This window comes from Euprymna scolopes, chromosome 30 (genome assembly GCF_053919585.1).
Source record: "Euprymna scolopes isolate OS-2025 chromosome 30, ASM5391958v1, whole genome shotgun sequence".
Classification (NCBI taxonomy): domain Eukaryota; kingdom Metazoa; phylum Mollusca; class Cephalopoda; order Sepiida; family Sepiolidae; genus Euprymna; species Euprymna scolopes.
This window is the reverse complement of record NC_136511.1, coordinates 69,308,309-69,368,308: the sequence shown is the minus strand read 5'-3', so window position 1 is coordinate 69,368,308 and position 60,000 is coordinate 69,308,309. Positions and strand designations below refer to the sequence as shown.

At 33.6% G+C, this 60,000-nt stretch overlaps 1 long non-coding RNA gene across 2 annotated transcripts; it reads left to right on the top strand.

The window, feature by feature from the left end:
- Positions 1–12,102: 12,102 nt before the first annotated feature.
- LOC145254604 (uncharacterized) lies at positions 12,103–50,608 on the top strand. Of its 2 annotated transcripts, none has more exons than XR_013863780.1 (4): positions 12,103–12,236; positions 44,547–44,645; positions 46,494–46,575; positions 49,992–50,608. It is a non-coding gene; the product is annotated as an uncharacterized LOC145254604 (long non-coding RNA). The 2 variants fall into 2 exon arrangements; XR_013863779.1 differs by lacking the exon at positions 12,103–12,236 and adding an exon at positions 38,154–38,283 and having other exon boundaries at positions 49,992–50,600.
- The last annotated feature ends 9,392 nt before the right edge of the window (positions 50,609–60,000 follow it).

Genomic DNA, 60,000 nt, shown 5'->3' with positions numbered 1-60,000 from the left:
TTTTCACAAGATCAGTATATTTTGAACCTCGTGCCTTCAGACGACAAATGCCAAAAGATTGGCTAGACACATTAATTTCTTCACCCTCAACTGGGCACTTTTCTACAGGGAGGAGTCGCTTTTTTCACTGATATTTTCGAAAGACATATCCTCTTTTCGATTGTCTAGCCTTAATTTAACCTATGTAAACTCCGGTTGTGCGGTAGTCGTAACAGCAAAGACGTCACGTTTTTTTCTAGTTCTTTTCCTCCTTCGCGGTACGGGTTCGAGCCTGCCTTCCTAGTACCACTTTTTTTTTTAGCTTAACACACACCTCCAAACATCCGGACATTGTCGGGCACCCCTGCTAGTATATATATATATATATATATATATATATATATATATATATATATATATATATATATATATATATATATATATATATGCGCTTTATTTTTTATTACCGTATCTTTCTGTTTAGTTACATTATTGTTTCGGTTACACGGCCGTTTTGTTGGCCGTCTGTAGCGTCCTCAGACCTTTACAGAAATGTTCACTATTTTGGGATGAAAGAGTGGAAGAGTGAATGAGGTCAGGTGGTGGTTGCGAGGAGGGCGGAAGAGGAGGAGAGAGGGAGGGAACAAGGAGGGAAGATGGGGGGCGTTTGGTATGTCGATAATGTTTTAGTTTTGGGGTTTAAGGAACTTGTGGGGGAAGGCCTGGAGGTTCATTTCTGGTGTGGCTGAGGGCATAGGGATATATGAGGGGAAGGGGAATATGTGGGGGTGGGAGGATGGGGGTTACTTTAAAATTCGAGTCTTAGTGTTAAAGTGTTTAGCGTCTCATTGGTGAGGTGATTTCTGGGTAAGTATGGCTTGAGCTGTTGGGTGTTCGCTTATGTTTGGAGGCGGGAGGGCTATGATTCGGTTTATTTATTTTTAGTTTTAATTTTGCTGTTTATTGTTTGGAGAGGGTCAGCTAGCTGTCGCGGCCACGGGTACACACTTGCGCACGTACACGCATATATACTTAAAAGAAACGGTCACAGGTACACATACATGCCCGCCCTGGTGTGCAAATATATGTGCATATGTGCACAGAAAAACCCATTCCAACACCATCTAGACAAACTAGTCAAAAACATTAACTCCTCCAAATTACTGTATGTCAAAGCTGACAAGACACATAACTTCTACAAAATCCAAAAACAAAAATACCTAAAACTGCTTAAAGAAAACATCATCACCAACTATAAAAAATCGGATATAGATCTAATCAAAGACATCAATTTAGATAGCAAAAACGTAACGGACACACTCAACATTAGCAACAGAGTCGGAAAACATGCGAACAAAGAAGCCTACATAATGCTTAAGGACCACAACCCCAATTTCGAGGGAAAACCTCAAGCTAGGTTCATAAACCCCACCAAGCCCGAAATAGGAAAAATTAGCAAAAGAATACTAGAAAGAATTAACTTACAAATTAAAACCAAATACGATAAAATGGTTCAACAACATCCAAAATAAAAGAAGGCCGCCTTCATCCAGTTCGATATTGAAAGCTACTATCCCTCCATATCAAAGGAACTGTTTGACGAAGCCTGTGACTTTGCCTCTCAACTCTCCGACCTACAACCATCCGAAATGGACATTATAAAAATGTCCATAAAAACAGTCCTAATCAGCCAAGGCACCCAATGGACTAAGAAGAACCAATCCGGATCATTCGACTTCTCAATGGGAGCGCCAGACTCAGAAACAACTGATCTTGTCGGTCTTTTCATCCTATTTAACCTAACAAACACTATAAATAACAAAAACATAGGACTATATAGAGACGATGGCCTCTAAATAGTTGAAAACTCAAATGCCCTAAAATGCGAAAAAATAAAGAAAACCTTAACTAAAGAAATGAACAGAATAGGCCTAAAACTAGACATCAAATCCAACATAAAAACCGTCAACTTTCTTGATGTAACTCTCAACTTCTCAAGCAACACATACGAGCCCTACACCAAAGACAACACCTACCCACTCTATATACACCCAATATCAAACCACCCAAAACATATAATTAAACACATCCCACATCTATCGAAAAAAGATTAGCACCAACTCCTCCAAACTCGAAATTTTCAACAAACATAAACCCTTCTATGAAAATGCACTTAAGGATAGTGGTCACCCAAACACTACCTTCAATTACATTAAACCAAATCCACCCAATACCGCAAACAAGAGAAATAGAACTAAGAAAATAATTTGGTTCAGCGCCCCCCTTTAAATACAATGATCAAAACAAAACTAGGCACTAAATTCTTCCAACTTATTAACAACCACTTTCCACCCAGCCACGTACTACACAAAATCTTCAACAAAAACACAATTGAACTCAGCTACAGCTGTACGGACAACCTAGAACAAATAATCAAAAAACATAACAGAAAAATACTTTTAAAAAAATGAAAATACAAACAACACCAAAAAGAACAGGTGCAACTGCAACAACAAATCGGAATGCCCACTTAATCAACAATGCCTACAAACAGAAGTAGAATATAAAGCTACAATCGCACCTAAAGAAAACCAAAACGATAAAAAATATTGTATTGGCCTGGCCGGCACCTCATTTAAGGATAGATTCAGAGTACATAAATGCTCCTTCACACACCATAATCTCACTAACTACCCACTACCTACATCTAACCCAAAATAACCTAACACCAACCATTGAATGGGAAATCCTTAGAAAATCTAACACATGTAAATCCCTAAACTCCCCATGTCTCCTTTGCCTAAACGAGAAACTCATTATCTCCAATTTTAAAGACAGAGACAAATTACTAAACAAAAAACAGGAAACCACCATAAACTGCAGTCATTACAGACCCCACCTCCTTAGCAACTATACACCTCTCTAAAACATCCCTTAGACAACAACACCCTAAATCCCCCTAACAATATATCCAATACAACCACCCACTACAACTAACTACCATGACATACACTCAATCAAACCGCCTCAAGCAACTACCTCAACACCCCACACCACCTTACCCTCCTAAGAACCCCTCTAAATCCAACAAAATAACACATACCTCCAATCCCCACCAACTCTAAACACCACATAACCTCATCCCACATAACCACCCAATAATGAGTATCAATTCCCCTCCCCCTAGCAACCCCCCGCCCGACCCCAACACGCCCTACATGCAACCTCCACAACTTAACACGGAAATTGTTTACATATGACTATGTGGATTTACACCTGCACAGGTAAGTGCACATGGAAGTGTACAACCAACCGATGCCTCATGTGCATAAACGCACACCTTAGATTATGACACCCCAATATAGCCTTCCGCCAAAACTGATCAATAATACCATTAAAAAATACCCCAACTTAGAAGAATAACTACAGCACTTAATCCCATATAAACCACCCCAAACTCCTCCCCAAAATCTATAAACATGGCTACCTAGAACCACTATCCCGGGTACGTGGGCGCCTATTAATGTGTATGTTAAGTATATGTGGATGACACCCACGCCCATATTTACGGCATGTCACGCTATATACCCATATGTATATGCGTGCGCACATATCTGTGCTTGAGGGAGTGTGGTTGCGTATCTTTGCTGATGTGTATAACGAGAGCATATGTGCGTGCGTATATGTATGCGTGTATGCATGACTCTGTGTACATGCATGCGTGTGGGAGCGTGCATCTGTGAGTCATATCTGTATGCGGAGGAGTACGCCGGCGCGGCCCTGTGCATCCACATCTAAACAAGGAAAACACTAATGAAAATGAAAAAATTATGTACAGAACCCTGGCAAGGAGTTTATGCTTATATCTATGTATAACCAGATCTACATCGAAAGAAAGTATTGCGCCTATGTACCCACAAATGAACTTAGATTTAAATCTATCCAGACGAATATGTCTATGCCAATAACTGTCTGTATAACTGGGTGTGTATGTGTGTGTATGCCCGCACGTGTATATCCGCGTGGGCGTCCGTGTGTACACTTGGTACCGGCGTGTGTGTCCACGTGCCGATGTATGCGTGTGTGGATGTGAGAGTTTAGATGCCCGCTGCCTGCTGTCCACATAGTGTGAGAGCGTGCAGCTGTGTACATATGTCGATGTAGGTGCTCACGAGCATTGCTATCTGTATGCGCGAACGCGCTTGAACGTAGGCATGGGGTGCTAGATACCTGAATCAATATGCGCATATGAACCCGTATATTCGCCTCCTTGGAGGCAGGGGCGTCGATGTATGTATGCATCTGTGTATGTGTGCATCAATGTCTACGCACGCGAACCCAATCTTAGCCCCTTAAAGAAAATTTGACGAAAGCTAAAACAACGCGGGTGCCTATGCATGAAGGCGCACATATGCGCAAATATTTGCACACCAGGGCGGGCATGTACGTGTACCTGTGACCGTTTCTTTTAAGTATATATGTGTGTACGTGCGCATGTGTGTACCCGTGCCCGCGACCGCTAGCTGACCCTCTCCAAACAATAAACAACAAAATACCCTCTCCAACCAAAAAACAACAAAATAAAAACTAAAAAAAATAAACCGAATCATAGTCCCCCGCTTCCAAACATAAGCAAACACCCAACATCTCAAGCCATACTTACCCAGAAATCACCTCACCAACGAGACGCTAAAAACTTTAACACTAAGACTCGAATTTTAAAGTAACCCCCGACTCCCACCCCCACATATACCCCTTCCCCTCATGTATCCCTATGGCCTCAGCCACACCTGAAATGAACCTCCCAGACTCTCCCCCACAAGTTCCTTAAACCCCAAAACTAAAACATTATTGACATACCAAACGCCCCCCACCTTCCCTCCTTGTTCCCTCCCTCTCTCCTCCTCTTCCGCCCTCCTCGCAACTCCCCCTCGCTGACCTCATTCACTATTCTACTCTTTCATCCCAAAATAGCGAACATTTCTGTAAAAGTTTGAGGACGCTACAGACGGCCAACAAAACGGCAGTGTAGCCGAAACAATAATGTAACTTAACAGAGAGATACGGTAAAAAGAAATATAACGCATACTTGCTCTACAACAGTATTGAGCACTTTCTTCAGTTTTTATTAATTACCATCTCCACTATATATATATATATTCTACCTACGTATTGAGCACTTTTGAAGTAAATACTTAAAGTTTACGCATAAATCTATACCTTCGTATATTAAATTTATGTGAATAAATGAAGTAGTTATATATATATATATATATATATATATATATATATATATATATATATATATATATATATATATATATATATAGCGATTAAGCTACACTGAATATTCCGCATTTAACCCACTCTAGGATTCTTCAGGCTTATATCTAAAGTGGATGAAACGGGGAATATTCAATGTAGCTTAATCGCCATATATATTTTATAACTTACTAACTAGCTCTACCTACGTATTGAGCATTGTTGAAGTAAATACTTAAAGTTTACGCATAAATTTATACTTTAGTATATTTATTCATGTGAGTAAATGAAATAGTTATATATATATATATATATATATATATATATTATATATGCGTATGTACATATATATATGTATATATATATAGAGAGAGATGATGATGATGATGATGATGATGATGATGATGATGTGTGGCAGTTGTGGAGAAACAATATTCAATTGCGCGCTAATTAAGTCTATCTCCTAGGTCAGATCATCTGTCACAATTGAAGTAAGGCTCATTTGGTGGTATTTCTTGGCTCCTTCGTTGGCATCTGAGCTCTTGGTTGTTTGTAAACTCTCTCTCTCTCCTCATGCTCCAGTTTTGACCTGGTGGTGGAACGCCAGACGTCATGGTCCTAGGGAAATTGTTTCCATTTTTGCGTGTTAATGCCCAACGTTTTGAGATCACCCTAAGAGATCTCCTTGTAGCACAACTGGGGTCTGCTTATTTTTCTGTTCCCTGATGTTCGTTCGTCGATCTACTATTTTATATTCTAATGACGTGTCCTAGCCAGTGGAGCCGGTGCTGTTTCAGGTCTGTGTACATTGTTGGCAGATTTAAGCGTGAGAGGATAAAGTTGTTGGTGACCATGTCGTTCCAGTTGATCCTAGGGATCTGTGGTAGGCACCGTAGGTGGAAGGCATTCAGTCAGAGTCCGTGCTTTGCATAGGTCGACCAAGCTTCGGTGCCATAAAGAAAGGTGCTAATAATGCAGGCTTGTATACAGCAGCCTTGGTCTTAATGCTAAGCTTAGATTTGTCCCAAACGCGTTGTGAGTTAAGAAAGGGTAGAGACAGTTTCCCAATAAAGTGTTGGCTGTAGTAGTCGAACCAAGGTACTGGAAGCTCTGGACACTTTAAGAAGGGTGTCATTGATGGTGATGATTGGGAATGCATTTCCCTGACCCTGCACAAGGATATTAGCTTTCTTGAAACTTATGGTGAGTCCACAATGTGTGCAAGCTTTGGCAAACCTATTTAGAAAAATTTGTAGTGAAGAGTGGGCAGTGATTGCAGCAGCATCTGCTAACAGCATGTCACGGACAGTATGTTTTATGTCTTTGTTTTGGCGTCCAGGCGACTGAGGCTAAAGAGCTCATCATCTGCACGAGTGTGCATGAGGATATTTTCTGTTTATGAGCAAAAACCTTTCTCCAAGAGAAGGGAGAAGAATATCATGAATAGTGTGTAAGCAAGCTGGCAACCCTGCTTAACCCAATTTTGAATGTAAAATGATGAAAATTTTCAGTCGTGCTGGATTTAAGCTAGTGTGTTTAGCAGTTTATGTTGGCAGCCTATCTTATGGAGGAGTTGGTTCACTATATCGATCGCTTTAGTAAGGTTGATGAAGGTGATGTATAGAGGCTTCTCCTGCTCTCTGCAGTTTTCCTGCAGTTGACGGATTAAGATCCTGTCACGATCGATCTCTTGGGCTTGAAGCCATAGTGGGATTCACTCCGATCACTCTTATTTTTGTATAGGGGAATGATATGGGAGCCCCGCATGTTTTGAGAGATTGATGCATCTCTCCAACACTCAATGAGATGTTTGTGTAGTGGGTGGAAAAGGGATGTTTTGGATAGCTTCAGCGAGTCTGGGGTTATACCATCACTTCCTGCAGTCTTGCTTCGCTAAAGTGATTTGATTGCTTTGTTGAGCTCCGTTGGTGTGGGTTCGGCATCAAGCTCTTACATAGTTTGACGGAGTTTGGTCTCCTGGATGATATCTGGTGGGACTATGATCAGACATCCATATAGATCAGCTGGATTCAACCCAGCGTTTAATTTGCTTGCCAGTATCTTTGATTCAGGGATTTTAAAGGGGCAGTTATGCTTTTGGTTGAGTGAAGAACTTTTTTATGCCTTTGATGTTTCCACTATCCGAGGCCGAATAGATTTGCTCACTGATTCTGAGACAGTAGTCGTTTGCGCATGGTCTGGCAAGTGTGTTACTATTTGATCTTGCTGTATGGTGGGCCTGTAGGGAATTGGCAGATGGGCGTTGCTTGTATGCTAGGAAGGCTAATCGTTTAGCCTTGATGGCTGGGAGGAGTTTATCAGCCTTGGTTTTAAACCAATCGTTGACTGTGTGAGTTAATTTTCTCAAATGCTTTAACAGCACTGGTTTTGATGATATCGCAAAGCCAAGTCGACTTCTTGTTGATGTTTTTCTATTGAAGGGGGCAGCAAGAGTTTCGCTCTACAGTGTGCTGAACTCTGTTACTTTTCTCTCCTTTTTCATTTCAACGTTATTTAATTTTGCATTTGCTTTTGGTCTTGCAAGATGTATCTTTTTTAGTCGTAGTTTAATCTTACAGCATACCAAAGTGTGATCCGCGTCGCAATCTATACTGTGGTAGGATCTTGTAAGGCTGATAGAGTTCAGAAAGGCATGTCTGGTGATATTGTTGTCTAGAGGGTTCCAGTGTTTAGACAATGGATGTTTCCACGAGACTCTATATTGTGGCTTCGTTTTGAAGACTGTGCCAATGGTGTGAGCAGACATTTAGTAGGCATTGGTCATTTTTGTTTGTCTTCCCTACACAAAAAATGGCCGGAGGAGAAAGGTCAGTTAACATGGCAAGATCCTACACGGACATTGAAGTCACCCAGAATCATAAGGTGTTCATCAGTTGGTATGCTACTGACCAGTGGATCCAGTTGGTTATGGAAGTCGTCTTTTGCATCTGGTTTAGCCGAAGAAATTGGGGACGTATGCTCAGAAAATACATACACTATCATGGTTGGTAATAAACTGCAGTTTTGTAATCCTTTCTGCGCTGTTAGTTGGTGGGATTTCAGGAGGGTGTTTTTCACTGAAACCCCAACCCCAGTCACACGGTTTTTGCCAGGTGCTTTCCCCTGCAAAAACAGTTGTAGCGTTTTGCTTTAAGACTACACCTGTCAGCAAGTCTTGTCTCCTGCAGAGTGGTTATGACAATGTCTAGTCTGTGGAGGTCATTGTTTATAATTGCAGGTTTTCGAGCACCAACAGTGCTTTGGATATCAATGTTGACTTCGGTCAACGTGGTCCGGACGTTCCAGGTTCCTAGCCGTAGAGAGGTGTGTTGGTTTTCTTGATTTTCTTGTCCGGTGCAAAGGTTGGGCAGTCGGTTTTTCATGGGGGTAACCACTATATTAACGCATTTATTGAGTAATGCTGACCGTGGCAGGATAACACCCTAATGACTGAGTACCGCCCAGTTAGAAACGGGCGGTAGCTGTTCAGTGAGGTTGGAAAACCTCTCCAATCTACGGAAGTAGCCCCTGTCGTCAAACTCTATGCCAATTTAAACCTGTGTCTGCTGCTTCCCGTGTTGTTATCCATAGGAATGGTATGGCCCAGAGCGCGAGCCAGGGAAGACAAATTATGTAAACCCAGTAGTTATCTATACTATCGAGTTCTTCTCTCCATGCTGAGGACTATTTCAATAGAAAGGCGGGACCAATACGGTTGGGTGGCAACAGCATCTCGGTCCCTGAGCTTGTGTTAGATAAAAGCTCACTTGCCTCGTCAAGGGCACAAGTTGGACTTCATCATCATAGACCTACAGGAGAGTATGGAATTTCCTGAATTCTAAGGTTCTTTGGGGAAATTATATATATATATATATATATATATATATATATATATATATATATATATCGTCTTTATTTAGACAAATATTATTGTATGAAAATAAAGATGACACCTTGATGAATATGTATGTATGAATATATATATATAATATATATATATATAATATATATATGACTACTTCATTTAATCACATAAATTAATATACCAAAATATAATTTTATGCGTACATTTTCACAATTTATTTAAACAGTGGTAGAGTAAGGTAGTTAGTTATAAAAATATATATGGCAATTAAGCTACACAGAATATTCCGCGTTTCATTTTCGTGAGAATATATATTTTTATAAGCTATATATATATATATATATATATATATATATATTTGTATATATACACATTATATATATATAAATTTTCTCTCAAATATATACATATATATATAATATATGCATGCACTCTTTCTGTAATATATATATATATATATATATATATATATACGTATATATATATATATATATATATATGTATATATATATATATATGTGTGTGTGTGTTGGGGGGTTGAGGAGGTAGATTTGGTAAAAAACAAGGGGAAAGTGATCTATACGTGAGTAGAGTTAAATATGTTTTTATTCTTTCAACATATACATAATATATATATGCATAACATCTAATATATATGTTAATATACAAATTATATGTACATACAATCTCTCTCCTTATATATAAATGCATTGTATATGCATACAATCTCTCTAATATATATATATATATATATATATATGTATTATTTACATACAATCTCTCATATATGTGTGTGTGTGAGAGAGGAAAGAAAGAAAGAAAGAGAGAGGTTTTATTATCTTTTGTCCGTACACAATTTATAAAACTCAATATAGACCAAATCAAACGTAAAAGAGCCAGCATACCCGCTCCGCACCTTGCTCCATAGAACTAAATCAACATATAGTGACGATTACAAAAAATAATGTGAAATATATTGGGGGTACAAAACAAAAGGCGAAGTAAAACGGTAAGAAAGAATCAAATAGAAATCACATTAAGATCTAAAAGATTTCCTTTTTGCTTATAAAGGGAAATCTAAAAGAACTTAGTATAAACAGTTTCTATATTTTTCAAATGAAACAGTGAGGGTGGCTTGCGGAGAAGAAGTCAACACTGAACCTCTATATGTTTGTAAATAAACAAACATGTCGACCACTGTAAAAGTGGGGGCATATGTCTATATAAATAGGCATTTGGTGAAGTCGAAGACGGTTACCATGCCCATTGGCTAGAGGTTATAATTATCCATTATTAACTAGATGACTGTAGTTTCAATTTTTCGCTAGAGATTGATACTAGTCTCGTGGCACATATGAGCAGTACTATATGTGAATGATTATATATATATATATATATATATATATATATATATATATAGGGTGACCCCAAAAAACGGGACCAAATCGAATTAGGCCCCGTTTCTTAGTGTTTGTCCGAATGAAATGAAACTTTGGTCATAAGTTTTTTTATTATATTCAAAACATCAGATCAAAACACTAGGGTATTTGGCCTTTTTTTCTCTGTTGACTGTAAAATGCTCAGAAAAACAATTGAATGCCCTCTGTTTTTTTTGGGGGGGGATCCCCCTATATATATATATATATATATATATATATATATATATATATATGAAATTGATATATTTAGGCAGCATTTTTTCATTCAAGCAAATATTATTAAACGCAAAGGAAACACTTTGCTTTGTGATTCTTTTTTTTTTTCTTAATTTTTCGATTTTCCGTATGATTTTTTTGTATCAAAAATATTAATAAAAGTTTCATAGTTTTTGCTGTCACGAGCGCTTTCGATTCGTCCGCGAATCATCATCAAGTGTTGAAAGAGAAATATCCGGATGAGCGAAAATGAGAATTAAAAGTGAAAACTAAAATATGCTAAAACGCATCTGGGCAAACGCAAACATTGATTTCCTGATTCCTGATACAAAAAATTTCCAAAAATGTATAGGTTTGCAAATCTCAAAAAAGTTCCGACGACATTACATTAGGAACCTGGCTATTAAGTCATCTATTTTTTATAAGTAATTTTACCAAAAATCTTCATAAATTTTGGTTTCAGTTTCGAGTCTAGCTGATAGCACTCCAGTGATCTATTTTTTAAAAATAATTTCATCAAGAATTCTTTATATATATATATATATATATATATATATATATATATATATATATATATATATAGTTTCGCTGTCGATTCAAGCTGATGCACCTTGGTCATATGGATATTATTACAAAATGGCAACTTTATAATATATAAAAACAATCGTTTGTCCTTTCTTTCGTCGGATTATTTCGATTATCGATACTTATCGAAAACATTCCGATACAAAACCTATCTAAGAACACTCCCAGGCACATAAAGAAGCTTTATTTGAAATTTCATAATAATCGGCCCAGCAGTTTTCGAGTCTATGTGATATGAACTCACACACACACACACACACACAAATTCTTTTATATACTAGTAGAGGTATTTGATGGTTTAAGGGAATCGTGTCCTCGTAGTCTTATTAGAGGTGAACCTACAGATTTTAAAAAATCGCTAGAACATTAACTCTATAATAATATATACGAAATCTGCAAGAATTAAAAATAATTGTTAAACGTTCTTTACGACCGAGCTACGGCGGGCGTACCTGCCAGCTTAGATACGTATTTTTGCAGTTTTTATAAAAAAAGCTACAATAATATCAGAGCGTCCCCGTTTACGCTTGACATCCACAGAAAGCCAACATCAATATATTATGAATGAGTCCCCTGTGTGGAGTTTCCACAGGTCTCACTAGCGAAATAATAATACTAAAACAATTCTTTTGAAATGAAAAAGACAGAGTAGAAAAAAATATAAATCATTTTTTCTTTGTATTTAATAAAATAAAAAAAAATATTTAACTAGCTTTCCGTAACATTTTTATACTAAAACTCAGAACTTAATAGATGATTAAACAGATCGCATTTTTTCTATGTGCCAATATGTTTTTCTGTTTACAGATGTATTGTTACTTACAAAAAGGAGGAACCTATTAGAAGTCTGATTCATTGTCTATGTAAACAATTTTTCGATTACAAAATAGGTAAGTAAAGTTTTTTTTTTCAAGTTTCTGAAATATAAGAAAGAGTTTTACTGATGTTATTTGAGAAGTGTTAGAATTTTCAACTACTTCGCAATTTTGCCGTAGCAAAGGGACATGACTGGGAAATAGCGGGAATTTGTGTGTAGGAATCTAGCTTCTTGCAGCGTTTAGAAAACGTCGTAATAATCTACTTTCTCTGAATACGAACGAAACTTGAAAAGTCGTAAAATTGAATTTCTATTAAAAACCAATATCATCTACTTTATTTTCTCAACTACAACAGCGGTATCTACTAAATTGTTAAGTCGCAATAAGTAAAATATTACTGTCTTATGACATAAAACATGTACTTTCATGATTTTATCATCTAAGGACCGCCATTAGCTTTGGGAAGAAACGTAACAAGACTGATTGCAGTTATTTCCCCTGTTCATACTATTTTTTTTTTATTATTTAAGTATAATTTGTAATTTTTCTTCGATATTTATTTAATAATTAATTTAATCATTTTTCTGGATATTTTACCAATTTCGCCAAGACAATAAAGTAGATAGCATTGGTTAAAATGAACATTTAATATTTCGATTTTCTATTTTCGTTCTTATTCCGAAGAAGCGCCAAGCCTGCTTTCAACTCAACAAAATATTCATTGCGTTTGCCATATTCTGGAACGGTTTACATTTACTGGCGCGGAATTTAAAAATAAATCGGGAAAAGTTTGTTGAGTTTTTTTTTTTTTAATATTATCTATTATTAGATATTAGCTGGAAGTCCTGGCTTGTGTGGGATTGAATATGAATCAATATTTTATGCATTTCTACTATGTCTTCAACACCATATTACTTGCGTATATTGTTTTTGTTCCTACTGCCGCATCCTCCAGTTTCGTCCGCTAATAGTATCGGAAGAGGCTGAAATGTAGGTAAACTGTTTGAAGCAATACATTACGTATGTGATATAACTTCTATTAAAATAAGATATACGTGTTTAAAAGCTGTTGTGTCACCATGGGTCGCTACGCAGATAGATTTTAATGTAGATACTCGTAACTACTGTTATATTTTTCATCAGAAAGGTTGCTTACATGCTATGATAGGCAACACCGAAACTGGGGGGGGCAGGAAAGTACTTTTTGACGGACCGTCTTTTTAAAAATCTACACAAAATCTGGTAATTATCCGATCAATACGAAATTTTCAGCGATTATTAAGAGAAGAATGAACTTTATAACAGTGTACTTATTTTTCATAAACGATATATATATATATATATATATATATATATTTGCTTACAACCCCCCCTTGTTTTGAGGGGGTTCCAAATATGCTTAAAATAATCATCTGAAACTGAACACTACATATTGTGTTGTTGTAAGGGACAGGATTATAGATTAAAAAAAAATGTGTGCATACCTTATTTTGACGTCTGAATATCAGAACTTCGATTGGATTTAATTATCCCGCTTTTGAAGTTTGAAGTGTGAAATTTGGTGAATATGTTAAGTAAAATAATTAATTTAAGTTAAGCAAAACATATATTTTTTTTAATATTTATACGAAAAAAGCCATTTTAAAATCTTTGATGAATAAATTAACATTTTTTTTAGCGAGCCGAATAATGCATGACTATTATTAAACAGGGCATGCTGTGAAGAATCGATACAAAAAAGAAATTCGACAAATATTGGGCCCTTTGTGTTAAAAATAGCATCATTTTTTTCGATCCCGTTTGAAAACGTTTGCCGCCTTTCGACTACGGTGGACCAAACGCGCTGAAATATATTTGTTTATTCTGCTTTAAATCCCCCCCATTTTGTGGAGCCTGGCACACATACACATTAAAAAACAAACTCATACAAATGGTCACCCATCTGGTACTGGCCAGTCTCAGCGTTAATAATACATTGAAATTTTCGTTACTGAAAAATAAGTTTTTTTTTTTTTTGCCTGTTTGGTTTTCCATAGTTTTCTTTTTATCAAATACAAATGTAAACATTGTCTAGATCGACGCGAAGTAACTGGTTGGTTATATGAATAAGTGGAATTATTTGAAATCCAGGTACTTATATTATAATATTTTTGCATATTCTCATAGAAAATCATCCTACATCTTAGTTAGACAACAAATAAATAAATTAATTATTTCAAAAACCTTTTTTTTTTCTTTTTTTTTAAATATTTATGTACGTTTTTTTGTGCAAGACAGAAAATGTCAATTGTTAACTTTTTGGGAAAATTTAACATTTAAAATTTAATTAAAAATAGTAGAAAAAGTTTTACATTATTCTGTTTTCTATATGATAAAATTCAGAGTTTTATCTTTCTGGAAAAAAAAAGTTACTCAGAAATAATGGATTTTAATAAATGTAATTTCGTTTTAAAAAACAACAACAACTTGATTTTTCGGCCATTTTTGGCGGTGCCTATGCTATGAATTTTATGAATATAGTATACCAGCAGGGAGAGTCGGCATTGTCCGGTATTGAATGATGATCAACGAATGTTTCACACTACCAATTTTATTATCATCGAAATTTTTGTCATCACAATTTCTCATTTGTCAATCAAGTCGCTTCAATGGGTTCGGGACTCATTCCAGTGCACCGAGAGCAAACTTCACAGGCTCCCTTCCAGTGACTTAGATCACAATACATTGTAATCTACATTGCACTGTAGAGAACATACTGGTGATTTATAAACTTATTTTTGTATATAATGGTTTTAATTAATGTTAAAATGCTAAAAATCAAGTATTGTGCGTCAATTGTGCGCTAAACAGAAACATTTATTCTGAACGCGCTCTTATCGCATCAAAGAACCAACTGTTGATTTTATGAGTGGCCTTACTCCTTGTGCGGTGATAATAGCTTGAATTCAAGTTTAAAATGAAAAAAGTCAATTATCATTCAGATGTTTTTTACACAGAAACATTTATTTCGAACGCGCCCCTATCATATAAAAGAATCTACTGTTGACTTTACATGTCGGGCCTTTCTGCTTGTGTGGTAATAAAACTTCCCAAATGCACTTGGGATGTTAGGAAGTGTAAGGTTTTAACTTTAGTCAAAATCGTTTGTCCTTTCTTTCGTCGGATTATTTCGATTATCGATACTTATCGAAAACATTCCGATAAAAAACCTATCTAAGAACACTCCCAGGCACATAAAGCAGCTTAATTTGAAATTTCGTAATAATTGGCCCAGCAGTTTTCGAGTCCATTGGATACGAACTCACACACACAGAAAAATCCTTTTATATAATAGTAGATATATTTGATGGTTTAAGGGAATCGTGTCAACGTAGTCATATTAGAGGTGAACTTACAGATTTAGAGATGGATTCAATTTTATTTTTGTTACTCATGCAGAGAGTGATCCGTGCTGAAATAATAAGGTCATTATTTAAAAAGCCATTCTTAACATGGGGAGGGGAGCGTGTTTTGTACCTATTCTATACTTTAACCTTACAATTGAATAAAAAAAAACATATAAAACTTTAATTTACCTTGAAATACGATTAAAAAATAGCGCGGATCACTCTCTGCATTAGCACTGTATTTTCTAATAAATGTTCCCCGAGTATACAGTTTTAGGTGTTATGTACATTCATTTCTTTATATAGGAAACCCACAAAGATCATATGTAAATACAGACTGCTGTTCCGTTATGTGTATTGAGTGATATGTTAACTGCCTCCAAAAACATCTCAACTCATAAAAAACTAAATTTATTTTATACGAGATCTCCATTGTGATTAAAGAGTACGTCTCTATTACTTAGTGTGCGTAATTTAATACACAATTATTAATATTATAAAAAAAAAATCAGTATCAAAAGAAAGTGTACATAACAGGATTGTGTTTAAAATTTAATATGGGCGTCAGCATGAACCAAGGACTTCACAGGTCGCCTGGATAACGCATTATGTGATTTAACAAGAAACTCCATTGTGTTTTCTACTAAACAATCGTCATTTATTTATGTCTAAAGGACTCACAAGCATAAAATTCAAGATAGATAGGCATATTGACAGTAGAATGATGATTAATACAATGAGAGGATTGAAAACCACAACAAAGCATCTTTTCTAGTACTGTCTGTGTTTGGAAATAATACTCTGAGTCTGCTTTCCAGCCGATTATGACATCGTTGCTTCCAAGTCCAATGTAAACAAGTTCTTGTTGAGCCGTCCTCTTAAATGATTAAGCACTACACAAGTTCCATCATTGCTGATCGCCATGCCGTTATCTCACCATGGGCCTAACACTTATTAACACTTATACCATAGTGGCCTTTTGGCCTTAATAAGAGGTGACCTCCCAGTAAAAGAAAATTCTTTTATCAGAAAAAATTCAGTTATGGTGTTTTATTTTGGTGCTAGTGCAGAGAGTGATCCGCGCTATTTTTTAAATCGTAATTCCAAGTTTAATCAAAGTTTTATTATATGTTTTTATATTCAATTGTAAGGTTGAAGTATAGAATAGGTACAAAGCACCCACTCCTCCCGGTGTTAAGAATGACTTTTTAAATAATAACGTTATTATTTACGTCCGGATCACTCTCTGCACTAGTACCTTTATTTTATATATAACTTGAATATGATAAAAAAAATGAAGCTCAGAGATGGGACACAAGGTCCATACATGTCCTCATCGTTTGCAGTCTAACACTCTCTAGACGTGTAAATAAGTAATATTGACCATTTGCTAATTCCAAAATGGTGGCAATTAGCTAGTCTGTTTATTTATATTTTGCAAAACTTTTGGTAAAACTTGCGAAGAACGCTCTGTTTTACGACTGTTTTAAAAATGGAACGGAAATTTAAATTTCGTTCCATTTTAATCTTAGTGATGGGGTGTCTATTCCGAAAGCCGTTCTTCCCATGGGGAGGTTTGAGGTGTCTATTCCGAAAACCGTTCTTAAAATGGGGAGGATAGGGGTGTCTATGCCGAAAGCTGTTCTTAAAAGTAAGAATATAAAGTTCAGAGATGGGAGAAAGGGTACACAGAGACTCTCACTTTTACAGTTTAACATTCTCGAGTGACCATTAGCTAATTCCAAAATGTCTCTAGATCGTTAGACAAATAGAACCAACGTGATATGTTTGATTGATTTGCTATAAAAAAAAAACTGTACACGTTTTCTACCTTCAACTTCGATATGGGATATTCAAGCCTGAAACCTGTACAGCAAGCGCAAGTTTCTCGAAAATAGATAAGCTCGTATTATCCTTGAAAACTATGCGGATTATTAAATCAGTTAAACCAAGTTCAAATCCAGTTAAATGCATAACACTATCACTGAAAGTAGAATACGACATTTTAAATAATATATTTTCACATTTGTATTTAGACACTTTTCTATATGCGTTCGTGCTTGTGCAGTTAGGGACGCCGCTGAAAATATAACATTATATATTTAGAAAGCTATTCCTAACATTAAGAGGGAGGTGATTTCTACTCTACTGTACTTTCACCTAACGAATTAATAAACAAAACCTAATGTAAAATTTAATTTAATGTAATAACGCCATACTACAAAATAACATGACCTGGAAACTGAATGAGTAACGAAGATTTAAGCATAAACAGTATCGCTTATTGCATATCCAACGTAAGCCACTAATCTCCGGGGCTTTCTTCGATGGGTCTTATTTTACTGCTGTAGACTTAACACTTTCTCTTAGCTTAATTTTAACCTAACCATGTATAAACAAGTCAATTAGGATCAAAGACGTTCACTGCGTGCCATTAGGTAGTGTGTTTATTTTTATTTTGCAAAAGTTTTGATAAAACATGAAGGCAACACTCTGTTTTACGGTTGTTTTAAAAATGGAATGGAAATTTAAATTTCCTTCCGTTTTAATCCTAGTCCAACTAACCGTCCACATTCGACATGTGAACTTTTATAGATTTTCGGGTATGCTGACATGTATGGGGTTGTCCATTCCGAAAGGCGTTCTTAACATGGTGAAGTTAGAGGTCTATTCCGAAAGGCGTTCTTAACATGGGGAGGTTGAGGGGGGAGGGTCTATTTAGAAAGCCATTCTTAACATAGGGATGTTTGGTGTGTTTATTCGTTCTAAGCATACCCGAAAACCTTTAAAAGTCGATAATTCCAAATGTGAACGGTGAGTTGGACGTCTGTAAAAAAAATAAAATAAATAAATATAATAAATAAATAATAAAAATAAAAAATAAAATAAATATATAAATATAATAAATAAATAATAAAAATAAAATAAATCTATACATATAATAAATAAATAAACAATAAAAAATAAAATAAATCTATACATATAATAAATAAATAAATAAATAATAAAAAATAAAATAAATCTATAAATATAATAAATAAATAATAAAAATAAAATAAATCTATACATATAATAAATAAATAATAAAAATAAAATACATCTATAAATATAATAAATAAATAATAAAAATAAAAAATAAAATAAATCTATACATATAATAAATAAATAATAAAAATAAAAAATAAAATAAATCTATACATATAATAAATAAATAATAAAAAATAAAATAAATAAATAAATATAATAAATAAATAATAAAATAAAAAATAAAATAAATCTATAAATATAATAAATAAATAATAAAAATAAAAATAAAATAAATCTATACATATAATAAATAAATAAACAATAAAAAATAAAATAAATCTATACATATAATAAATAAATAAACAATAAAAAATAAAATAAATCTATACATATAATAAATAAATAAATAAATAAATAATAAAAAATAAAATAAATCTATAAATATAATAAATAAATAATAAAAATAAAATAAATCTATACATATAATAAATAAATAATAAAAATAAAATACATCTATAAATATAATAAATAAATAATAAAAATAAAAAATAAAATAAATCTATACATATAATAAATAAATAATAAAAATAAAAAATAAAATAAATCTATACATATAATAAATAAATAATAAAAAATAAAATAAATAAATAAATATAATAAATAAATAATAAAATAAAAAATAAAATAAATCTATAAATATAATAAATAAATAATAAAAATAAAAATAAAATAAATCTATACATATAATAAATAAATAAACAATAAAAAATAAAATAAATCTATACATATAATAAATAAATAAACAATAAAAAATAAAATAAATCTATACATATAATAAATAAATAAATAAATAATAAAAAATAAAATAAATCTATAAATATAATAAATAAATAATAAAAATAAAATAAATCTATACATATAATAAATAAATAATAAAAATAAAATACATCTATAAATATAATAAATAAATAATAAAAATAAAAAATAAAATAAATCTATACATATAATAAATAAATAATAAAAATAAAAAATAAAATAAATCTATACATATAATAAATAAATAATAAAAAATAAAATAAATAAATAAATATAATAAATAAATAATAAAATAAAAAATAAAATAAATCTATAAATATAATAAATAAATAATAAAAATAAAAATAAAATAAATCTATACATATAATAAATAAATAAATAAATAATAAAAAATAAAATAAATCTATAAATATAATAAATGAATAAATAATAAAAAAATATAATAAATAAATAAAATAGAAAATATTAAATAAATAAATAATAAAAATAAAAAATAAAATAAAAATAACATAAATCAATTAATAATAAAAATATTAAATAAATAAATAATAAAAATAAATAAATAAATAATAAAAATAAAATAATAAAATAAATAAATAATGGAAATAAAATAATAAAATAAATATACCAAACCCGACTTTTTTCGTTTTAGAATTAAAATATTTTGTTTTTGTTAATAATTTTGTACTTTTATAACAACAAATCTTTCGTTTTTATTAAAGATTATTTTAAATTTAAATTCCCGTTCTATTTTTAAAACAACCGTAAAACAGAGTTTTCTCCGCAAGTTTTTGTCAAATATTTTTCATCAGAGTCGTCGTTCATTTATAAAAGATCGGTCTTTTGTTCTGTGTGTTTGTCTTATGCTTCGAATGGCGTTTGCTTATAAAATAAAATAAAAACAACAAACATTGTTCATGCCGATTAAAGTTATGACCGTTATAATCGAAATTGGCATTGGCTCTAAAATGAAATAATCCTAATTAAAACTTAGCTGGATCAATTATATTGTTTTCTATTAGAATTCATTGGGAAAAAAACATGCACATCCATCACAAACTATATTTAAAAAAATACAACTTATGTTCAACGGATGGTTATCATATTTCGCCCTGCAATAACGATTTCATATATATAATACCTGGTCATAACAGATCTGGCTGTATGGACATACAAGCTTCCCGAGCTAAAAGCACATAACATTGATGTTATTGTTATTTTTACCTTCCTCATTCCAAACTCTATCATGCTCTGCAAAACGAAAACTAAAATATTTTCCTCTACAAAACAACCAAACAAGCATTAGGAACAAATATCTGAAGATATAAGATACTTGAAACAAAATATATCTTTACGGAATTACAGCATTTGGCATTAAATGGCATAAAAGGTGTATATACCGTAAAAAAAAAAAAACACAAGCTACATAGCAAGGATGATTATTTTAAGATATAAAGAACTTGACGAATAAAAATGTGGTTTAAAAAGTACTGAATTTGCAATTAAATTTTCCGAAGAGTCGATATGCCGTCAAAAAAGATAACCAAACCAAACACTAATATTAAATATTTAACGATATTAACAAATTAAAGCCTAAAATCTTTTTTCAAATATACTTGACGTTGCATTAAAAGCTCGAAAATGGGGGGGACATAATAAAAAATGGGTTAATATGAGGGGGGGAAAAACAAACAATCTACCAAACCATATGTACTTTTTCATATAGGTTGCAGTGATTATAAAAAGTAATAAGACGACTTCTCTAAGAAATCAATTGAAACTACTATGAATGGCATTCCTACGTATTTCCAATCATCTTCATAGTTAAAGAACTTAAGTGAGGGAAGGCAGTCTGCTATTTCTCGGTGACAACGTGGACTCAAACACACTTAACCTTTTTGAAGTCCACTCCAGACAGAAGCTAAACTTGAAAAAGTTAAAATGGCCGTTTTTTGTTGTTGTTGTCTTTATTTGAAGTTCTGTTGGAAGTGATCTTTCTTCCTTCTTTCTCAAATTAATCTATACTCCGCCTCTCTCTACTGCTCTTTCCTCTCCTTTTCTTAGTCTTTTTTTATTTATCAATTTCATTTCGTTCCTATCTTTCTTTGATTTTTTTTCTTTCCTCTTTGGTATTTTCAATTTTTTTCGCTTTACAACATCCTTTTTTTATTTTATCCTGATCATCCGTTATTATTTACATGTACTCAGTTTCTTTCTTTATTGTTTCATAATTTATTTGCTTTAATATCTTTCTTGCTTTCTGCCTTTATTTATAATGTATTGTTTATTTCTTTAATGCATTTTAATTTTTTCACTGTTATTATTTTTCATTTCTTATTCACATACATCTACCTTCTCTTAAAATCCAAACTTATGTGGTTTATTTTTTATTTTGTTTTCTTTCCTTTTTCTCGTCACGCTTTCATGTTTTCTTTTCTTTACATACATTCATTTTTTTAATTTTTAATATCACTTACCTTATACTTACCATATAATATCACTTACCTTACACGTTACCGTATACGTGTATTAATTTTTCCAATCTGTCTTTTTTGTTTTAGATTCATATTTTTCGTCTAAAATTATTTTGGTTTCAAGCTTTTTTTTTGTTTTCTTTTCCTTTTTCATCCCTTCGTATTTTCTTCCTTCGTTCTGCATTCCGTCGTTATTACTTGTTTCGTTTTTTTTTTCTTTCGTTGTTTTTCATTCGTCCTTTTTTCCTTCGTTCTTTTATCTTTTCGCCTTTCTGTCTTCCTTCTTTCGTTTTTTCTTTCTTCGTTTTTTCTTTCTTCATTTTTTTCTTTCTTCGTTTTTTCTTTCTTTCGTTTTTCCTTTCTTCGTTTCTTTTTTCGTTTTTTTCCCCTTGTGTTCTCCCTTTACTTTGTTCTTTCCTTACTTTGTTTTTTTTTCTTTACTTTGTCTTTTTCTATGCTTCGTTCTTCCTTGACTTCGTTCTTCCTTTACTTCGTTCTTCCTTTACTTCGTTCTTCCTTTACTTCGTTCTTCCTTTCATCTGCTCTTCCTTTCATTTGTTCATTCTCCTTTCCTCCACTTTTCTTCCTTCATAACCTGTAATTTCTGACTTCGTTTGTTCTACATTAATTCGTTCTGTTTGCATTTCTTCTTCCTTAATTCGGTCTTTTTTCCTTAATTTATTCTCCCCCTCATTCTTTTGTCTCCCTCATCTTTTTTCTTTCATCCTTCTGTTTGTTTCGTATATTCTGTATTTTGTTCCGTCTATCATGTCCTTCGTTTTGTCGTTTATTAACTTATTTCCCTGTTTACCTTTTTTCCTTCTGTAATTATTCCATTCCTATTTTTTCTTTCTATCATTTTTATATCACTTTTTGCTTTTTGTTGCACATCTTTATTTTGTGATTTATCGATTGATTTCAAATCACAATTAGCCACACAAAACGTCGACATATTTTATTCTCTGTCAATTACCTCGTTTTATTCAATTTTCACACAATTTTCCTTTCGTTCCTTTTTTCCTTAATTTATTCCATCATCTTCTGTTCCCTTTCTTGTCGCTTTCCCTTCTTCAAGATATTGAATATCAAGTGACACTTGCCGAGTGACCGGTGATTGCGACAAAATCTCCTTCAAGAAGTTTAAAACGAATTAACGAAACTCATCGAAAGACAATGGCGATTTCCCACATACACGACAGAGGAATTGAATAAAAAGTGATATCGAAAAAAAAAATAATAATTTAAAAAATAGGCGAATTGAAAAAAAGAAAATGGACACGAATTTGCAAAATTCAAATGTTAATGACAAAATTAATGAAAAAAGTAAATGTTGGAACTATAATGATATGTAATTTTTCATATATTTTCTTTGGTGTTGAGTTATTCTTAGTCTTTTTAGCGGTACAACTATTTCTCTTTTATTTTTTTTTTCATTTTTTTTTAATTAAAAGTTCATGCAGATTGGTCTCCGCATTATTAATCTGCTGTGTAATCTCAGTCTTCCCTTATATTCCCCGGTTCTGGATATTATCGTTCAGATATGACCTTAAACTATATCCGATGGCGAGGCCCCAGCTTTGCCGACTGTGGAGCAACCCCTTAATTGCCATTACACTCAGATCAACTCTGACGCGAAGTGGTAGTATCCGTTAGGGCCCAAACTAAAGGTTAAATAGAAACTGACTTTAAAAAACAAAACAAATATATCCTATTAGGAGAATTTTCTTCAAAATCACTGGATTCGACATTAAATCACCTGAAAAGGCTTGATATGCCGTAAAACAAAAACAATCAACCAAACCTTTAATTCCAATTTCCTATAGATTTCTTATACTCTTCATCGTACTCGTACAATTATCGGTATTTTATTAACATTCTTCATCTTCCATATTCCTTTCAATTCTTTGCCATATTACTCATATTCTTTGCTTTTCTGTTACTTTGATATTTACCCTCTGAATGAAAGGACGCTAAAATCTACAATTTTGTAGTCCCTTTCTACTTCTTAATTATTATGACGTCTAGTCTCCTTGCTTATATGAAGGGATTTATGGTTTCCGTTTCCAGCATTTTCTCTTGTGTTTGGTTCTACCAGTAAACTACTCGTTCAAAATTTAATACTTTTCTCACGCAGTCATGTGCGTGCTTATATTCTGCTTGGACTTGTTCGATGTTTTATGGATTTTACTGTTTTGCTTCTTTTTCCATGGTCTACATTGAATGTTGTTTGGTTTTGTTTGTTTGTTTTTTTTAATCTATTTTTAGCTTTAATGTAGGCTGATCTAACCGCGTTGTTCCCTGCAGCTGCCAGTAGTGATTCGGTTTCTTTTTGTATGTGTTTTTTCTTAGCCATGTCCAGGTATTTTCATGAGTGTCTTTTTTTAAATTTTTATGACTCGTCTATATATCTCATTCTATTTCCGGTGTTTATTGCTTTTGTTTCTGGTTTCGTCATATCCAGTATTTTTCAATTTTGATGGAATGTCTAGCTACGGTGATCAGTTTTCTTTGTTCCGAATTATGCACTAAGTATTAATTGTTTCCACACTTAAGAATCTTTATTTTTGTTTATTTTTTATCATAGAGTTGTTCAGTATAGTTTTTCAGGTGTATTGTGCATAACCATTAGTTTTCTTGTCTTCTGATCAAGATGCTTAAGCTCTTTTGGTTTCGTCTTATGATTGGTTCATAATATCTTATTAATTATATTGTACAGGGATTTATTCTTAGATTTCTACTATATGATTTTTTTCTAAGCCTATCCTTTTCATCGTGTATTTTTTTCTAATCTTTTCTTTCACTTTTTTAGATCCGATTGTGTCTGCTTCTAGCTATCCCAAATATCTGTAGGTATCATGTTTACAATGTTCCATCATTTCCTCTTGATTGGACAGTTTTATACTTCTGATGTGATTAGTTTTCCCTTTTTATCTCCATTATTACAGATTTTTTCGTTCCGAATTCAATTTCCATGTCCTGGCTGTATATTCGTGTCGTGTTTATCGATTTTTCAAATTCATGTTTTGTCCTTTGCACATCGTTTCAAATATATATATATATATATATATATATATATATATATATATATATATATATATATATATAATCATGTGAGGCCATGTTATAGGCTACTGGTACCATGTAACCCAGTACTACCTGCCTCATGGTCGGGTCACCGGCGACTAAACTGGTTCCCCCACCAGACTTGTTGGTGAGGAGGGTGGCTAGTCTCCCTGAAGGATTAAAAACAAGACCTTCCAAAGGGCGAGTGAACCCTTTTTCGGGGTCAACGGCCAACTAGCACAATGTGTGTTCGTGTGTATGTATGTGTGTGTGTTGGGGTGGAGAGGGCTCCCGTAAGCCGTGGTGAAGGCAACCTTTCTAGGAGAAGCAAATCTCTGATTAAAAAAAAACAGAAAGCGGGAGACCAGTACCCGCATTAAGCTGGTCTGCAGTTTAACTTGTTGCTGGCTATCTTGCTCTTGCTTGTTGCTGGATCTCAACATTTTGAACCGAGAGAGAGACTTAGCGGTCGTACAAAGCTAAGACTCTGTAACATCATCTTTGTACAGATACTCCCTCAGGCATTTGTCTATTAAAATGGTCCTGTGGCGATGGGAGTCATTTTTGGGCTCATGGACTAAGTATCTGAGAGAGTGGCACTCGTCTGACAAGACGTTGCAATCATCACACACACATATATATATATATATATAATACAAAATGCATGCTGAAAGGCATAGTTATGTTTGAAAAAAATCCATTTTAATTTCTCTGTTTTCTATTTAGGAATATATTTTCAAAAACATTTAGTAGTGACGTAATCGGATTTTATTATGCTCAAGGAAAGCATGACCATTCACTTAGTCGAGAAATTTCTCATGAATAAAAAAAAAACACTACTAGATCAAATAACGCAGATTTTGGAATATGACCTGTTCGTTCTGTAACGTGTACGTAGATCATAAAACCTTTGTAATTGTAATGTGCTTTATTTTATTTGCTAGAAATATGAATTAACCATTGTCAAATAAAATAGAAAATGTCGTGCGTTAAGCTTTACGAGCAGAGGAAGTCGATGGGTCAAGATTGGCAATAAAAACAAATAAATATAATAAATAAAAGCAGGAGCTATTTCTTCCACTTTACTCTGATGTCGCTGCGCAGGTCCTGTTCTCAAGCTAGTATACTCTTAGTATTGTACTAATACATTCGTAGCCCGTTGGGTCAGTATTTGTTTAATACATTATTACAGAAAAAAAAACGGCAACAAGGTGAAGTGTGGGACAATGACGTAGCCCCTTTTGAGGGAGCTGGGGAATTCTACATTAATAAACCTTGTGCTTAACTTGGTCTGTACCTGTGAAGTGCAGATGTGTTAAGGAGGTGTTTCTGATTTTTTACAATATTCTGCTATGACTCAAGCCAAGAATAACAGTTTGTTTATTATATTGAACCGAGGCAAAACGATATAAGACCTAAGAATTTGAAAGGTCAAACCCGAAAGAACTCATGGATACAAAAACAAAACAATGTTTAAACGTTATGTATGAATTCCTCTGTCTGTCTGTCTCTCTCTCTCTCTCTTTATCTATTTCTCTCTTTCACACCCCTTTTCTCTCTTTCAGTGAAGAGAGAATTAAATATAATTTCGTTGTTTTAAACAGTTGACGCTTGCATTCTGGGGTCGGCGGACGCAACATAGCATGCGTCTCGTTTCAACTGGTCTTTATAAAAATATGCTCCTGATTGTTAAATCTTTAATAAATCATATATATTTTTATTAAAATGCATTTGTTCGCTATTTTTGTACAATCGTTCGATTGCAGCATTCCATTAATGCCGACGATGGGAAGATGCTTGTAATGACGCAATAAAAAAGCGACCCATGCCAGCCAGTTATAGCCAACGACATATCGACCCGTTTTTGCTGATGTTTCCAACATGTGCCTATCGTTGGATATCGTTTATTCACCCGAGGAGCTTGTTGCGTTCCCAGGACGTTCTTCAACCAAGTAACCCGTCCCCCGGGAAAACGATAGTGTCATAGAAGACCCTATTACGGACGTTGTTGCTGCTTTCAAGCAAACATATGAATTATAAACTGACTCAATCAATATCACATAACACTACTTTTAGCAACACATGCAATTCATAAGATTTGCTACTACACTGCTTTCGTTATTCCCAACCCCTACTTGTATATTTACCGCGGCCGGGTGGTGAGACACAAGAGTGAGAAAGTGAGATTGAAGAGCCAGCATCCAAGGGGACGAGCACCTTGGCCTGCGGAAAGTGGTTGAACAGTTTCGTCCACCTATGAAAAGGTAAATTCTTGGAGTGTGAACTTCCAAGAACTGCAGAAGACCAAAATCACCCCCCCAGCCAATACGGTGAAAGCTAGATAAGGAGTTTCGTAACAGATAGATTAATACACTTTCTCTGGTGTCATTATTTTTAATTAAACTATCGTTATATATGACGGTAATTTTCGAAATCCATAACAAAAAATACAAGTAAAAACTAGCAATATGAAATGAATTACTTGTAATGATTACTCTATATGGAAGAGGATCAGGGTTAAAACCGCATACCAACATTCTTTATTTTACACTGAATAAAACGGACGAAATTTGATTTGAACGTCACAAAATAACCAAAACATTAAAAAGTGGCAATATAACGTGGCGTCGCATATTTACGAAAAACATATCCTTATAAAATACTAACAATATAGAGGGTGGGGGGGGGGACAAACAAGTATACATCATATATTTTAAAATGTTTTCGTGCAATCATTAATCAAGAGAAATACAACAATAAGAGTTTTACATTTGTTTGAAATATTAAACAAAAAAATACATATATAGATATGTACACCCAGAAAAAAAAATCATATTTGCGGAGAGAACACATAAATAAATTAACTTTCGGTTTGATGTGGATTGGTTGGTTGTTTTTGTTTTACGGCATACCAGCCCTTTTTGGGTTATTTAATGCTGAATCCAAACATTTTAAAGCGAAATTTTTTTTTAATAGAATATATTTGTTGTTTTCACGTCGATTTCTATTCAACCCATAGTTGGGACCCTAACAGGTACTACCACTCCGGGCCAGAGAGGACCTGGGAGTAATGGTAATTAAAGGGTCGCTCCACACTCCCCAAAGCCCACAAGCTGGGGCCTCATCACTGGATATAGTTTAAGGTCATATCCAGGACCCCCATTGAGGGACTTTTACCCTCTGCAGGGGGGGGGGGGGCAGTCGGCGTATTCTAATGCCCAACCGACAGGGCCTGTTTGATGTGCGCGCCGTAACGTGACAGTATTTCATTTATTATTACTTTTCAATATCATGATTTGTAGCGCGACAAAGGTAATATTAAAATTATTTTTAATAAATTGCTTTTTATTCTATCAAACATCAATTCTTAATTCTTAAAACTAAGCTTTTTGAAAACCTTAATTTAATCCTTAAATTAACTTTTAAACTTTCGTAAAACTTAAATAATTCTAATATATTTTCCAAGGTTTTTTTTTTTTTTTTTCCGAAATATCGATAAAATTGTATTAATTGGCAACATATAAGAATTCCTTTTTTTGTATTTTCATTTCAGTTTATATATAGTTCAGCTTTTCTTCTTTTTTTCTTTAATAAGTCTCTAAAAGTTATCAAAATTGATAAATTATTTGATTTTGGAGAGAATTTTAAAATTGCGTTGTTTTCATTATTTACGTCAAAATATGTAGAAATAACATATTTTCCCGGTTTTCGCTTTATGGATATTTTTTTAAAAATATTCACTAGTTTTACAGAGAGCAAAAAAAAATTGTTTTTTTTGTTGTTTTTTTGACTGCAAAAATTACAATAAATCAATTCTATTTTAAAAGTTTTTACTATTATTTTTATGGGGTCGAAATTCCATCTTTATTATGGCGACACCTAAACTATGGTAGATTTACAATGGCCTTTTCTTGTTTCATCATTACATTGACAAGCATTTGAAGGTCTATTTCTATTTTTGATGCATGGTTTTATCTATTTATTTATTTATTCTTTCTTCTATTTTTATTTATTTATTTTTTTTTGTGTGTTTGTATTTTTTTTAAATTACAAATAATTTAGTCATTGCCAGAAGATCCAGACCAAATATTGCATTTTCACGAGTAACGGATCCAAGGGAACTAACTCCAAGAAAATATGTAAGAATTATTCCCCCTTATAAACGTTGAATTAATTGCAACAGAATTTGGAGAGAATGATATGTTAACATTTATTTATAGTTTTCCTTTTGATTATTAAACTCCTGAGCATTCATAGTCTTACTATCTTCTTCAATTGTATTGTTTACTTATATGTGCTTCTCGCATTAAAATATGACGTGTATTAATTATTTCTGTAAATTCATATTTCGGATGTAAATACCGATATACGTAAAAAAATAAAAACAAAAAAAACATAATGCAGACATATTTGTAAGGTGTAAATTTATATGCACACTATTATGTAAAAGGAACCGTGTGTGTATGTTCGTTCCCTATAGACTCAGAAACAGGTGGCCAGAATTGTTTGAAATTTCAGAGGAACATACTTAATGTGTTTGGGAGTGATCTTAAATATGGTTGTGTATTGGAATGTGTTTGATAAGTATGCGTTTGTAATTAATATTTATTTTTAGACATTAATTGAACCATGATGCTAGGCTTTTGTTCATTCAACTTTAATTCAAGTGATTATGTAAAAGTAATTTAAATAAAAATCAACAGTTGGTCCTTTGATAAGACAGGGGCGCGTTGTAAATAATTGCTTATGTTTAGAGCACAGATAAACTATGATGCTTGCCTTTGGCATTTTAAATGTGAAGCCATTATCTACAGACACTTTTATAAAATCAACAATCAAGTGCAATGTAGATTACTATGTATTTTGGACAAAGTCAGTGTGGGGAGGCATATGAAGCTTCCATTCGGTGCACTGCGGGAGGTGGGCCCTTAACTAGAGCAGCCAATCAATCGATTTTATGAAGAGAAATGGCTTATTTCACAGATTTCGATGACACTACATGTATTCAAGTGTGGAACACCGGTTGATCCTCATTCAATTCCGAACAATGTTATGACTCTCTGCTAGTATATGCATCTGTGGGTGTGTGTCTGTGTGTGTGTGTGTGTATATATATATATATATATATATATATATATATATATATATATATATATATAAATAAGAATAAGTAGTTAATAAAACATGTTTAAAAATACTTTGAAAAATAGTTAAAACACATTTAATTTTAAAACGGAAGCACAAAATAAGTGGATAGTCCTATATATATATAAACATCGGTAAACTCACGACTCGATCAGTTGCCGCCGATAGCGTAGTGGTTAGGAGCCTTGACTGCCGTACAGGCGATCAGGTTTCAATCCTGGCTTGAAGTAGCTGGCTAGCCGCACTGATGAGCTGTGAAACAGCGAAACGGTACTGTATGTGGATGGCTATATATATATATATATATATATACATAAGAGCAAGTAGTTAATAAAACCTCTTTAAAAAACACTTTGAAAAAAATTAGACATATATTTAATTTGAAAAGTAAACACTAAATAAATGGGTAGTCCTCAATCCGCGGAGTTTCGAAGAAATACTTCTCATCAGAGGGTAGGATTTAGCAGAATGCGGGATCAGATTTTGCTTGCAAAAGTATTTGATGAAGCTACAAGCAAGTCATAGATCTTACTTGATAACAAAAAGTAAAGCAGAGGAAATAGAGCGACGAAAAAAGTGGTTTCATGTGAATGAATAGTTAGTTGAAGGGGAAAGTATCCAATGACCGTAAAATCCAAAAATACAGAATCCAAGAAAGTTGGTTAAATTTTCATTCGTACAAGTAAAATCGAAGGGAATTGCATAATTGGAAGATGGTCCCAAATAATCCAAAATGAAGAAATCAGTAGTATAATTCATAAATAGGTATAAGGTAAAGGGAATAAATTCCAATAATATTATTAAAAGAAAGATAAGATGTGCGTGAGAATGTGGAAGAAATTTAAAATTCGACTGCCGGGGCAAGGGTAAATTAAGAAAAATGAGTAAATAAAAATAAAAAATGAATGACTATTGAATTCATTTTAAAATAGAAAGGCCAATGTCAAAATGACCCAGACAATATGACATTGGAAGGCGCCAAAATTATATATACATATATATATACACACTTATTTATACGAAAGAGATATTTTTACCTCCATGTACCTAAACCCAAACGTAGATTCCATGAACAATGATCTTCTTTAGAACTGCACGCCTGTGGGACACTGTTCCGTTTTCCTGCTTTCCAACTGACTACAATATGCTTGTCCTCAAGTCTAACGTGAACAAATTATTGATGAGCTACCTCCTTAAGTAATCCAATTTACTAAATTCCCACTACTAACGATTACTACGACATTTTCCCGTTGACTACTGTACCCTCATTAACTCTTATACTCGACTGGTCTCCAGACTTTGATAAGTGGTGACTCTTGATGATTGCGTAAGTAGTTAACACTGTTGTCTATATATTAAAAAAAAATAGCTGGTCTTCAAAAAATATTAGACTCATAACAAAGAAAATAAAGTTGAGCCCAGTTAAGGGAGTTGAGCAATGTAATAGTTCAACTGCCTGTGGTTGTCGGTTATCTTAAATTTACACACGCACACATACACACACACACACACACACACACACTGTTCACTAGATCCTGGAATAACGAGTCATTTGTTGGAAATCTTGAATATCATGAAAGGTAAAGATATGATGATTAAAATGAAACTTGCTGAAGATGCATTAACAAAATGGTCTGCATAAACTTTAGAAGAAAAAAAAAAACATGTCTAAAATTTAAAGACAATATATACAGGGTGACCCCCCCCCAAAAAAAAACAAAACAAAAGCTAAATGGAGGTCATCTAGAACATATGCCGTAGAACAGAGAAAAAAAGCCAAAGACCCTAGTGTTTTGATGTGATGTTTTGAATATAATAAACTAGTTATGGCCAAAGTTTAACTCCATTCGGACAAAACACTAAGAAACGGGGCCTAATTAGAGTTGGGGTCTATTTATTTTGGGGCACCCTTTATTTACAAATGAACGAATATAAACCTGTATTTAAGAACAAATAATATACTTTTTTTTTCTATCAGGAGACGAACATTAGACTACCACTGTTTAATTCCGCTTCCGGTTACTGCTCGTTACACTCGGTTAATATACCAGATTGCCGAAAATTTAACTATTTTGGAGCAAATATAAAATTAGTTGTGAATATGAGTGAAGCAAAAAGTATCATTCTTATCAATGAGTTATTTCCCTTTAGCAATTTATTTTAAAACTGTTATGGACTGTACAGGTATGTTGCTAACTTTGTTTCAAGTTAACAATTGCCAGTGCCTCTTTATTAAAAGAACGGAAAAAAAAAATTGAATATGAAGTAAAATAAATGGTAACATATCCAAAATTTCCGAAAAACGATTAGGTAAAAATTATTCATCAAAAAAGACATTTGTAAAATCTAACCATTTCGGTCCGAAATGTGCCGATTTGAATTGGGAAGTAAAAAAAGAAGGGGGCGGAGGTTGATTAAGTTTTCAATTTCTCAGAAATCTTATGCTATTTTTTAAACGGTAATTTGGAAAAGTTTGGAAAAGTTTGGAAAACAGTTTGAAAAATGGTTTTATATTTAATAAATATATTACAAATGTGAAATCAACGGAACAGGGTATAAATAAAAGACATGGTCGTACATATTCAGATATTTAAAATTAGATGAAAAAGAAATAAAACAAGAAAAGAAAAACACACCAAGTTGTGGGGGGGGGATGTATCTTTTTTTTTTTTTTTTTTTTTTCCAGAACATAGAATTTTCTAATTTTCAAAAATAAATTATAGCACTTTTGGGGTGGACAATTTAAAATTAGCTGAAAAAGAAATAAAACAAGAAAAGGAAAGCACTCCAAGTTGGGGAAAGGGGGGGGTAATTTAATTGTTTTTTTTTGTTTTTGTTTTTGTTTTTTAACGGAGCATAGAATTTTCAAATTTTCGAAAAGTAACGCACCGAGATTTACTGATTTTTTCGAAGATTTTACTGTTTACATTGGGGCTTGAGTGGGGGGGGGTGCTGGTGCTGTGTTTAAAAAAAATAGTCTTCTTTTTTTAAGATACCAGAAAATAATAATCAAGTTCACAACTTCCATGCATTCCATTAATTAATTAGATATAATATGACCGTATGGTCCTATTTACAATGCCTCCCCACGGGACAGAGTTAGACAGTAGGGTTGTTGTTTTTTTTAACGTGGAGAAAAGGAACAAAAATAAAAATTGTCTCAGTCGTGAAGGAATTCTCCTCCACTGACAGAGAACAAGAAATTGAAGTGCAGCACTGCAGCATCTGAAGAACAGATACTACACTTTGATCTTGTCCATAAGGCCAGGTAAGTATATGACCGTATGTACTTATCCATATAATAATGTATCAATTCAAAGGGGGGATAATTCATTAATAAAAACTCTTGAATTACTTCCCTTGTATAGATTTTTTACAATTTAAATATTTGTAGTTATAAGTTGTCGTTTAGATGTGTTTGAGTTCGGTTTAATGTGTGACGAAAAATTTCCAGATTCATTTGTAATTTTTTTACTCATTTAAGACCCCCCCATGCTGATAAAGAAAAAATAAACTCGCTTGTGGATATCGTTGCGACGTGTAATTGCTAATTCTGTGTAAAAATAAATAACGGATTCGGTATATTAGGAACATCTATTCTGCTGAATTCCATTTTGAAGATTGGTTTTCATGATTTCTTTAATTTTTATATTTATTTAGAATCGCGTACTCACAGGAGGGACCACTATAAAGGTTACCATGTTCTTATTTCATAAATATAAAGATTATCCTGCACTTCTACAAGGCCGCCATTCGCTCATGCATGGTGTGGTACTGTTGCTACATTTGGTATGATTCATCTGATACTAGTCTCTTACTCCTAAACAACGTTAAAAAAAAGTCGCCAACCTAATGGGTTCTGCACTGTCAACCGAACTCCAACCTCTGTCTCATCGACGATATGTTGTTTTTCTGTACCTACTTTTTAAAAGTATTGTAATGGAAGGTTCTCAACGAATTCTAAGCCCTTGTACCCCATCGGCGTAAATACCCATGACAAACACGACAAGCAACAAAATCCCACGTCTACACTGTAGAGATCCCTAGATGTTTGAAGGTCTTCTACTCGAATAGTTTTTGTAACTCCTGAACTTTGGAATCCTCTAACGGGACTCTGCTTCCCTAACTGTACTGACATGCAGAATTTCAAGTGTACTTTAACCAGACATCTTGCTGTTCCACTTCCTACATAGTATCCCTGCAAATATTGCCCCGAATAGTAGGTCCTTATATCCAAGTGGCACTGTGTCTAGTTTGGGGTAAAAAGGCAATAAAAATAAAAACTACAAAAAATTAATTAATTATATTAATTAATTAATTAATTAATTAAAAAGATCGGATTCGAAAACCGCATGCCGAGTTGTAAGCCCGCGCTCATATTAACGCCATACCTTCAAGCTAGGATCGAATTGTTTTATCTGACCTGCCTCAAGTGGTCATCTTTTCAGGCATTATCTCCTCATTTTGGAAGTTTAATTGTTTATCATCTTGTATCAGTCGAACCAGAATGTCTTGTTTTATGGTGTTGATTTCCCACTATAGGTTGACGATGTTTTTCAGTTGATGTGGTTATTCGTAGTACAAGTTAGGTAAATTCGTCAACTTAACCATCGCTCTCTCCGGATACAAAGGTAATATGCATTCAAATCTATGGTGCCGTTTTTCACACTGACATTGTTTGGGAAATATATGACCCCCCCCCCTCGCCTACCCCTTTTAGCCATGTCTTAATCTGTCGAGTACTTATACATCGTACGACCCGTGATTTTTACGCCCTCGCTCGTCAGCTGATTGAAGTAACCGAAAAAAAAGGTCTACCTTGTGTTCTTCAATTTTTGAAACGCTACCTAAAAATTAAACATTTATCTAACACGCAACCCTAAACCTAACTCTAAACCCTAACATACGCGATTAAAATACATTTTTATCTCTTCCACTTTATGAAAATGTTGCCTGTTCAGATTTGTATTAACTTAAAACTGACAGTGCGTTCGTCTCTAACAGTGAGATCGGTTATTTCCCGTTAGTGATATCAACTGCCGGGCAATCCCGAGTAGCTTCGTGGAAATCGCAGGTCTTACACTGCATTAGCACGACTTTTAGTCTATTTTACGTTTACATGACATATTTTTTTTTTTTTAGGTTCGATTACACTGAACAATCTCTCACTTGCTAAGTAGTACTATTTCAGATAATTTCTCTTAATATTTTCCACAAAGATACACTAATACCGTCGTCTAACAGAAGACGACGTTATATATATATATATAGTCGATCGGCAGAATTGCTGGCTGTCAACGCGATGGTTCTAGGTTCAATCCTCGGCTTGGGAGGGGTGCTGGCCTAGCGGCACTGATGAGTTGTGATACAACGAAACAGGACTCTATGTCGATGACTACATATATATATATATATATATATATATATATATAATATCCTTTTATTTAAGTTTTTTTTTTTTAATAACAGTAAATAGATCTATTTTTCCAGTACCGAACAAATATGTATATGTCTATATATTTCTTAAGATTAATATGCATGTATGTGTTTGTGCTAGTAATGGGCAGTGTGACTATGTGTGTGTGAGAGAGGGTAATCATTTGCTTCTGCTGGGCTGTCTATTGTTGCTTGGTTCATTAACGTGGAGAAAAGTGTGTCGATCATGGATTTTTTATGTGTGTTTGAAGTGTTCCTTTTTTCTCCTTTATCCGTACGTGATGATACTCTTCCAATACCCGGCAACATGAATTTCTTTTCTTTTTTTTTCTTTTTTTTCATTAGTCTCTTATAATTCCGCTTTACTTAGGATTTCCAACTTCACAGATATTTGTTACATTATAACTTTTAAATAGCGTAGGAACAATTTTCGCAGGTTCGAAAATGTTAGCATAGTCCTTCAAAAATTCTTATTTTTTCATGGAAGTGTAGGGTAGAGCATATCCAAACAAAGCAGAAAAAGAAAGAGTTGCGAGTCAAAAAAGTGTCCTTTTGGTGTGCGTTCTAATCGCATTTCTTTTCATCACACCGATGCCGTATTTTTATTTATTTAGTTTTTGACAAATTATGTTTCCATAAAATCTCTTTACAAATTGAAGTGTTTGTTATGAAGGTTAAACGTTTTAGAGACGTAATCCATTAAGTCTCGAGGTATCTATTTTGTTTTTCATTGTTAAGTTTAAACGTCGTATACTGACTGAAATGGGTTAGGATATACATATTGAAAGAAAAAGTTATTTTATATTCAACGCAAAATATTGACTCTCTTATTAAAATCAAGATGCTATATATTCAAGATAAAATTTAACATTATGGTAAGGAGCAAAATAGTTTAAACAAAGAGTTAATTTGCACTGTTGTCAATAAGTTAGTGGCTTACAATTGCAACAATTATTATTAAAAGTTCATACATCAAACAAATAGAATTTTAGCCTAAAAGAAATGTTCATTTTTATCCTATTTTTCAGAGTAATCGCGTAATAAATAAACAGTACTATTATGTATTATTTTAGATACCTTTTCTTAATATAAATCATTTGGTATCCTCTTTATAGGAAAGTGAAACCTAATGGCTTAAATTCACAATATGTTCCCAGTCGTATGTATTGATAGGAATTATTTTATGTCAAGGTGGGAATTTTATTTAACATGTTCGATGCACTCTTTTGAATGCAAGAAATGAGACAACCACAAACAACAAACCCTACCTGTAAAATACATGACAAACTTTATTGGTACACAGGATATTGTTGCAAAATAATGCACCCATCTTGCGTCCAACCTTGGAGCGCGTAGTTTGCTTTAATGAAGCCGTAGTTAGTGTCTTTTTGCATTCTGCATAGTAGTAGTCCGTTACAGTGAAAGGAAGAATTTAGCCGGGTTTCATAGAACGTCAATGGCCCCAAAAGTTTAGTAGCAACGCAAACAGACTGCATATCGAAGGATATCATTGCAAAATAGTGCGCCAATCTTGCGTCCAACTTTGGGGCGGGTGGTTGCTTTCAATGTACCAGTAGTTAGATTCCTTTTGCATTCTGCAAAGTTATCGTAGTCTGTTGCAGGGAAATGATGGAATTAGCTGTGTTCCATAGGACCTCATGGTCCTAAAAAATTGGTAGCAACGCAAACAGGGTGCATACCTAAGATGAAAGGTTCATAATAATAAGAAAAGTCCGTAATGTGGTTGAAGACATTCTGTCTTATAAGTGAGTCTAACTGGTAGGCTTTTACAAATGTTCTATACTTCATCCACGGCTAAGATCCGAAGTAAAGAAAGCATTAATGTTAGCGCCCAAATCTCCTTATTTGGAGACATATTAAAAAGTAATCCTTTTTCTTCGGTGGTCTGGAAAGAACTAATAAATCTGAAAAGGAAATTAAAATTGGCGCCAAAGGCGCTGGCATGTCTGGTTAGATTTGACCACTCAAATCGTCGATACAATGGCAGTTAGGGCTTGTATGATGATTGGATGATTTCTTACAGTATATTCGTGCCAAGGACAACGAGATATATAAAGGTTGTTTCGTCCTTTTAGCAAGATGGCTTCGTCGTCTTCTTACGTTTACTCAGATTTCGCACTGAGCATATTAAACGTTGCTTAACTTCGGTGATCTACAATTATTAAGCTTCTTATTACTGTAAGAAGATGTAGCGAAGGTGTGAAGAAAAAATAAATTAGCCTACAAGAAGAGATGCATTTGTCCTTCTAAAAATGGCGTGAGCAGCCCCATCGGTATATCCTCGATCAGAGATTTTCCAGCAGTTGGCTTTATAGTGACTCTTCCCAAATGAACAAAACACACACCATATCCTGACAACGGTCACAATGGCTCCGTTTCTGTTGAGCAAACTGTCGAGGACAGATTCTCAACACTTCTAATTTGTGTTACAACTTAGATGACTTTAAAACATTTCTAAGTTCTCAAGTTTGTTTAAGGCTGAAAATAAGAAACCTGGAATAATATGATGAATCCTTATTGTAGACATTTTCTTTTTCCAAACTGAAACATTTTCAAGAATTATTATGAGTAATTGTGTTGTATTAAGTTTTAAAATGATAATCGTTGATATACTTTATGACGTTAATAATAGAAATTACGTAACATTCAATTTTTAAACTAATAACATTCTGTTATTAGTCTAAGATTATTTATTCAAGTTGCAGTAAAAATAAAAGGATTTTAGAAAATCTGTCCCTCATTAGAAAACAGGTAAGAGTGAATCTGAACCGTTGTATCCAATTGGTTAGAATTGTTGGCACGATGTTTTGTTGTTGTTGTTGTTGTTGTTGTTGTTGTTGTTGTTGTTGTTGAAGGGCAGTGCTTTTACGGCGCATCAACACTTTATTTGATACCGACCTAAGTAAAATTATAGACACTCCAATCATTGTCATCTATACAGCAAAACCGAGACTTACCGTTAAAATCAGTCAATGTGGTCTAGAGGACGAAATTGAAGACGCCATTAAAAGTTGATTTCTACAGGTATTCAGGTCTGGGTTGAAGGAATATAACTATTAAATCTGTCGCTGGTAATTACTTCTTATGATATTAAAAAGTTAATTCTTAGAGGTATTCATGTATTGTTTGAATGATAATCAGTAACATTGGTTGCCGACAAGTAATTTTTATGATAGCAACGCTTCAATATTCCCATGTTGTTTTTTAATATTTGAAAGTGGCTGCTATTTTTTCTTGCTACATAAGACACTTGGCGCATGATCCAAGCAATACAAAATACCCTCTCATGTTAAGAATAGCGACCAATGAAACAATATAAAATACATTGAATATTTAAGATCTTTATATCATAAAACAACTTGCCAGCGACAAATTTAACAGTTATATTCCTTCATGCAAGGCTCGAATGCCCATAGAAATCAAATTATAATGGCGTCTTCCTTTTATCTTTTAGGCTAGATTGACTGATTCATTGTTGAAGTTATACCGATTGATAGATTTTTTTTGATTTTTTTTACCTTTTATTGTAGAGAAATAGACAGTAGTATAGATCGATACACTTTTTAGTGTTTGTCGATTCTTACTTATATCTCACTAGTAACGGCCTTTCCTCTTCACTAAAATCTGTTTTGGCAATATTAAAGCTTCTTTCTTAGATCTGAACACCTTTCGTTTTTCTGCTTTCCAGCTGACTACAATATGGGTGTTTTCAAGTCTAACGTAAAGTTTTTGATGAGCCGTTTCATATAAGTTCACAAATTTACCGAATTTCCATTATAACGATTACTTTATTGTACAATTGTCTACTGTTACACTGGTTAACCCTTATCCTCGAGTTGTCTCTGTGCCTTGATCAGTGGTGATGCCTTTGTCAAAAAAAATCCATCCTCTAGATTCGTTTACTCTTCCTGTTCTTCCAGTTAATGTCTTGTGATTTAACTATTCGCTTTTTATATCCTTCTTAATCCTTAAAAACAATCGTGTGTGATACCAACTGAGAATAGTGTCATAACTTAAAACTTTATATGGTCGTTATACAGTTTATTATACAACCTGCGATTTTCACGAAGTTACCCGCGTTCACCCGGAAGCTAACGTCAACAACCGGTGTTGGGAAATAGATCGAAAATAAGAAATAAATATGTTAAAATATTTTCTAGACACGTTTTACCTGAAGTGAGGGTCATCTGATCGGATCTTCGTGTGAGTCACGTGATCAGGTTAGCTGGAGTCAGTGAGTTTGGGTTTGGACGTAAAGAACAGCAGACGGCTTAACAGGTCGCTCCCTTCCCCTTCACTTAGGGGGACGCTGACGTGTGTGAAAATAAGACCTATGCAAGCAAAGACATTCACTTTCTATTTTTCTGAATCTTCGACATCTGGAAGGTAAATAAAAAACTATATAAAACCATTCATCGTCTTGGAGTGAATAAATATTCGTTCAAAACGGGTTTTCAGTCTCCCCTCCAAGAACGAGATGAATTCCAAGTGGACAAGATCATGAAGAAGGTATGTCCAAAATACATGTACCACACACACACACACACACACACACACACACACACACACACCACTGCATATGAACAATTAGATGAGAATATATCACAAATAGACAGGAAAATTTTTTACACAGGCATCACCACATTATCAAGGCCAAGAGGTAACTCGAGGATGAGGATTAAAGAGTGTACAGCAGAAATTGGACAATATAGTAATCAATTCAGTAAACTTGTTAACTTATATGGAACGGATCATCACGTACTTGTTTACGTTAGACTTGAAAACAACCATATTATAAATATCCGGAAAGCAGGAAAAGGGAAGACAATTCAACAGGCGTGCAGTTCTAAGAAAGAAGCCTTGTTTATGGAATCTACGTTTAGGTTTAGGCACAGATAAAGAGTGGGGGGAATTATTGATAGTGTTTTCAGCTAGACGAGTGTTACTGGTGAAAGTTTGGCGAGGGGGGCACCAAAGACTGAAGCTCAGGCGAACACTTTCCATAGGCGATCATACACAACGGTTCCCCTTACAATACAACAACGGAATAGGCCGTTCTCAATGTTAGGAAAGAATGCTACTTTTTCATGAATTAGAACAAAAAAAATAATTTAATTTTGATCGCGCATTTTAGAGTTAAGGATTAAATAAATGTTTACTTTTATCGTAGCATTTTAAAAATTAAGGAAGGCTCGACCGGTGTTTCCCTATTATTGTTGGAAACTGCCGAACGAGCCCAAGTCAACCTCGTGGAAATCGCGAGTCGTACAATGCATAAGTGCATTATATAAACGAAGACAGATGTCAGATTATGGCATATATATTAGAAATGATTAACCGCTTATAAAGGTCTAAATGTCACTGGGGAATAAATGTTATTTCTTTCGATTTCAATATTCTGTATTTTGTGAAATATATTTTTTTTTTCTTGTTCTATTGCAATGTACCTGATTTCTTGGTATTAGCTGATTATGTAGTTTGGTTTCCGCAATCTATGATTGTTCGTTAATATTTCAGTTGTTTTCATCAGGGCAAATCAGTATATGGTGTTGCTTCTTCTTTAACTCTGATTTATCTAATTTATTATTTTGTTCCGATATATTTCAACTTATTTCATGTTCCGTATTCTATTCAGCGAGCCGAAAAGCTCCATGTATTGCTTAGTTTTTGAACCCTTTCATCTTTAGCCTGTGAATAGATGCGATGGCGAAATTTACCATTTGCTGTTGTTTTTCGTTTTTGTTAATTACCACCTTCCCCGGTTTCTTCGCTTGAATAATATATATATATATATATATATATATATATATATATATATATATATATATATATATATATATAAGTTGCTACAAGAAAATCATCAAGCATAATGATGTAAGTGTTATGTAGTTTTCGGGCAACGTCGGTTATAAAATAATTATTCAGAATCAGGTTTATCCATCTGTTATATATAAAGCTTTACGTCTGTGTGTGTCTGGTCACGAATAGGTTCCTATATGGTTGACTATTTAAAAAAAAAACTGATTACATATAATGATAGAAGATGTATTGAGGATAAGAAATGGGTATGTTTGATCTGGCCGAACGGCGGTTCATAAAAAATTATGGGGTCTGCGTTCGCGCCTGGCCCCCAAAGTAATAAAATTAAAAATAAGAAAAAAAAAGCGTTTACAAGGGTTGTTGATATAGATGTACATAAGAATACTTTGATAAGTAGGTTTCAACTTAAATAGGGATGGTATAATAAAACTGTGGGGTCTGCGTTCGCATCTGTACTCCATGAAAATATGGCACAAACTTCAACAAAGACTTTTCATATCTATTTGCGTAAGTATACTTTGATAATTATGTTTCAGTTTGAAGAAATATGGTATTATAAAATTATGGGATGTTCGTTCGGGCCTGACCTTCATAGAATGGAAATATGGCACAAAGTTTAACAACGTTTTTTACAAGGAGGAAAGGTCCACAACACCACCTTAACTTTAATTTTAATTCACGTTAGCTTTTATTTATTTTTTTGAGTTGAATCATATTGCGTCGAATAAATTCAATTTAAAAATTCACGTTCTTATTAAAGTGAAAGCAAAAAAATAAATGTCGGAACTTTAGACAATTCTCGACACACATTTTGCATAACTTTGATTTTCCTTCTCCACTTGCACGTGGCACTCTTTCGAAAATAGATGAACAGATACATAATAAAAATAAGAACGTTACTTGTTATCGTGTCAAAAGAAGTAAAAACTCCTGCCAACGTGATTACGTGGCTTTTTAAAAACATTTATATAACCTTTTTATTTTTATTTATATATCTGTTAAAGCTTTTTTGTCAGTGTACTAGAAGGAATTCAGTTGATTACAACCTTTTTCTACGTGTTCTTTACATTACAATAGTACAGCCCTGAATTCGGCGGCGCAATACTACCCCGTTCAATTTAGTAAAACTGCAAACGAAGCTGTTCTGCTTGAAAAGGGCGCCATTTACTCCTTATTCATATTTATATCGATTATAATTACGTGTTTACTTTTTTAATATTCCATTTCGCTGTTTCAGATTATTTTACTAAAGTAAGTAAAGCTTCATTATTTTTCAAAACTGTTTTCGGTTCTTTGTTTTTCAATATTTCGTCGATATTATTTATTAAGAGTATTTAGCAGAAACGCCAACAAACGACTACCCGAAAAAATAAATATATAAGAAATAAATGTTACCATAGTTAATAAAAGTTCAGTCCATGTTTTTTTCGTTTTTAAATCGTTTTTAATGCTCTTTACTTGAAATAATTTCAGCGAACCGAAATTATAACGAAATTTGAGTCGATAACTACTTAAATGAATTTTTATATAAATTACGCATACCATAATCGAATATTCCTCAAGCACAAAATAACGGAAAACATTAAAATATGTTTATAAGTATTACTTACGTTGACGGAACTCTCTTAAATTGTAAACACAGAATGCTCAGGTGGCCCTCCTTCAAAGTGAAAACGGGGCTCTTCATTTCAAAGTCGCTGCCATTTCGATCTTTTTTAACCGGTTCGTGAATTAAAAAAAAAAAAACATTTTTTACAAACTACTTAATAATACAAACCAATGAACTTTTCTACCATAAAAAGTAACTTTTATTGACTATGGTCACATTTATTTCTTGTATATTTATATTATATATAACCTTTTCTCTTTGTAAGAAAACATCATTTTGTTGGTCACTCTTGGCTAAGAATGGGAACAAAGGTAATATAGAAAAAATATATTTTCGCGAAAATTATCTTTACTTCGATCATATTTTGCTTAGGGTAAAATTTGTGAGTATCAAAACCTATCTTTTTACAACCCCCTCCTTTTCATAACCTATCATACCTTCATCAATCACAGTCCATTTTCTGCAGGCTGTTTTTGAACCCAGTCAACGACGGGTACTTCTGCTAGCATACATGCACATACACACACACACATATATACATATATATATATATATATATATACACACACATTTATCTGTCTAACTGTGGAATAACAATCGTAAAAAACAGTAAAAGTAACGAACTTTGAAGGTGCAAGGAAAAGTCAGGGTGTCAAGATTTGACATAATTCAAACTTTATGACCAACCTAAACTTGCACCGAAAATTAGGAGGCTGAGGCCGGATCTGACATGTCAAATGTTTCGCTTTGGGGAAATTTAATAAATTTTAGTTGACTTGGTTCCTAGACACGCAACCGACAACATGTGATATCAAGGTCTCCTCGATAGGGGCCGACGGTTTGTCCGCATGGCAAGATCGGCGATACACTCCACTTGTGACGTAGATAATAGCAAAATCTTAATATTAAAAATTTATTCCAGTTTTCAAAATACATTATAAACTTGGAAGATATGTATACACAATTTTAATTATCTGACAAGGAGTACAAATAAACAAAAAATACCTTATTCCGTGGCGTTTCGAAAAATTAAATCCTTCTAATCAGAGGAAAGAGGTTTGCAAAATATACAATACATTTTGCAGGTTAATGCATTGAAAGAAAATAATCGTAATCGGTGAAAGTGCCCTGGGGTACCACCCGAAGATTTACCTTTAAGAAGTTGTTTTTTTCCTATTGCAATAAAAAGGTATTAACCCGTTCGTGACAGTTTATAAGCATTCAAAAAGATTAAGAAAACTTGAAACGGGAAAACAATAAGGTACACATCTAATTAATAAAAAGGTAAACACCAAAACAGGATAAATCCCAATTCCATAAATGAACAGGACAATATAATTATAGATGTCCAGGGTAAATAAAAGCTTTCAGGAAAAAAAGGGCATCATGGAAAAGTGAAGTTCTGTTTTGTTTTGTTTTAGTTATGGATAAAGCAAAGAGACGTGTTGGAATGAAGATTCAAAAGATATATATGTTAAATTACATGTGTATATACATTAATAAGTGATAGTAGATATATGTATTTGTGTACATATAATGACTCTCTTTCTAGTGTTTTTTTTCTTTTTTTTTTTTTGTTTTTCAGATTTGATAAAATGGTCTCTAGTCTATTGATCTTGCTTCTAGTCATTGTTTCCCTCGCAATCGTTTGCTTGGTACTAGCATATCTTTCTGAAACAAGCAGGTATGTACTATTTTAATGAAATTTTCAGTTTGATGATAGAAGAAAGTAATTCATTTCCTGGCGAGATGCGAAACCATAACCATGATCCTAACAATATTTCCATCACTAAGTGAATCTTAATTGTAAGCAAGGTAGCGATGTGTTCCGCTTTTAACCTTTTTAAAAAAAACTTACACAAGTAGCCGCAGCACCCCAGTCTGAAGTAAATAATACTAAGAAGTTACATTCACGAACTACTATACGCGTAGTGGTAGCATACACACACATTCTTACACTCACTAAATCGAGGCAAATATAGATGTATTTGGAAAGATGATAGCTAGATAAGTGCTTACCGGACCGCGCCGTGTATTGCCGGTTTGTAAGTTGGCATAAGTAACTATCCTCATTCAAGCAACGGAACTCAATGGGATCGCTAGAAAATTATGGTATAACTAATGTTAAAATTACTTGAAAACGATGCACAATATAACCACGTTGACAAACCGGTACCAATTAGATCACCGAAATAAATCGACATTGGGGCTGGTCAGTACTTAAACTGGTATCTATTTTAAAATACTTAATGCCGTATGAGCACTTCCCTTTTCTCGATATTTATTTCTAGTAATTCCTGGCTTCTCTTTGCTACGATATGACAATGACGCAACCCATGCTTTGCAATTTAATGTGCAGGCAGCCTTATAGTAATTAACCATTGAACGGATGCGATGGACATGTAAACGATTGTTATAGTTTAAAGGGAAACACTCATGCGATATTATGTTCCACGAATAGGAAGGAATAGAAAAGAAGCTCTGTATATGGGGATTCTACTTTTATTTATAAACGGAAAGAGAAAAAAAGAAGATTACTTTCAGGGGTTATAACTCTGTGTGAATGTGTATTTTGGGGAAGAGAAATAGATCACATTAAAAAGAGTAGTATTCTCGTCACTAATATTGATTACGTATTCTAAACAAAGGTCTTCGGCAGCGTTTCACTCTTTGGGATTATCAAAGTTTTCATTCCGTTAGTAAGGCATTATTGGCGATCTGTCTCGTAACTAAACTAAATATCAAACCTTTGTTTCGTCGTCACCCCCGATATTTGTGACGTCATGCCATATCAGCTGTCGTATTTTGTTTTTGTTCTACTTCGACTTGTTGAACCTCACGTGATATTACATTACAATTCCATCCGTCACCGGCGATAAGAATCGGTGTATTTCCCAAAGCTCGTGTTACTTTAATCCGCACTTAATTCATATCTTGTTACGATTAACACTCGACGATGTGCTCGCTATTTAATATAGGGCTATCCATCTTGTACAAAAAAAAAATAGACTAAACATGTCGGTGCATGGGCGTCTAGAGTGCGCTTGGTTACTCATATTGTTGTCGCTACCTTGAAATTGACGAACCCATCGCCTAAATGTGTGGCGATAAACTGCATCGGCTCCGTAAATGTTAAACACGCGCTATAAATGTTGATTTGTCCAATTTTTTCTGCATAGAAGAATTTAATGATACATCTCTGCTTCTGACTCACGTACATGACAAGTTGTCTTTCTTAGATTTTCACATCGTCAATATCTCCAATACAGAGATGAAACTTTTATGGATGATAAAGTTCATTTATCATAATGCAATTACCAATCCTCTTTGATCCATTCGGGCGAAATAAAATATGAAGCATTACTTTGCGAATGGTCGTTCTTATCTAGACAAATAGTTTATAAACGATAGTTACTATTAAACTTGTATATGAGAAATCCCGATAAATGTGGGTGTAGGATTAGTTTAATTAAGGGATACAAATATGATTGGACTATTTGAAAGGAGAATAGTTTGCTCTTTTTTATTTCAGAAATCCAAATAAGATTGGAATCTCAGACGATCAGGTGAAAGTCCATTTCCTACCAACGAACTTTATTGTTGAAGAACGACCGGTAAGCCTTTATTTTCTCCCTTCATCTCTCCTCGTCTCTCGTTCCCTCTCTTTCGTCATTCCCTTTCTCATTTCTATCGTAAATACGTAATTAGCATAATGGGTGTCGACTCTAACAATAAACTTAAAAGGAATTCTTTTTAGTTGTTTATATGCTAATGCGTTCATCAAAATTACGAATTCAAATCCAACACAAGATCTGGATTTGTGTAATTACAGCCTACTCTCTTGTGAGAAAATGACTTTCTGCATCTAATGCATTGCAGCGTCTCTTGTGGCTATACAGGCGAAGCTGGAATTGACTCTCCAGATGCCCGCCTGGATGGGTGAACAATGCTAGTGTAGGGACGATTAATCGGAATCGGGAATCGGAAAAATCGGTACGTTTGGGAGTTCAGAATCGGTATCGGAATCCGAAAAAAAGATTTTTATTATATTTTCCGATGCCGAAACGATTCTATAAATTGTCTTTATTATTGAATGTGTTTAAGGCAAAATCTTCCTGTGCTGGTAATAATTATAAAATTTTAACTGATTATTGATGATTAACTACTAGTAAAATCAAAATTGATAGATGATCCTCCACAATTTTATTTTTTTCTTTTACGAAAATATCTCCACATTTAACATGCGTGTTTACGATAATCGGGGGAAAAATAACAACTTTATAGTTAAATATTTAGAGATTTATAAAGAATCGGAATCGGTAATTGTATCGGAATCAGGGATTTTCTACGGAATCGGTAATTGTATCGGAATCGAGGGAAAAATTGAAATCCTCCCATCACTAATAAGTACACTGCCATTTGTCCAGTTACCCGTGTTCCTTTCTTACCGTAGCAAAGTTCAATGGAAAAGCAAGCCAATACGTTCGAGCTAGCGAAGCTGCAGTAGTTGCCGGAAAGATGGTGCAGCGCTTCACGATCTATTTATCGGAAGTACAAACCCGATTTTTGTCAAGGATATTCCCTTCGCCTTCACCTTTTCCAAGGCAACCACAATGCAGCAGAGCTGCTTGTTCGTAGCTGGTGGGTGTCCTGATGGTGATGCCACGCAAATGAAGTTATACATGAATAAGTGAAGTAACCCGACCTTGACCGGGATTGAATGATTATTAACGTGTGTTTCACACTCCCATACTTTTTTTGTCATCGAAATCATTGAAATCGTCTATTTCCTAATCAAATCGATCCTGCTCTAGTTGGGGACCCGGCATGGTACATCGGGAGTAAGCTCACATGCCTTGCCGCAATAACTTAGTTAACAATATATTGCAGTTCACATGGCACTGTGGCGAACCTACTGAATATTTTATACACTTATTTTTCTATACAGTGACTTGAATTAAATTGTAAAATCCACAAGTCAAGTATCATACTTCAGTTGTGCTTTAAACAGAATTATTTATTTCAAACGCGCCCCTATCATATCAAAGAACTGAATGCTGATTTTATATGCCTTATCTTACTTGTTTTGCGGGGGCAATGGCTTAAATTTAAGTTTTGAAAGAAACTGTCAATTACCATGGTGCAATTGTGCTTTAAACAGAAACATTCCTTTCGAACGCGTCCCTGTCATATCAAAGAACCTACTGTTGATTTTATATATCGAGTATCTCAGCTTGTGTGATAGTAAAACTTCCTAGATGCGCTTGCGATGTTAGGCTGTGTAAGGTGTTAACTTTGATAAATATCGCCTGTTTCTTCTTTCATCGGATTATTTCGATTACTGGTTATCGAGACTTATCAAAGACACCCCAATACAAAACTTAAGAACACTGCCAAGCACATAAGGTACCTTCGTATAAAATTCCATATAAGTAGGTCCTGCCGTTTTCGAGTCGATAGGTAAGAATTAACACACACAGATACACACACAATGTTCCTTTTATATAATAATAGAGATAAAAACAAAAATATGTCCTGTGTAGTACGACAATATCTACTCCATCATTGTTGAAAAGTTCAAACAGTGCCTTTAATAAACGCTAAGTCTTTCATGGCGATAAATAAAAACATATGTTTACGAATATAATAACACTTAATTAATCATTGATAATAGATGTAATAGATTAAAACTCATGCGTTATATTAAACGAGAGGGAAAGAAAGTTATTCTTCGCCCGCTAAATGGGAGGGTGGGGTGACAAATGCTACACAATAAATTAGATTTTAATTGGTGTCAGATTGCTAAATGCTTTCTTTGCAAATATGTATCTTTTAAAAATATTAGTCATTTTTTACTTACACTGTGTTACAATTCCAGATTTAAAAAAAAAGTATACTTGCGGCATAAAACTCTTTCGATGTAAGAAAAAAGTATCCTGATACTAAATTTGAGCGTTATGTCACCGTTATTAGGCACCATAATTTATGTACCATGAGTCCTATTTTATTATTATTAGTAATGAATGAAAAACACGATTGTCAGTTCAAACAACAATTGTTCTCTTAACGATCTTGTTTTGAGTGTCATGCTTTCCTTTAATATTACAGTTTTTTTTCGTTTTTTCATTTTCTTTCTTTTAAGATGATAATGCTAGGTATGGGGACGCCAAATAAGCTGCAAACACTCCCCTGCTTTTATTTGTACTAGTTGAGAGCTCTTTTTAGTATCCTCGCTGTTCCTTTAATAGCAATTGTCTGGATCTCTTTTACACTTGATTCACCAGAGAAAATTAGTTATGAAGGAATTCGGGTTCTTCTTCATTAGCCTCGTGCCATCTCTAATAATGTGTATGATTGAAATCTCCTTAACGTTCCAATTTCTTTTCATATCATACACGAGACCTTGGTAATTGGTATGTTTCTCCCTTTCAGCTCTGTTCAGACCTCCATCATTAGAGACGTTTACTTCAACCAAGGTTGCCAATCTCCCTGAATTAATACAGCAGTAGTGTCACGATGATATGGTTTAAACATGGTATTGTTGATTTTTCGCTTAAAAGGTTCTTCAATTACTAAAATAAATCCTTCACTATGCCCATCACTTAAATCATTAAGATTTCCCGCAAAATTCTCAAAAGTGACATATTTTTACAAAAACTGGACCTAATTACAGATAAAGAAGGCCAGAGATCGATTTTTCATCGCATTGTGCATATGAAAACGGTCACAGATGTCCTGTATTTTTTCGTAATGTTTAGAAGTCATTATGGAATTTCAGAGGGGACGGTTTACTACGTAATGTAGGTCAATCCGCGTAGGACCTCTTCTAATATTTATACGATTTTACTTATAATTTTTCTTTCTATGTATTGCGCCCTTTTGAGAAAAATACATTTTTAATTCATTACATCTGAACAGATACCTTAGGATAAAATTAAAGTATAGATATAATATTATGGTCAATAATAATTATTATATTATGTATATTTATAAGCAAACTTATTTTAATTTTTAGATGTTTAACTTTCAGTTTTATCTCGTTGCTGTCAAAGTACAACGCTGATGGCCCAGCTGAAATCCTTGATGAATAATTGAAGACACGAAACTGTAGAACAACTGACGTCGGAAAACAAACGAACAGAACGAAAAAAAAAAACAAAAAAAACGACGAATGTTTTTATTCCCGAACTGCTTTACATATGATCAAACGATCACATGATCGAATGATCATATGATCGATTAAATGAATGAAATACAAATTAAATTAAAATCAAATTCAACAATTTTTTTTTCTGAATTTCGAGCATGGGGATTTATTTTCTTTGTTTTCTCTCTGGAATATTGTGTTCAGCCAAAATGATGATTATATCTCAACAAAATCCACCGTAACCTATGGAGTCAGCGTTTTCTCTTTCATTCCATTTGCCTTTATCTAACTATCTATATATTTCTCTCTGTTTCTCATTTTGTCTCTCTCACTCTTTCGTGCGTGCGTGCGTGTGTGTGTGTGTGTGTGAGAGAGAGAGTGAGTGAGTGAGTGAGTGAGTGAGAGAGAGATATGTTTTTGCTTTAAATTTCAACAATAATGAAATTCGGTATGAGGTGTCTCCACCCAGGAGATTGGGATATAGTCTTATTTTAGATTTGAATGATTGGGTCATATTTTTGAGCTAAGATGTACGTATTTAAGGTGATTAAAGAAATATATATGATTAAAGAAAATTACATGCAGGTGGATCTTTGATACAAACGAAATATATCTATCTATCTATAGATCTATAAACGTGAAAATGTCTGTGTGTGTTTCTGTCTGCGTGGGTGTGTACATTTCCCTACCAAGTAACTCTATCAATTTCCGGTCTAGAGACTCGAAATTTGACATAAAAAGTGTTGAAATTTGGAAAAATCTGTTTAATTGGTTTTCGGTAAGAAATTTGGCCGTCAAGATGTCAAAGTTCAACGATCTGACCTTTGAAAACTCTACCTAACCTCTCCGCCAATTTTTGGTCTAAACACTTGAAATTTTAAATGTAGGTTACTTGGACATGGCTCAAACATTTTAATATGGTTTGAGCCAAAAAATAAATGTTAAGGAGTCAAAATTGGGGTCAAAGTTAAAAAAAAAGTTGACCTCTGCGGTCTCTATCAAATGACTCGTCCAATTTCTTGTCTAAACATGTGAACTTTTACATAAATGGTAATCACAGATAGGACAAGTTTTCAATCGGTTTGGGTTGAGAATTTGAGCTGTCAAGGGGTCAAAGGTCAAAAGATTTGACCGTTGCGGTGCTTAACAAAATACTCAGCCAATTTTGCATATAAACATTTGAAATTTATACATAACGGATATTCAGACATGCGACAAGCATTTAAATCAGCTTTAGGACGAAAATCTGGCTGCCGAAAGGTGAAAGTTGAATAAGCTGACCTTTGCAGATATTACTAAATTCCTCCGTCAATTATGTGTCTAAAAATCTTAGATGTAGGTAACTTGGACATGGGTATATATATATATATATATATATATATATATATATATATATACATATATATATATATATATAAGTAAAATTCTCTCTCTCTCTCTCTCTCTCTCTCTCTCTCTCTCTGTATGCCCGTATGTGGAAATACCTAAGAACGCTGTCAATTTTCAAGCTAATTTGAGATTGGACATAAGGCATATTGAGATTAGGGAAAATCTTTTTAATCGGGTTTCGACCATAAATTTGGCTGTCAAGTGGTTAAAGTTATCGATTTGACCTTTGAAAACTCTAGCAAACTCCCGCGCCAGTTTTTGGTTTAAATGCTTTAAATTTTAATTGTAGGTTACTTGGACATAGGCAAACTTTATAACTTGATTTGAGCTTCAAACAATAAATGTGAATTGGTCGAAATTAGGGACAAAGTGGAAAAATATTTACCTCTGCGGTCTCTATTAAATTACTCCGCCAATTTTTTGTCTAAAGCGTATTTAGAGAGAGAGGGCAAGCTTTTTAATCGGCTTGGGTCGAAAATTTGGCTCTCAAGGAGTCAAAGTTCAAAAGATTTTACATTTGCAGTTTTTAGCAAACCACTCAGTCAATTCTGTGTCTAAATATTTGTAATTCATCATTTTAATCAGTTTGGGGGTGAAAATTTCGCTGCCGAGAAAAAGTGAACCTTTCCAGACTCTACCAAATTTCTCCACTCATTTTGGGTCTAAACACTTGAAATTTTAGATGTAGATAACTTGAACATAGGTTAAACATTTTTCATTTTCCGAAAGTTTCGTGGATAACTAAACAAAAATATATAACAAAAATAACAATAGTATGTTTTCAAAATTGATCTATCATAGAAACGCATCGTATTTTTTCGGTTTAAAAAATGAGAAAGAGAAGGCAAATTATATAGCTGCAAACGAGAAAAACAGAGAAAATATTATCTGCATTTATTTCTGGTTCCAATCTAAAGTGTTTCTTTTAAACCTCGACCCCTACTTTATAATTTTAATAGAAAGTGGATGTTGAGTTTACTTTCGGCAGCCCCTTAATTCTCGGTTCCCTCATTTAATGCTCATATTACATGAGCAATGTTTTTGACAAAGTGTTAAGACTTGCTGTTTTCTGAGTCAGAATCTCTTCCATCTCACACATATCGATGGCAAGGATTCAACCATAAAGTAGTATTTTATTAGGTCTTTACACGAAGTGGCATCATTCCTTGTCTTGAGCGATTTTTATGGCATGGAAAATAAAGAAAAAATGTCAATTAAAACTTAACAGCAAACAGCCTTTATCACTGTCAGTCCATCCGTGCTCTCTTCGGTTAGGATGTGTTTTGACGGTTCTGAATGTTTGAGATGAGGATGTAGTATTCATATTATTCAGATTCTTCCGATTACCGTTCTCATCTAGCTTTTTGCACAACCTTTCGGTTGATGTGATCTCTGGCCTTTTCCGACAAGTTACATCTGAAGAAACGAGAAGAATTCAACTAATATTTGTTTGTAGGTAAATTAAAAAATACGAGAGTTTCTTTCTCTTATCCTAAATATTTTAGCATCAAATCTACTTATACTTAATTAAATCTATTTAAATATTATATGGTAGGTTAGACGGTTTGATAAGTCAGCGCATTAGCCCGCTCTCTGACTTGAGCATATTGTTGAAGCGAGACTTTAATCTTTTTTAAATAATCTTTTTTGTTTGTTTGTTTGTTTGTTTCATCAGCTATCGTCTACGTTGAAAATATCTTATTGTCAATTATTTCATTTATTCAGTTTCCTGTTCTAAGGTGAAATTTTCTATTATGGTAAACAAATGAGCAACGGTAAAATACTGCAATTTGAAATATTTATTTATTTCCAAAAACATTTATCATAGAAAAAATTTTGGAAAAAAAGGCACAAATCCATTCAAAAGTGTGGAGAGGCTGCGTCTGTGGTCGTTTTTCTTACTGTATCTAGAGTTTGTCGAGCATTTTCCTAGCTAGAATCCTCAATCAACCATAATACCCCATCACTTCAGTTGTCGTCATTCTTAATGTGCTCATATCGATTAAATTTTCTTTTTGCATAAATGAATAAATCGTTTTTATTTAAACAAAATAATCTTTGGTGTTGGTTGAAATAAACAACAAAATGAAAATAGATAATAGTAAGACCCTCCCAACCCCTTCTAAATAGTAAACCTCCCGGTATTTTTCGGGTTGAGGAAAAGCACAAAGCATGTCGGTCTCTAAGTGGATCTGAAATCTTGATGTGTAAAAAAAAAACATCAATGGGGAGTTGGGGACTATGTGATGTCATCTCAAGATTAATGCAATTTAAGGACAATGGCGTAAGGAAAAAAAGAGAGCAGGCGACTTGGAGGTTTTCTATCGATAGGGGAGTCATTCATTCGACTAGCAAAGAAACTAAGAAAAGCTTATCCCAAATAATCTGGAGTCTGAGACCGGACCAAGAATTACGTGCGCCTTGCTCAAGCAGGCAACTCGTACTCAAACTTGATCCATCTGCGTACGCAGAAACTCGCTAGTTTAACCCATTTTCATTCGTCGGATATAATTTATTCCTTTCACATCTTATTTTCACCTTCAATTTGATGTTTGAAGAATGCGATCAGATTCTGACCAGCAAAAGAATCCCCCCTTGGTTATCATTCAGCCGCGACATCCACACGACCATTTTCGCTAGGGTCAGGATAAGGAGAAACACCATCCTTTTCTCCCTGTCCCACGGCAACCCGACATTGTAGATAACGTAGGATCTTTGATCATCGTAGAATAGTTAGGAAGTCCCAATACGTTTGAATAAGGACGTTAGCAAAACTCAGTGCGAATATAAACAATTGTCATCTTTATAATTAATACGCATGGAGACCCGATGTTTCCTGGGAAGGAATAAGGAGCAATAAATGTTTCAATATCTCTTATTTTATTGTCATTGAAGTTGGAAAAAATCGCCATTTTTTTCAATCCAATTCTCAGTCGGCAATACATTCTAGTCTAAATTGTACTGTAAAGAACCACTGTGGATTATATAAAATTATTTTTATAAAATGGCTTGAATTAAAGTTTAAAATGCAAAAGTCGAATAACTTGGTTAGATTATACTCTAAACATAAATAAGTGTTTCCAACGCGCCCTATCATATCTAAGAACCTGCTGTTGATTTTTATATGTCGGTCCTTTCTACTTATGTGATGGATAAGTCGTTAATTAAATTTAGTCAAAATCGTCTTTTTATTTCGTTCATCAGATTTTGTCGATTATCCATATTGCAGACATTCCGATAAAAAGCCCATCTAAATCGGTTGATTGATTGTATCTGTGTCAGATATCTAGCTGAGAGTAAAAACAACGACAATAATATTCTGTTGTCCTAGCCTCAATAATAATAATTATTATTATTATATAAAACTATTTTAAAATAAAAGCGAGTGTGCCAAGTTCGAACAAAGTTCGTTCCACTGAACCATTTTCATCAAACTAACACACTGATTTGGAAACAAACAAAATAAAAGAATTATTTAACGATGGTGTTGTTTATAGGGTATAATAGAAATATATTTCAATATGTTTGGCATAATGGTATTGGGATTTAAGCGATTATATTATTAGCCAATGGTGATGAGAACCAATCAAACTGCATCATAATCGCCGCATAAAATACACCGAATTTCTGAAATTTTCATTTGTAACTCTTCGTCCTCACACTAGGAGATGATCACTGTTGGCATTACCTGGATTGATACTATCATTATTTACCTGGAATTTTTTTTATAATTTATTTATTTATTGCTTTGGATTGTTACCGTTTATTTATTTATTTGTTATTTATTTTGCTTGGGACAACTTCGTTTAATATTAGCCAATGGAATTTTTAATTCGCAATTGGAGAATTTTATTTTCTGTACAACAGAGTGATCACGTTTTGGATCGTGTTTAGATAAAAAATAATAATAATAGCTCTCAATTAATGAGGTTTATATTAGCAACCCTTTGCTCGGATTAAGATTTTTTTTTCAATTAATGTAGTGAACTACGTTATATTGCCAATAACATGATGCGCCATTAACATTGATAAAATTGATCAATCAGAAATAAAGTCTTATTTGTCAGCCCAAGTAATATTCGGACATTTAAGAGGTTCTAAGAATTAATGTAATTGCTCTATTTAAGTTGACGATGAAGTAATGATTAGCGCTATCCGTGTTGTCATGGTAACATTAAAACAATTAAATAAACGCAGTGCCATAGAAGGCCATACCATAATTTGAATGAAGTTACAAGAACGGTAACGAAAATTCATTAAGATTAGTATTTGGTTTACTTGCCGGTACATTTACATTTACCGACCTAATGTTATACAAAGTTTCTGGGGTATGTTCGGCCGTAGACGAGAATAACCGGAAGCGGCCGATCGCGAAACGTTATACCGCTACACGAAAATTATAATGAAAAACGGCAAAAACATAGAAATACACTAAATAAAATTACAATTATGTATCTAACACAACACTTACCCTAAGCATTTACCCTAACTAAAACATACGTAGTTAACATTGTTTATTTATTTATTTATTCCAATTTCTAAAAAAAATAGTCTTCATAGATTCGTATGAACTAAAAACAGACAAGACGTTCGTTAAAAAATTTAGGAACGCTCGGCCGACCTTTTTCCGTTATTAGCTAATGAGATAGTGTTCTCTATAGAAACTTAAGATATGGGGCATGTGGTAAATTAATTGCATATTATCGCCACATAATTATATAATAAAGTAAAATTGATTACATTTTGAAATGGAAATCAATCTCAAAAATATGAAATATTTTATCATTTATTTTCTGCGATTAACATATAGTATATATAAATATATACGAGGTACCTTTAATCAGTGTCCAGAAATTTTCATATGGACACCTTTATTGGCAATAGGCACCTGAAACTCTGGCCCCCTTCGAAGTAATCTTCTTCGGTTGCAATGCACTTGTATCATTTCAACAACAACTTGAAAACCTCTTGTGTGAGCGTGCTACTGACCCCCGTTAGAGCCTCTTTGACCTCCTCAATTGTCTCATAACGACAGCCTATAACGTTTTCCAAGAGATTAGGGAATAACCAAAAGTCACGGAGCGAAAGGACTGGGCTACAGAGAGGGTGGAGCGCTGTCTTGATGTCCTTATTAATCATGACAACGTCTTTTTTTTTTAATCTTCTCTGAGCACCCTTGGGACAAACCTCGCGCAAATCTTCCGCATATTCACTTCCTCGCGAATAATTCTAAATATAGTTCCTTCTAATCCGATTTGAAATATGCTGGCCTTTCCGACGGAATCCTTTTTCGAACTTCTTAAAATCCTCAACAGAGTATTCATTGGGTATTGTCTTTATAAAAGGAACTCAGCGCATGTAGATCATGTCTGGCTGTCAAAAAAAGGATCATCAAAATTTTCTGGGAGGATTTGTTCTCTTTGGTCTTCTTGAGTCTGGGAGAGCCAGCATGCTTCCATTGGGAATCCTGTCTCTGTCTCATAGCAGTTGACTTTCCTTAATCGCAGGTCTCCAGAGCATCAGTAACTGCGGGATCTGAACTCGACCATCTTCCTGCTGTCATGACAACAACTTTCTTTTTGATCTTCTCTCAGCATGCTTCAGACAAATTTCGCGCAAATCTTCCGCATCTTCATTTCCTCGCGAATAATTGTGTGTGCAGTTCCCACACGGACATCAAATTGTGAGTTTATTGTCTCTATAGACACACGACGGTCCTCATCCATGAAATTCTTTCTTTGGCCAATCAACTCATCCCACACCTTTCATAATCCTTTACAAAATCCGTGTTTTCCTTGTACTTCTTATGCCACTTAAACAGTAATGCCCAAATCATGCCAAATCTTCTAAAAGCAGGTTGAAACATTCAATACGTTTCTGTAGCTTTTTTCCAAGTGTAAAATAGAATAGCGTTCTTTTAAAGTGTCTTCACGTCTAGATTGTATTTTTGAAATTCAGCAGCTGTGATGATCAGGCTTTAATGGAGTATATTCCAATTCCTGTTGTAGCTGTTCATTTGAACTTAAAACCACAAAAATTAGTCAATCATCTCATAAGATCTATAGCAATAACATACTGAATTTTCAACGCTAGACAATTTTAAATGCCTGTACAAAAATGTCTGGAAATTACTTATCAGTGTTATTAATACTATCACTATTCGACACGAGATGTATATCGCCAGTGTTCTCCGGGATGCTGTGAAATCATTTTTATTCTTGTAAAGTTTATTTTTTACATATAGTAGTCAACACTTGATATCTTATAATTTGAAACATAACCTATCTTATTGGATTTTTTTTTTGTCTTTTAGATAATCATTGAACAATATGTCATATTAGTATTTGTCTCCCGAAGATATAAATTATAGGGACGTACCTTGTTACTAGGGCTACGACAACAGAATATTCTTTTCATTATTTTGACTCTCGAGTGTGTATCCGTTGATAGCTTATATGCTGTTACATAGAGTGATGTGGTTCTCGGTTTATTAACTGTGTCTGTGTGGATATATACTCGAGAGTCCAAACAATGAAAAGAACATGCTGTTGTCATAATCCTACTTATTACATTGCCAGTGACATGCTATTATATATATATATATATATATATATATATATATATATATATTATTTTGATTGATAGACGAATACAAGGATTCATATTTCAGTTTACATGTTATTAAGACCTGACTTTAAAAATCCGACGTGATAACATTTTATAATAGATTTCATGTTCTCTTGGAGATTTGTATCCTCGTGGCAAACAGTAGAGGGGGATAAGGGTATATTTTCTGCAAATACGATTATTCCAAGCATCCGTTTGTTCTATAAAACGATTAACTACAAAGCTGTTTTCTCTTTGATCATTTTGTATGCTTAATTTGTCATTTATTTATGTATTTCCATTTTCTAGTTCTATTTTTTTTCTTTAATCAGATGATATCTCTGCTTTTTCTTTGGATTATCTCCGGATTATGTAGTCTGCTATTTAGTTTTGCTAACATCTAAACCTTTTATATCGTCCACAGGTGCGTGTTCCATAGACCATACAACTGATACATCTATCAGTCAATATATCTATTCATCTTTTTCGTTCCGCAACATAGAACAAATAATTATAATTATCGTAAAAAAACACGTTGAAAGAATATCATTTTTTTATTATTATTTAATTCGCACGTGAAATAAAATCGTCCGGCCATTATTATACATTCAACAAAAATCTAAAACTATGTTTTACGGAGATTAATAACATAAACGCATTTCCTTTTACTAGGAATTTTTTAATGTAATCAAAATAATCAGCCAGTTATCATTTAATGCATATTAATACAAATATTTCCAGGTCGTGTAAGACAATAATAGGCTCAAAATGGGCTTTATCTGGCCATATAATTAATCTGACAATATAATTAATCTGACCATATAATTAATCTGACCATATAGTGGATCTGAGCATATAATTTACCTTACCATCTGATTACATAATCACATTCGGCAGTATAATTCATTTTAGCATATAATTACCTGACCATATAATTCATCTAACCATATAATACTATTGCATTTAGAATTTATCTGATCAAATAATATATTTAATCAATTATTTGATTTGTCCGTGTTATACATTTGACTATGTAATCTAATATATAAAGGGATGTATGTCTATCTGTCGATATGCCCGTCAGTCTGCATATTTTTAAACTCTATCTCCTCCGAAACTAAACGTCGCAGAATGGCGACAAGGGCCTGAAATGATTGGATTTTACGGACCGTTCTTTTAAGGGGTAACATTTGCAAAAAAACAAAACAAAAAAAAAACAACAAAAAAAATGTTATACATTTTTTACATAAATCTTAGTTTATTTTTAACATTGTTTTTAAGGGGTAAAATTTGGCTTACATTGAAAAATCGTTAAAAAATTTTTACATTCACCTAAGCTTTTAAAAAATGTTATTCGGTTTATATGCGTGTCACGTTGGTACATTAGAAAAGTCACCAGCTTTTGGCTTTTTCGGTTTTGATTCTAACTAATTGCACCTAAATACTTTTTTTTTACTTTTGAAATCACGACTTTATAATAATATATACGAAATCTGAACGAATTAAAATATCATATTTAAGCGTATTTTACGCATTTCGGATTACGCATGCACCGCTGAGTTGGTCAAGATGGGTTTTTACAGCGTTGCTTTTTATCAAATGTTCCAAACCTGTTTACGATGATAAACAATCATGTGCCTCAAAACAAATATCTATTTATCGGATAAAATCAGTAAATATAACATACGAGAGCTGTGCAATAAGTAATGCCCCTGACCGACTTTCAGTTGTCTGATCAAGCTGAAATTTTGCATGTGCAATCATTTCTATCTCTACGGGTTATGTTGCAAATTACAGCTCTGAACTAATTGTGGTTTCTGCTTTACAGGTGTTTGAACTGAGCCAGGTGTGAAATGGAGCCTGCTGAATGTCGAACAGTGATTCAGTTTTTGTATTT